Genomic DNA, 62,017 nt, shown 5'->3' with positions numbered 1-62,017 from the left:
AATTTTCCCCATGGAAACTCCTGGGTGCAGAAGGCCACCTTCCTAGGGCTGGAGAGCAGCGTCTGAGGCCATTTTCTCTCTTCAGTTCCCTGATGTCCTCCCAGACAGCAGGGGGCGCTGTCTGCAGGGGAATCCTTAGCCCCTTTGGTACAAAGGACAAACCTGGAGCCCAGAGAGCTTGAGATACATATCTCAGGTCACACAGCAAAAACTCATGTCCCTTCTGGCCCAGGCTGTATCATACCTGGGAAGCTGAGAAACTGAACAACAAGAAAGGACGGGTCTGGGAGCTCAAGGGGGTGGCTAACCTTGGGATGCCGGCGTGTTCACAATGAGCCTCGCCCCAATCTGACCACTGCAACCGGGTGCTCTCTGGGCTCAAAACCATAGTCTCCTTCCCAGCCCTCTAGAACCCACTTGTAAGTCTCCTTTTCCAATTATGCCGTAACCCCGGATAAACTAGCGATAACAAGTTACAATGGCAAGAGTGATGGTGATCCTAACACTTGCTGGGCACTTGCTACACGCCAGCCTATACACAAAGGGCTTCGTGTGACTGACTTCACCCAATCCTCATACGTGATGAGGGTTCTGAGGCCCAGACATGGGAATGACTGCTAAGGTCACACAGCCAGTGCATGGGGCAGGGCCTGGGTTCCAGTCCAGCCGGGATGCTGTAGAGAACCGTGTATCCCACGTGGCATAATCCAGGTCCTCGGGACCCCTTTTCCCATGTGGAGCCAGCTCTGCACCTGTTTCTCCACGTGGGGAGCACAAACACCGTCTCAGATCTCACAGGAAAAGGCTGGAGGCTGAGAGGGTGGGCCTGGAAACCAGATGGCCCTGAATTGGGATCCAGCCACTCCTACCCCTACCTGTGAGACCTCAGGCCAAAGACTTCCATAAGCCTGTTTCTTCATCTGGAAGATGGGGTGGAAATGAGCCTACCTCAGAAGTGGTGGATAGGCGAGGGCGGTAAGATACGTACCTGAACCATTTGGTTGTCACGATGAGTTCCCTGAATACGGTATCTGCTCCAGGTGGGCTGGTCATTGTGAAGGGGGAATGGGGCCAGAAGGGGGCAGGAATAGCATAGCAGAACCTTTTTCTGCGCTTCCTAAGACCTCCCTCTCCAGGAAGCCCTCCTTGACTGCCTCAGGCCCTACGAGCTCTCCATTCTGACCTGCATATGTGTTGACCCTGTGTCTGCCATCATTTTAGAGCTGAGCGTCCCATTTCCCTGTCAGTGGGGAGCTCCTGGAGGGACCATGAATGTCAGAGTAAGCACATGGTACTTACACAATCACTGTGATTGCTAAGCCCACAGTTATCTTCAATGTAGAATGAACATTTGTCCATAATAGGCCACCTTGGCTTGGGGTTCTACCGGACCCCCAGGCCATTTTCTGCCATACTTCTCTGCCTTCTACCTCAGTTCCTTCTAGCACAGGGGTCCCTTCAAGGGCACCTTCTAGAGTTGCCCACAAACCTTAGGTGATGGGTGTCTCAGTCCCTTTGGCTTTGTCACAGAGCATGTCGGGAATCCACCAGTGCCCATGGTTATGGTTCTGTCACGGGGAGTTAGTGGGATTTCTGGCAGTGTTGTGTCCATTCCATGTATGTCCCCATGGCCATGTCTGGCCACCTGTATGCATGTATGAGTTCATGTGTGTGCGTCTGTGTACCCTTGGTGCACACGTGTGAATATCTGTGTGAACGGGTCTGTACATGTGTGTCTGTGCGTTTGAGTGTTTGAGTATGTGTGTTGGCTGTCTGAGCAGCGCGGGCCCACATGTGCGCACGGGTCTCCGGGCTGGCGTCCCTGTGCAGCATGTGGAGGTCTGTATGCCTGTGTGAAGGCACCAACAAGGGGACAGGCACAGCTATTTTGAGGTCCCGAGTCACCACTCAAAAAGGAATGTTCACTGGGTTATTAATAAGAAAGCTGGAGCCCTTGACGACAAATGATGATATGCCTTTTCAGAAGGAGGAGGAAAACGTTTGCAGCCTGGACAAAGCTACGTGGCACAGGAGACGGAGCAGAGTGTCTAAGTCCCAGGGTTTGAGGCTGAATCCCAGGCACACTGCTACCCTGCCCCCTTGTGACTTTGAACTCTGCCCTCGATGGGCAAAGTGGGGGCGACAGAATAACTAGGAGGTGGAAAAGCTGGCTCTGGGCTCCAGATGGACTCAGAGTACAGGATCTGTGCCTTCCTGGCTGAGGTAGCTAACCTTTGTGGCCTTGAATGTCTTTATCTGTAAAATGGGCATAATCAAGGCTCCCATTTTGTGGTTTACAGCATTAAATGAGATCATCCACATAAATTACTCAGGATAGCGCCTGCCTCCTGGTAAACGCTAATCACTTTTACTATCATTCTGCTACCGTGCATCCTATCTCACGTGGATATTGCAAGAAAATTCCTGAGCCAAAGCCCGTTGGGGTCCCACAACCAGGGACAGCTGCCTAGTGGGCAAGACCCCATGAAGATTGAAAATGGGGAGCCCCATGTTCAAAGAGCAGGGGAAAATGCTGCTAAAGGTGTTAAGATATGAAGCGTTTTCCTTTCTTCTGTTTTCCGTGGACTTGTCATGGTGTTTTTAAATTACCATTTAATGTCCTCCTGCAAAAAGAAAAATTAAAACTTTAAATTATTAGCATACATTTCACTGTTCACCTTAAACCATGCCATGCCAATTTTAAATACAAACATAAAAGCAGAACTCATGGGCAGAATCACCAAAATTATACAATCTGTGTCTCGTAGCTGCTACGTCCATATGTATTTCATTCAGAACAGAGGGAAGACGGCACACAACTTACTCAGATGTTTTTATTTCATTTCTTGATTCACACACATTCTCCCAACACTCTCTACTATCAAGATTCTGGCGATTAAATTCTTAAAGAATTTCAACACAACGGAAGAAGCGCATGAAACCGAGCACAGGGCGCTTGGGAGCATGGGGTCCCGTGCCACCACAGAGGTCACGGGGCCTTGAAGTCACGCTGCCCACCCCCAGCCCGGCCTTGGTGGCCGCCATGGCGGTTCTCTGCATTCCCACCCCCCACGAACTCCAGGGACCAGGTGATAAACACAGCCACGTCTCTCCGCCAGATGCCTCTTGCGGAAGTCAGTGCACCAGCCAATTCCACCCATGTTAACTCCACCACGTTAAGCCACAGCACTAATTAAAATCCCTCCCATAAAAGTTGTTATCTCCCAGATGCTCCGTAAGCGTGGAATATGCCCCAGGTCCCGCGTCAGGGTGCGCCCGTGTGCGCGGGTCTGACTCTTATGGAGCGGCCCTGGGAGTGGGCTCGGTGCTGCACTGGGTGTGACCGAGAGCCCGGTGGTCCCCAGCACCGGCTCGGCTGAGGGTGGGGCCAGAGCCTGGCCAAGGACAAAGATGGGCCTGAGAGCTGAATGGAGGTGGCCCTACCGGTAGGTGAGGGACGGAAGCAGGTCACCGCGTTGGGACTGAAGGACTCTACACAGGTCAATATGTGCGAGCCCCGCCCCGTCAGCCCAGCTGGGTCTGGCCCACAGGAACCGTCTGGAGTCAGCCCCCTGCCAAATCCTTCCATGCCTCCAGTTTCTACTATGAGCCAATTGCTGGGTGCCTACTACGTTCCAGGCTAAGAACTGAACACAGAGTATCTCATTTAATCCTACAACCCACTCATAGGAAAACATATGGGCTCATTTTTCAGATCAAGAAACTGAGGCACGGGAATGGCACAGTGAGTAAGCGATGGAGCTGAGAGACCTAAGCCCAAGGGGTGTGCTCTGTGGGGTGGGGGGGGGGGTGGCCTGCCGGGACCTTAGCCTGTCAGCAGCCCCCTGGCTAGTCCAGACGGGAGTTCCCCACTAGAGAGCGGCCACACCCCTGCATGATCCGGTACCCCCTGAGGGCATGAGGTCTTGAGGGAGCCACCTGTGAGCTGCCCTGCTGCCGTCCGTCTCCTCCAAGTAGAGAGAACACTTTACAATAGCTCCTTCCGTTTCTTTTCCATCAACAACAAAACAACTAATTTCTCTTGGTAGAGATCGTTTCTGTGAAGAGCAATAAGGTGCCTCCCCAGGAGGCGTCATTATCATGAAAGCATCAGTCTGGGATGGGGTGGGGGTGCTCCGCTCCCTCCCGACGGAGCCTCTGCCGGCTGCCCAGCCAGGGCCTGCTTTGCACACCCCTCTGCGCCTGCTCTCACCAGCCAGGGTGACAGCACAGCTCACAGGCCCCAACCGGGGTCTGCACCCCTGGGGAGGGCAGGCCCTCACGTGAGGGAGGCACATCCCTCGGCACCCGCCCAGCACACACAGTTACAGCCTTGGGAAGCCGCCACTTGCCATAAAATGCCAAGCTGCCCAGCTGTCCACAACCGGTTCAAGCCGCCTGGCGGACTCGGTCAGAGGAATCCATAAACAGGGCTGGATGGAGGAAGGGTGGTTAACGAGGCGTCTGCCTGCCATCCCACGCAGAGGCCGACGGGGGCCCCACCTGCTTCCCAGGAGGAGGAAGGGCGGTGGGCCAGCAGCCAAGCTGGGAAGGCAGAGGAAGAGACTTCAGAGTTCAGGGCTCCCTGGGAAACCCTGGGCTTGGCGGTCGAGTCCCTGACCCCTGGAGGCCACCCTGCCCGCTGCACACCCGGCCTCTGACCCTCCTGCAGCCGACACCCTCACAGCAGCACGTGGATGGACCCAGGCCACTCACCCACCTGCTCCCGGGTCCCCTGAAAGCTGAGTCTGCCCCCAGCAGCCCCCAAGGCCTTCAGGGAGAGGAATGTTCCTGCCGGGCACACGCAGTGTGCTAATAAAGACTCACACAGACCCCAGCTTCAGAGCCCCTCTGCCAGAATACCAGGCACCAGCTTGTGTTTGCAATGGACCTTCACAGGAGCCAGGAAAGCATGGACCCTCTGCTGAGGTGACAGCCGCACGACCGAGGTCAGGGCAGGGTCTCGTGCCTGATAATCGGGCAGGAAGAAGCCTGGTATCTGTGCATAAATGAGATCCGTTTGTCAAATACAAGTACCTCGTAAATGAAATGGCAGGGGGCCAAAAATAACCATGCTGCCGCCCCACGGATGCTCTGACGGATTTGCATGTTGAAGTTTCTGGGACTGTGCACACAGTTTTGGTGAGGGCAGACCCGGGGATAATACCCCTAACAGATTCGATCAAAATCAGCTGGGATGTGACCTGGCCAGAGCCCCCCGTGGCCATCCCGGGGCGGGGTGCCAGTGTGGCTCTCCCTGCACGGGGCCCGTGTCTGCAGGAGGAGTTCCAGGTGAGGATGGTCATCGGAGAAAACGAACCGGTGCTAGGGCTCCTGGCTGGCATTAAGAGTTACACCCATTGCTTCCGCATTAATGCTCCTCAGGTGGTCTCAAGAGATTCACGCCTTTGGATCAGAATGGAGCCTGAAGAGTGATTTTCCTGCAGGACCGGGCCATGATCAGGAGGGCAGAAACAGCTCATAAATATGGCCCTGTGGCTAAAAGGCGATACACTCGGTATTCACATGGGTTATGGCATAATCAATATTGTCATTAACTTCATCTATAACTGGAGCTGATCCTGACTAACTGTGGTCGAGCAAGCTTTATAAATAAGGTGCTCCTCAGAACTATACCCCGAGGGACGGGCCCGGCTAAGCTAGCTTGCTGGGGGAAACGGCCAGGCATGCACGGCTGCCACATGGGCTTCCCGAGAGAAGCAGGCCTCGGCTCGGCAACCCAGGGGACCTTTCCAACGAGAGGTGGCCTCAGGGACGTCCCTCCGAAGGCTCTCGTCAGGGTCCCAGAAATTGGCATGAGGAAAGCCTTCGTAATGAAATGAAACCCACAGCCTTGCAAGAAAAGATTTCATTTTTACATAATTAATAATAGCTTATTCCCCTTTTTTCTTTATTACAGAAGAAAATAAGTTATTGATTTCAACCACAAAGATAACTATTTGCATAACATAGCTGATTATGTGCTGTAACTGGTCCAGATGGAATTAATTTGCTCGAACCATATTATATAATTTTCTTAAACAGGTAAAGATTTCATATCCAGGAATATTTCTAGTTGATTAGCAAAGCCCCTGATCTCATCGCAACCGGCTTAAGAAGACGCATCTTGAATCCCCTGTCCTGCATGGTCAGAAAATGAATTATTTCTAAAACCAATTCCACCAGAGAACTAAGGTACTTTTCAACCATTTGGAGACGGCACAGGAGGGAGGGGGAGAGCGTCTCTTATTCAAAGGACACCTGCATCACGCTGCCTCATCCTGCGGCTCGTGGCCTAATTATTTCAGAAGGCTAGTTTCCCACATCAGGCATATTCATTTTTAGCCTTGATCACCTCATTTCTCCAGCCTGCAGATCAAGGTGCACCTTGAACCATACACAATGCTTCCTGGGCCTCCGGGTCAAACCTGTGTCCTTTGCTTTGAGAGTGCCTTCCTTCCAGTCCTCGGGACGAGGAAGCAAGAGGTTCAAGATGGTGTTGCCAAGTACCAGCCTCTCCGCTGGGCCAGTCCACTCCTCTGCCTGGGCTGGAAGGGTATGGCCTGCGTTAAAACTCCCTGTGACAGCGATACCCATCCCTGGGCTGCAGGGAGCCCGTGAGCCAGGGGCACACTGCTGTCGGAACGTCTTAGCTCCTGAAAAAAAAATTCTGGAGCAGATCTGACATCCTGCTAAGATGTGATATAACTGGGTGGTGAGCACGTCTGTGTTTATTACGTTATTTGTTTTGGTCTTTATGTTTGAAATATTTCATAATAGCCCATAAATCCAAAAATAACTTTGAAGGAAAGGTAGACAGATGAAGGCTTTATCTCGATCAGAACTTGTAAATGACTAGACCCCTAGGTGTCACTTTACATAATAAGTGTAAATATAAGGGTAATAATGCATTTATTTGTATTTATAGTTAAGGGGCATTTATGATTTAACTGAAATGTTGTAGTAAAAGATCTGGCTACTTTCTGTTAAGGGACAACACTGCAGACTTAGAGGCTGTCTTGCATAGATGAGGGGTTAGGCCAGATGGCTGGAGTCCTCTGCCCCAAGTCCAGAGCAGTCAAGTTCAAAGTCTCCTGGCCTCTAGGGAATTTATCTCCAAATAACCCTTGAATAACCTATGACTCACCCTCCCTCCCCTGCTTGGCACACTGACAATTGATCAGTTTTATAGAATTGGGAAGTTTAACTTAGGTTTTGCCAAAAACAGCGACCTGAATGAAGCCTGTCCCCAAGGCACAGCAGGCTGTGTTACTCTGCATTTCAGAGTCCCAGACAAGCTCCAGATCAGAGAGGCAGTGTGAGAACTTTAATCAAGAGGGCCTGGGAGCTCTCTGGAGGTTTTCAGCAATCTGGTAGCGAAGGGTCTTAAATCCCAAATTGTCCCTCGAAGAGCCCGGGGTCAACCACTCACCCGGCATTATGCCCACTTGTACCCCCTTCCAGACACATCTGGACAAGGTGTGGCCCTCACCAAGTAGATCAGGAGCATAAGCTAACTACCACTTTCCAGAGAAGAGCAAATCAAGACACTGTCCCAAGTGATAAGACCTTCTGTTGATGCTTAGAGAAAGCAATTTGTGCTTCTACAACCCCACCCCCACCCCCCGGATGGCCTCGTCCTTGGCTCGGATGCCTGTGGAAACGGGGCTAGAAAGCAGGCATTTGCACACGAAGGGAGCATGAATGCCGATGTGAGTTTACATCACTCCCCGAGCTTCTGTACATGTGGAGGAGAACCTCGATCCTTGGAGAACAAAAAAGGAAAAAAAAAACAAAAACAAAAAAAAACAAGAGGGGACTTAATAGAAAAAGATCTTTTTATTAAAAAACCATGAATACAACCGCATTCATTCAACCTTAGAAATGTTGTGATGGCTTTTCGGCACAGCGATGTATTTAGATGGGAATATGTCATTAATATAAACAGCAGAAAAGAAACTATTAAAGTAACACAATTTAAAACTGAGCAAACCCGAGTGTTTGATTAAAGTTTTTATATATTCTGTACACATGAGCAGGTCACAGAGAACCCTAATATTTTTGTTGATTTTTAATTTGCTCAAGGTGTGATATCTGAAATGTTAAAATTTCACTAATTTGTGTTTGAAATTAGGAGGCAGATCCAAAAGGAGGATTTTCAGTCTGATTTTTCTCGACTGTCTTTAGATGTTCCGGAGAAGTCTACAGCAGAACAGTAACTCAACCTAATGTCAGCCTGAGCAAGAGGCAATCTCCCCTCCCTACGTGCTGTAAGGCAGTACACATTTGCTGGCGTTGCGTTGAATGTAAATACATATGGTGAATATTAACTTTGACGATGGGGCCTAATTCCATATATGTTTTAATGCCTGCCTATTCCTGTAGAAGGTTTCTAAATTTTAAAAAATCCCCAGTTCCTCGGGTCCTGTACTACACATCATGTCCTCTTTAGTGGGCAGGTTTATTTTTCCGTGATTGATAATTAGCGGACCAGCTTCCCCCCCTCCCAGGAATGTAGGACCTCTGCCATGGGCTCAGGAATGCCTCCCCCCACCCCCGTTTGTGGCCAGGCAGGGCCCATTCTCTCCAGGAGAGTCGCGTGCTCCTACGGTCTGGTTCATTCCTCTCATCAGAGGCCTGTGCCCAGCCCATACTGGCCCCTCGAATGCCATCATCTGGTTCCGGATTTGGGCACACGCTTTCAAAACCATCTCCTGCAGAAGACTGGCAGATGTGTGGGCTGGTGGGCTGGAGGGGGACATCAGACATGTTTGTCACAGAGCTGGGAGCCCGGACACCGCCCCCTCAGCAGACACCAGCTCACCGGCCTCACGGAAATAACTTACTGTAATACGACGATTTGGATGGCCAAATTACAGCAACCCATCTTTATTCCACTCACAGCCGCTGGAATTCTGATATGCTGACACCCAGAATTATTGCTCTGTCATTAAAAAAAAAGAATGAGTGGTAATGTTTTGAGCGTTCCCCTCCGAAATATCGGATGATGGCAGCACAGGGTGGCCACGGGGTGGTCGCCGGATGCATGTGGTTGGGGGAGGGTGTCCGTCTCTCCACGGGCGTCAATGCAAAGTTCTTTTGTGGGCAGCCTCAATCTGAGTGTGAATCATCCAACGGGCCTCATCTGAGTGAAATACCTTTAAGACTTCTCCTTCTTAAACTCTTAGAGATCTATCTTGTCTGCGGCAAGGAGCCTCATTTTCATGTTGGAACAGATGGGGCAAAATTGTCATTAACAGAAACTGACAACTCTAAAACTGAAATATAGATTTAGAAAGGAATCTAATGAATTAAATCAATGTTATTGCAGTGAAAGCCAAAGAAATTATTAGTGATTTGTAAAGTTACCCTGTATTTTAACCTCCGTATATTTTAGTCTGGGCCATTTTAACATTCACAATCCTTTTTCACTGGCGTGGTTAATGTCTAACTGAGCAACACACTCATCTTAATTTATCTTCCCCTCCTGGTACCGTGACTGCAGGATGGCCGAGACCCAGCCCCGGACGCTCCCCAGTTCTTGTCTGGAGCCCGGAGGAGCCCCGCACCCCACACGCAGAGGCCTTGTCGTGACCTTGCAGGGTCTCTCCGGAAATATGCAAGAATGGGCTCACGGTATTTACTTTTTATTTTTATTTTTTTTTAGTGAGGAGAATCTGATTTTTAAAACAACCCCAAACTCTAAGGCTGTTTTAAGTAATAAATGGGAGGAAAAACATTTCCAGCTGTCCAATTTTTAGATACTTTTCATGATCATATCAAACCAATTACAAAAACCAAACCCAGAACACCCTTGGCCTTCCCGCTGCCTAAACCCCGAGGGAGAACAAAGGAAGAGCGTCCTGGGCTGCCAGTGGGTGGGGGTGGGGGCTGGGGGCCTGGGATCCCTGAGGGTCACCCTGGGCCTGACAGACCTCCAGGAGGAGGAGAGGGCCTTGGTCTGCTTCCCTAGCTGCACAGGGGGCCCCTAAAATATTCACTCATTCAGCAAGTACTAATGGGTACACATTCAGTGCAAGGCATTGTTCCAGGGCTGGGGACACAACAGTGACCAAGATGGACAAGTTCTTGGGGTTCTGAGGCTTCCTTTCTGGTTGGGGCAGAGGTGGGAGACACATAGTAAACAAGTAAACAAGTGAGATCATCTTAGTGATAAGAACCAGAAAGAAGATGAAACAAGGGTGGCTTATCAGGGAGGCCTCTCAGAGGAGGAGCTATTTGAGCAGAGACCTGGAAAGGAACACAACTGTGTAGCAACCAGCCATGTGGAAGGCTGGAGGTGGGGGAAGCCTTCCTAGCAGCAGGAACAGCAAGTGCAAAGGCCCTTGGGTGTGAAGGAGCACGTAGTTTGCAAAACAGAAAAAGGCCAGTGTGCCTGGAGCTCAGTGAGTGAGCGACAGGCAAAGACCGGGAGACAAGATCTTGTGGGGACACCCAGGACAAGGTAAGGAAGAGGCAGACGGCTTCACGGGCCTCTCTCTACTCTAGAATCCACCATCTCTGGGCTGAAATGGGAGAGGCCCACCTCCTGCCGCTCACTGAGGCCTCCCAGAACTGGATCCAGAGCCAGGGGGTCCTGACCTCGGGCAAGCCATGTCCTGGTACCAGCCAGCCTTGCCCAGACCTCCAGCCTCGCGCTCCCTTCCGATCCGTAGGAATCCGTGAAATCTGTGCCTACTGAGTGGAGTCTGGGCTCCTCACCTGAACATTTAGGACCGTGACGGGAAGCCCGGGCCACCTCCATTAGCATGCTGCAGACAGCTGGCCTGTCCTCGGTCCTTCCCCCACCGCTATCCTCCCTCATCTGTCTTCGTGGACTCTTCACTCACTGTCCCAACACCAACTCAGATGTCACCTCCCCTCCCCATTAACACTGCTCTGGCTTCCCCTGGTCTTCCTGCCCCTAGGGCACCTCAGCCACAGGCGGCCTGAGCTCAGATTTTCCTTCTCCCACCTTGACTACAAGCAGCTGCAGGGCAGGCTGTCTGGGTCCATCCTTCCATCCAGAAACGGGGCACCGCCCTGCCCCATGCCTCACCCTGCACAGCCCGCCCCAGGAAGTCCTGGCGGTGCTGTCCCCCCACCCCCCAGCATGCCCCAGGTCAGACCCTCTTTCTGTGTCCCTACTGTTTCCACCCTCGTCCAGGCCACCATCAGCCCTGGCCTGGGCTGGCTCCCTGCTTGCTCCCGCACAGTAGGACTCTCTCTGCAGTCATACAGGGATTTGGGTGTGCGGTAAAATCTATATAACATAAGTTGACCATTTTAACTAGTTTTCAGTGTGCAGTTCGGTGACTTGTGCAGCCATCACCCCCAGCCATCTCCAGAACACCTTCTTTTCACAAAACTGAAACTCTACCTATTAAATATTAACTCCCCTCCTCCCCCTACCCTGCCTGGCAACTCCCCTCCTACTTTCTGTCTCCAGGAATTGGGCCATTCTAGGGACCTCAAATGGGTGGGATCATATAAAATCCATCCTCGAGTGACTACTAGCTCGTTTCACTGACCATGAGGTCTTCAAGGCTCATCCATGTTGTAACGTGTGTCAAAGTTTCCTACCTTTTTAAGACTGACTGATATGCCTTCTTATGGATAGATTGCTTTCCTTTGTTCATCTGTCGATGGATACTCAGATTGTCTCTACCTTTCATCACTGTAAACAGGACTGCTGTGACCAGGGGCATACAAATACCTGTTCTATACCCTGCTTTCAGTTCTTTTGAGTATGTACCAGAAGGGGGATTGCTGGGGCACCTGGGCGGCTCAGTTGTTAAGCACCTGACTTTGGCTCAGGTCATGATCTCAAGGTTCCGTGAGTTCAACGACCACATCAGGTGAGCACGAGCCCTGCATCAGGTGACCCCAAGCCCCACATCGGGTAAGCCTTGCTTCTCTCTCTCTCTCTCCCCCACCCCTCTCTCCCCGTCATGGGATTCTCTCTGTCTACCCCTTGCTCACTTGTGCCCTCTTTCTCTGAAAAAAAAAAAAAAAAAAGAATTGGGACTTCTGGATCAAACAGTAATTCTACCTTTAATTTTTTGAGTAATTGCCATAACGTCTTCTACAGTGTAGAAGGATTTATTTTAACACCGATCAAATCATGTTACTCTTGTCTTAACCCCTCCTGTAGCCTCCCAGTGCACTTAGAGTAGAAATAAGTCTCCTCCCTTGGGCTTTGCAGACGCTCAAGCTCCTCCCATGCCCCTCTCCTCATTGTGGTCCAAGCACATGGGCTCCTGGGGCTCCTTCAGCATTCCTGATTCCTCCCTGCCACAGGGCCTTTGCACTTGCTGCTCTGTCTACTGGGGTGCTTTCCATCTCCCTGGTTCAGGTCTCTGCTCCCATATCACCAACTCAGAACCCTTCCCAACCACCTCACCGCCCTCCTTACCCTACAGCGCCTAGATCATCCACTGTTCAAATCCCTTCACTGCACTGATTGTTACCCCAAATTATGGCATTATCTTCATTGTTCCTGGTCTGTGTCCCTTGATCCTGGCCTTGACTTTGCACTCTGGGAGAACAGCAGTCCTGTAGGGCTTGGTTAGCCATATACACCCAGCCCCTCCCCTGGCTCCTGGCACGTGACAAGAGCTTACTAACTGGCTGTGGAGCAGATAAAGAGCGCCCCCCACGGCCCTCTTTCAGGCTTGCTTTTCCCAGGGAGGCTTCCGTGCCCCCAGTGAGGGTAAGACCCCCCCAAGCTGTCTCTCCTGTGAAGTACTTTGCGACCTATGATGATTTACTTGCCATTTGTGACCATTTTTTTGGCGTCCACCTTTGGCCTCCAGCCTGTGAGCCCCTGAGGCCAGGCCCGTGTCTGCCTCAGTTCCCATTGGGACCTCCAGCCCAGTTCAGAGCCTGACCCAGAGAAGGGGTTCAGTAAACATTGGGAGCCTTGAGTCCAGAACATCCTGTGGAGGGCAGACATTTTTGGCTGAGTGAACTTGAGTGACCTTTGCTGACTCTCCATATGATGTCTGCAGACCCAGCCCCCAGAGGTGCACGGGTATCAGACATGTCCAGCGCTGGCAGGGAAGCATGTCTTTGATGCCAATGGCCCGGACTTCTGCTGAGAGGCCAGTTCAGATGGGGGCCCAGAGCAGCCCCAGGACAGGTGGGTGGGAGCAGAGGCCCAGGGGCCAACTCCCAGGAGGAAACCCCTTCTCCCTGCCATCTGTGAAGAATATGTCCCTTGTGGAGCTATGATGCTAGGCAAACTCCACCCGAGTGTGTCATAGAGCCCGCCTTTGGGGTCCCCAGCCCCCAGAATCAAGGACTCTGTTTTAAAACATCTATTGATCCAAATGGGAGCTATACAGAAGAGAAGCTCTGGGCTTATGGATGCCACCAAAGGCCTCAAAAATTAAAATTACTGTCACGGCTCCTGCAGCTTCCCGTCCGGGCCCTTTGTCTGGTCTCGACACGGCCACCAGGGTGGCGCTCTCTCCAGCCACATGCTCAGCTTTGCCCCCCAACAGTCTTCTGAATAGGCTCGTCCAGAGCAGGCTCCGCACGTGCCCCTTTGAGTGACAGAAGCCAGCGCATGGCCCTGGCCCCTAGAAAGGAAACCCACAGCTACTCAGCCCAACGTGAGCATCACTTACTTACCAGGTGTGTGTCACGGAGCATTCAGAAGGGAGGTGGGCACACAGCCAGGGCCCCCTACCTCCTTCTTGGAAATGGAGCCACAGACCTTCCTCAGTAACCCAGCTGGCACCAGGGGAAGCGAAGAATCAGGGAAAATGGAGAGGGACCTCCCAGCCTGTGGCCGGTGCCTGGCTGAGCATACTTTGTCCCTCAGAGGCCCAGTCCTGCCTAAGCGAAGATACTGTGCCCGGCCTCAAGGTGCCAGCCAGCTCCCAGGTTAAAGGGATAGAACTGAAGTGCTCAATAAGGCTTGGAAGACCTGGGCTTTGTCCTAGCCCTACCCTTAACATGCTGTGCATCACTGGGCAAGTCAGTGGACCTCTCTGAACTGATTCCTACTGCGTGAAATGGGCGCCATAATAGTGATACCTAATTTCACAAGATCGCCGTGCAGATTTAAGAGATGATGTACTCAGAGCACTCTGTGAGTTAAGTGCCCGCCAGAAGCCCAATCTTCTTGTCTTCTGGGCGTTTACTCTTCATGGGAGCCCCCAGCACCAGCTACGAGCAGGCACCTTGCACGCATTCTTTGTTGTCTTCCCGGCATCTCCTCATGGCTGGTTTTGTCTTCTCCATGTTTTCGGATGAGGAGACAGACTTGGGGCAGTGAAGACTGGTCCAAAGTCATAGAGTTTCGGTTTGAATCCAAGCTGGCCAAGTTCTCAACCCACTGGCCCAGACAGCATCCGGTGTATTTCTGTTCAAGAAACCTACGGTGAGTCCATTGTGAGCAAGAATCTGCTAGGAGGCCCCTTTCTCCAGGGCGAACCAGGGTCTCTCTCTGCAGGTATGGGAGGGTGGGGGCGTTCCCTGATGACAGATGGGTCACCACAGGTAAGAGTTTTTGTTTCCACACCCTGGTTTTTATTACCCCAATCACTGGCACACACTGAGGAGCGTCCCCACCAGCATCAGGGCCCTATAGCAGTCCCCCTGCTTCTTCCAGCCAGCCTTCAGGATGGGTAGCCCTGGGTTCAAGGGAGCCTGGGAAAACCCACAATGTCAGCCCTAGTGGTCACATGTGAGGGTGAGCGATGACAGTCCTACAAGATTGTGGTGGGGGGTGTTGGAGACGGAGTCTCATTCCATCACAGGTGCCTCCCACACCAGCACAGAAACATCTTTAAAAACTAAGACAAACCACCAGACCCTTGGTTTGAATCCAAGTACTGTTTATAAGAGCATTTCTGCAGCCTCTGTAAACTCGCCTTTGGGGGCAGAGCTCACCACATCCCTGTTTTCCCTTATGAAGTCTCCTCTATGGATTCCACCAAGACTGGAAGCCTGGGGTAAACTGTCCTTCCTCCCAAGACATAGGTATTCTTTAGATAACAAACGGCATTAAAGTCGTTGCTTCCCTTTTTTGCCTTGGCTGCCAGGAAGCTCGGAGATGACACTAATACTTAATTCTTGATCTAGGGTTCCCTCTCTCAACTTCTTTTCCTCTAGCCATCTAATTATGCCTGATCACACATGTATCCAAAAGGCACTCGGAGTAGGAAGACTACATGTTTTAAGTAAATCCGTAAAGGAAGACCCTCCCCAGGGCTCTCTTCTGCACTGGAGTCTGGTCACGGCATTCGCTACCTTGTCACTCCAGAAAATCCTGGTCATGTCCTCCACTCAGCATCCTGCCCTGCCTGGAGCTAAGCCTCCCTCTCCTCTGCAAAGGCCTGTGTTTCTGCTCAGATGTCATGTCTGGCAGCACACAGGTGTCAGAAAATCTTGTTCAAGCACAGAGGGAGAGTGAATTTTCTCTGTGTGATGGTGTGGGGTTCAGCCTGCTGCGTGGCTGTGACTATTCCCTCTAAAACATGCTTCACGGGGTGATGGACTGCCCTGCCTCGGGTTCAAAAACTGAAGCAAATTTTCCTTTACTAATTTAGTCACATACAACAATAAATCCCAGAAATATGTCTTATGTATATTTTGCATTACCTTTTGCAGACAAATACAAAAACATGGTCAACATTTGCAATAAAATTATCATAGAAATGCCATCTCAAATCTTATTTTCTTTTTTCCAATGCGCATTTCACAAATAACTTGTATTAAAATTATGTTTTACAGAGTAGAAACAGAAAACAAATACCCCTGGTAATTTAAATAGGCATTTGCATAACATGACTAGAACACTTTAGAAAAACGCACAGCATCGGAAAATATGAGTTCAAAAACACTTAAATACAAGTGATTTTAATAAGTCTAATATGAAAAATGCCTTTTAGCTGTATTAATTAGTGAATTAAAATGTGTTGATCTTGGAATATTTTCCAGCTAACAGGTTTGGGGATTTGTGCAAGGTTTTTTTCTTTCTGTTTCTGAGACAACATTTGCCATTCATTAAACCACACCACAGTGCCGTCCTGGACGTGTTTCTGATGCTGTCCTGCAGGTGTCTGGAGAAAGGTGGAAACCAAGCTCACGCCCGGGGCTAGGGAAACACAACTGAAAGAGGGGAGAGTGGAATAAATGTCACAGGTGCCAGCGCTGACCCTCTTGGGCGCAAGCAGGGCTGAGTGGTCCCCTGCGTCAGACCTGGGCTCCTAAGCTGTGGTGGGGAAGGGCATGTGGAGAGGAGATGGTGTCCCCCTTGAAGCCTGACCCTGCCTATGCTTACGCATCACAGAACCAGCTCCCTCCCTTTGTTCTGAAAAGACTTGCCCAAGCACGAGAGTTAGCTTGTGTGTGGGCCCTCTGTGGACAGGCTATGATGACCTATGCCATAGACCCTGTTTTTCCATGGGGGTGTCTTTGTGCCTTGTTGTGTTGGTTTTGTTGTGGGTTTTTTTTTTTTAATTTAATTTAATTTTTTTTTTTACAATTCTCCTCTTCTTTCCATTTCTGGGTTGTTCCCCGGTTTGGTACAGCAGGTCAGCTCTGGGCTGGCCCCGTGTAACATGTGGCCTTATGGCCACGAAGCACAAAACACAGCTGAAAAGCACCAGAGCCAGGCCGTGCAAAGATGACGGTTTTCCCATTGAGGAGCACACTGCCACTTAAGGATTCGGGCTCTGTGCGGTGATTGCTCATCAAAAACGAGGAAGATGCATATTTATTTCTGCAATTTAGTTGGAATACCCTTCTGAGAGCCCGCAGTAGAGGCGCCTTCAGTCCACAGCTTCTGAGCTGTTAAAATTTTCATTCTAGGTCCCCAGGAAACAGTGCATTAAAACACATCGCTGCGTCCTCACATCATCAAACCCCCCTCCTTGCCCAGTGCTCCCAAGAATGGTTGGGAAAATGAAAACAAGGAGCCACGGGGCATGGTCTGAGAAGGGGGAGGCCCAGCAAGGAAGGTGCTATGGCCAAGCACCAACCCTCTGCCACATGTCCTGCCTGGGGGACGCCCGTCATCCACCCACCCTGCAAGAGCTGCTGTCACCTGGGTCCCTCTAGTTAAAAAGCCTTCTCCAGCCTCTCAAGTGGTGTGTGAAGAAAACCATGGACTGTCAGGGTTAGACCTAAGGATCAGTCCTGCCATTTGACAGATGGAGAAACTGAGGCCCAGAGAGAGGGTCGCTTGTCTGGCCCCAGGCAGGACACTTTTATCGGTGGATGAGCTGCCTTCCAGGACAGGGGCTCCATTTTTTAAAAGAACGCTATTTTAGAATAGTTTCAGATACACACAAAAGTTGTGAAGCTAGTACTTTGAGTCCCATATTGTTAGGAGCTTATATTACTGTGATACATCTGTCAGAAGTAAGGAGCCAGTTACTGATACGTTATTATTAATTAACTCAAGCCCACACTTGATTCGGATTTCCTTTGTTTTTATCTAATGTCCTTCTGTTCCAGGATCCTACCTTCTATTTGGTTCGTATGTCTCCTGAGTATCTTCTAGAGTTTAGGTTGCTCTGAAGTTTCTTGTTTTCAATGACCTTGACAGATTTGAGGAATACTGGCCAGCTATTTTGTAGAATGTCCCTCAATTTGGGTTTGTCAGATGTTTTTCTCAGGGTTAGACCGAGGTTATGGGTCCCCATCACATCACATAAGCAGTGTCAACCTGACATCGCTGTTGATGTTGACCTTGGTCACCTGGCTGAGGTCAGGGTTTTCCACAGTAAAGTTACTCTTTCTTATCCCTTCTTTCTATACTGCACCCTTGGGAAGAAAGTGACTGTGTGCAGCCCACACTGAAGGAGTGGGAATTCTAATCCACCTCCTTGAGGGCAGAGTATCTACATAAACTATTCCAAATTCTGGATAGGAGATTCATCTATTCTCCCCCCATCTGTGTATTCAATCATTCATTTATCTCAATATGGACTCATGGATATGTATTTTATACTTTGGGTTATAATACAATACTGCATTATTTATTTTGTGGCTCAAATTATTCTAGCTTTGGCCCCAGGGACCTATTGCAGTTGGCTCCCGCGTCTCTTTGACACACTCCTATCACTGTGTGTGTGTGAGTGCGTATGTGTTTTAAGCACATGCTTACTTTCTGACACTATAAGAGTCCAAACTCATCTTGCATATTTCCTACTTCAGTCCTAGAAGCAGCCATTTCTCCAAGGAGCACTGGTTCCTGTTTCTGAGAATGGTAAATAGAAGCCAAGGTCTTGATGCTAGGTGTGCTAGTTATTACTGGGGTGTCATTGCTTCCCAGCCCTCTCAGCTGACAGAGCAAGGATATGTGTGCGCACACTGATGCCTGCAAACACACGGATCCGCAGATATTTCTACACGCATCCATCTGTATCTGTATTAAGCTGAACAGGAGCTCACACTGGTGTCCCCAACTCTACTCCAGTGTTCTAACCTTCCTTGCTCACTTATCTGCAAGGTGCACACTTTTCTTTATTTAAAAAAAATGTTTAATGTTTATTCATTTTTGAGAGAGACAGAGACAGAGCACAAATAGGGGAGGGGCAGAGAGAGAGAGACACACACAGAATCTGATAACAGGTTCCAGGCTCTGAGCTGTCAGTACAGAGCCCGACGCAGGGCTCAAACCTATGAACCTCAAGATCACAACCTGAGCCAAAGTCGGATGCTTAACCTACTGAGCCACCCAGGTGCCCCATGGTGCACACTTCATGTGGAGAGAGCAAGGCCCTGAGATACATGACACTGGTTCAGTGTTGCACCACAGCTCAGGAGTCAACGGTAGCACCCACACCCCCTGCCTATTCTGGCCAGCAGCAAAACTGCCCTTGGCCGGTGGTTGGAGGGTGAGGACTGTGTTTGCGGTAGGGAGTTTGGGGAGGTTGGCACGGTCTTGCCCAGGCAGCAAGCGGGCCAGGGCTCCAGGAGACTTAGAGATCAGAAACTCCCACAGGGACAACCTTGAGACCACCCACATTTTTCACTGTCCCACCACCTTGACCATCCTGGCCAGGAAATGCGACCTAGGTAGGTCTGTCGTAGCTGGCGCTGGCTGCCCCCTGCCCACTGCTCTCAGGCCCTAGCATGACAGGCAACACATCTGCTGCCTCCAGTGGCCAGATGCAGAGGCCCCGTGGCTGTCCCTCAGGGCCCCTCAGAAGCCTTGGAGAGCCCACCGGAGGGCTGGACACCTAGTACCTCGGGAGTAGCCGTCCCTGGGTCCTGTGCACTAGCGCCTCCCGGAACCCCCATGGGACTTATGACGTCCATTTCCCCTCCCACCGGTGCTCACTGGGATTGCCTCCTGAATAAACGACTGGCACCATATCCTTCTCTTGGGGTCTGCTTTGCGGGGACCCCAACAAACAAACTGGCCCCTTCTCATTCCCTCCCTGGGAATCTCGGGCTGCTTCGGCTCCAGTGCAGCACACATCAGCAGAGGGTGGCTGGGGGCTCTCTCTGCCATCAGCAGGCAGAGGGTGGCTGGCAGGACAAAAGTCTGGGTCCTGGGCTTCCAGGTGGGCCCAGAGGGGCAGGGGGTGCAGGGCATGTCAGGAGGGCACGGGAGGGGTTAAACTCCTCACGTTCCTGCTCGCTTGCACCAGAGAGGCACTGAGAGGTCTAGCTGGGGACGGCCCCAGAAAGGAAGAAGGGAGACGCGGCTCAGTTCTGAGAATGGTCTTAAAGCCATCCTTCCCCACTGTGGGAGAGGGAAGGGAGCTCCATTTGTCAGTACAGATAGATGAACCCACGAGAGGTGCTGAGAGATTCTGGCATCTGGGCTTGCACCTGCAGAGAGTCCTCGTGATGTCTCCACAAAGGCTCCATCAGTCAGAGGAACGCGCCTGTGTCCCATGAAGGGCGACAGTCGACTGATAGATCGAGGTGCGCCCATATGGAGAGGCACACGGGCTGCCCCCCCCCTCCGAAGACGAGCAGCATTTGTCAGGAAGCTTCCCGTGGATCTGCGAAGATGCAGCCTCTGATTCATCGACACCTCTGCCATGTTGTCACCTGTCATAGGCCACCACTGCACGGCCCCGACCTGCCTGGGCTGACCAACTGAGCTCGCGGGCCTGGTCTGGACCCGCTCCTCTACCTTCATGCAGAAAGTCCACACATGCGTACTGCACACACGCATGGGCACGCTACACGTGCACTTGCAACCCATCCAGCACACATAAAAACCCCTGCTGCTTTTCTAGACAAAGTCTTTTTCCTCCTCAAGGTGGTCTGCCCGGCCAGCACCTACCTGCTCCCAGCCCATCCACACCCTCAAGCCCCCGTGCCCCTCTCAGGGGACTCTTGGCACCTGTTCGTCCCGGGGGAGCTCTCCAGAAAGCAAGCAACTCAGGGCTCATGGGAAATTCTGCGTTGACTTTAGAAGGATCCTGAGGTGTCCTGATTACCACTCTGTCCTTATGAACTGGATTAGAGGGCCCTTAACAGATAATGCCTGGAGTCCTCTCTGCCTGTCGGACATTGAGCAATTATGAGCGGGGTCTTAAGAGCTAAGTGAAACAGTGATGCCTCAGCCAGCAGCTCACAAGGTGGTTCCAGGGAAGCTTTCAAAACAATACCCGGCACAGGCGGGAATGATTTTCCCAGCTTTGGATGCTGAACTATGAGCCTCTCGGTGAAATCTTTTCATATCGGGATGAGACCTGGGTAGCTCTTAATCCTTTAATTCTATCAGCTGGCCAGGGGCTAGAATTGGATTTGGAACCTAAGAGAGGGAGACGAGAAAAATCAACACAGGAATTTGAAACTCTGAAGTTGTCCCCAGCTCCCTCCTTCCTGCCCCAACCCAGCCAGGCAGCAGTCCTATGGGGTGGCTGTGGTAAGGGACCCCACCCCCGGCCACCCTTCCATGGACAGGCATCCATACTGGGGACGTCAGGCCTGGTGGGGACCCTGAGGACCAGAGGGTTGGAGCCAAGCTGGGAGAACAAGAGGTCTTTTAGCAAGAGAGCCCCTTGTCCGTGGGGGTAGGGAGCAATGAGGTGCTTGACCCTCACTGGCCTCCCCAAAGAGTAGAAATAAAAGTCATCCTTGTAATGGGCAAGTGATGCTTCCCTCCATCTATGTGAAGTGTTTATAGAAACATCTTTGGAGAACCAATGACCAGGCAAAGTGGAAAGAGACCCCTGGCGATGCCACCTCACTCCAGACGAAGTCCCCCTGCTCTCCAGCCAGAGTGCCAGCACCCCTCCTCCAAACACAACTCCATAAGACATCCCCTCCCCACTGCCTGAACATGCAGCACCATTGCCCTACACCTCACCCTTGGCAGTGCAGGGGCGGGGGAGGGGGGTGCAGCAGGAGGTCTCCTTTAGAAAACAGGAATTGGGGTAAGCAAGGGGGCAGGAGTGGGGAAGATGAGGCCAGAGGTCCCACAGAGAGTCCACGACCCCCCACAAGAGCCTCTTGTTGGAGTTCCTGACATGATGAGTCTCACCGGAACCATCCTAACCGGTGTTCCAAAGGCAGGTCAGACGCCCTGACCACGGCCTTGGGAAAGGCATCTGTTTCGAGACCTCATTCATGAATTCACTCACTCATCAGGTACTTGTTGATGCATGCGGATGTGGGGGAGTCACCAAAGTCTTCCAGAAGGAGCTGAGTCCTGTCGGGGAATTGGAACTACCAGGAGAAGCGGCCCCACTTTCTGTCCGTCCTGGATCTCCTCCCTTCTCATCCAGAGGCTCTGCAGTAGGGCGGGTAAGGGAGGCACTGAGAATGCAAAAGGAATAAGAATCGGTCCCTGTGTCCCCAAAATAACAAAAAAAAATCGAGAATCAAAGGTTATTCTTCTGCCGTAGACATTTTAAGCCAGAGACTCAAAAGGGACGGGGCTAGCAGAGAGCCCCCCTGCCCCAGAGGAGGACTCCAGCAGGTGGATGGCTGGATGGCTGACCCGTGGAGGGACAGCTGCTCAGGCCAGCAGGGCACAACACACAACCCCATGGGATGAGTGAGGAAACGGTATCCAGGATGCAGAAAACTGGGCCACAGACACGGGAAACGTGCACAGAACTGGCCCTGGAACCCAGGTCTTGAGATTCCCAGTCCAGGGACTTTGGCGCCTCCATCCGGAGACGTCGGGCGGCAGGAGCCAGAGAAGAGCTGGAGAGGCGTGACACTTCCGCATTTCTTCTCTGCTGCTCTCTTTCCCATGTCTACAGAGAGAGACACCATCCCCAGGCACACACACACACACATATGCACACACACGGCAGAGTCTGCTGAGTGAGCGGGGTGGAGACAGAGACGTGGTGGGGGGGGGCAGAGGAGACCGAGGGATACTTCCATCAATCTTACCATCTGACCACATGCTTTGGGCCCTGAGAGGTGTTTGGTAAATGGATCTTCTTTTTAAAAAAGGAATAACCTTTATTTTTCAGGTTGGATTCTTTTCACTGCAAACGGCAAATCCCAATTTAAACTGTAAATAAAAGGATGGAATGTGTGGAGGTTCAGGTTCCTGAAGAGTCCAGTGGTAGACCTGTTATAGCTTCAGGCATAGCTGGATCCAGGCACAGAAGTCCAGCCTCCAGCCCCTTACCTCCATGTGGCTCCACTCCCAGCCCAGCTCTCCTCATTCGGCAGGATGGCCCCTGACGTGTCAGATCTGCCTCGTATCAGCTCAGCAACCCCTCATGACAGGACAGTATTTCAGAAAGTTCCAGACAAAGTCCTTGGGCTACCTCTTGGCACAAATGTGGGTCAGCCAATTATTCCTGAATCGAATGCTGTGACCATGGGGACATGATTCTCTCCTAAAATAAGCCCGGGCAAGTTGCCAGCCTGACGCCAAAGGATGGGTCAAAGTACCAGAACTGCATGAACCCAGAGTTTCGGGAGCGGGTTGAATCCTGAAGAAGATTCCAGATGCCATTGCCAAAAGAAGAGCGGACAGATGCTGAACAGACAAACCCTATATCTGAATTGCTTTCCTACAGAGCGTGGGGACTCCACCTGTGTGGACACAGGAAGCTGCTTCTACTGAGAGAGAGCTCGTGGCCTGGGCTCTCTGAGCGCCTACAATTCCACACCCAGACAACTGGTATCCCCGCACATGCCACTTACCCCTCCCCCTCCAGCCTCCACCCCACCCCCATGCACCCACCAGCCCCAGTCCCCGGGAGGCCACTTGGGGAAAGGCAGCTGTCCCCCTGTGCTGGTTATTGATTTAATTTCTGTTTACTTCGCTGTAAGCTTAATTTGCTGTGTTAATGGCATTTTAATCCACTTGCCCGTTGCATGGGGCTGATAATACCACACTTTTGTGCAGCAGCAGTGACATTTCTCTGCATACCAGTTCTTCGGTGGGTGGGGCCAGGCATCATTCCCAGAGTGTTCGCCTCCCCTGCCCATATGTGACTCCCACTGCCAGCCCTTTGGGGTGGGGCTACTGCTCCCTGCGTCTTCAGGAAAGTCCTCCCGAGCAGAGGGAGCCCCAGTGGGCGCCCGTCACTGAGCCCAGAGGCTGCTGCTGTGTGAAGGTTCAGGCAGGGGGAGTGGCCTCATGGGCCCTGGGAGCACCTTGGCCTTGGTGGCTAACCGGTGGGGTCAGCCTGGAGAGGGCCTCTGAAATCAAAGATAGAAACAAGCCAGACCAGTTGAGGGATTCTGCAAAAAATTGGCCAAATCTGATTTATCTTCTGGGGTCAAAGTCTCCACCAGCTGCGTCTGTGTCCTTGTCCCAGGCTGCCGTCCACCCTCATGGCAGCAGCAGTTTCTGCCTTTCACAGAGTCGTTGGCACACGGTGCGTGGCATGGTGGGGGTGCCAGCGCTGCCTTGGAAGGTCAGCGTTGGAAACCAGCGCTGACCACCAGCTCCACATCTACGGAGTGGGGATTAGACACTGGCCAGGCCCTGAGGTGACCTGGGGCAGAGCCCACGTGGTGGTCACTGGGGCCGTGAACAGGGACGGACTCCCTAGGGTACAGAACTGGACACCTGCCTTGCTTACAGTCCCCCGAGGCAGGCCATGGGGCTGCCTTACCTTAGGTCATATTCTCTGCACCCCAAATCCTGCTTTCACCAAGCCAGAGATGGCCCTTGAGGCAAAGACAGCCCCTGCAGGTGCCGACAGGGGTCAGAGGGCAAGCTGCTCTAGCCGACCGGGTGTTTGCTTCTGGACGGTGAATCACAACCGGGCACAGCCTCTCTGCGGAGAGGGAGACCTGATGCCCGACGAGCGTGTCACAGTCCGGGGATGGAGGCCAGGAGACCAGCAGAGAGCAGAAGGAAACCACGGTCACAGGAGAGGAGGAAGAGGAAGAAGAGGAGGAGGGGTGTCTGTGGAGCTCTTGCCGGGCTCCGGGCACTGCCCCGCATGCTCTCCTGCTGCTAGTAGAGTTCAGCCTCATAACAGTTCTGTTCTTTTCCTCGTTTCATGGATAAAATGACTGAAGTTCAGAGGAGGCAAGTAAATCGCCCAGGACCACACAGCTAAGATGTGGCAGAGCCAAGATCTAGATGCAGGAGGTCTGACTCCAGAGTTCGGGTGATCAGGATAAAACCAAGTGTGGAGAGAATACAGGATAGCAGAGGCCATGGAACAGTAGAGGCCATGGGACAGCAAAAGCCATGAGACAATAGAGGCCATGGGGCAACAGAGGCCATGGGACAATAGAGGCTATGGGACAGCAGAGGCCACAGGACAGCAGAGGCCATGGAATAGTAGAGGCCACAGGGCAGCAGAGGCCACGGCACAGCAGAGGCCATGGGACAGCAGAAGCCATAAGCGGAGAGGAGAGTAGCGGGGCCGTGGCCCAGGACAACAAAACGACAGGTCCTGCATGCAGTACAGAGGGAGTGCCTGGGGAACAGGTGCAGGACACGGCTGCTGGCCCTGGCTTCTCCTGAACACCGTCAATCCACAGCTCTGCCCCAGCGCTGTTGAGTCCCTCCTCCGTGCTTTCCCGTCCTCACACCAGGCAGGAGACGAAACACTCCACCTGACACTGTGAAAGAGCCAGGGCCACCCAAAACCCTTCTCCAATTAAACTTGGTCCTCTGAACAGGGCAGCCCCAGCACCCCGGCAGCCCTCTGCCCCAGGGCAATGCTTCGGGACCCAGATGCACATGTCTCCATCCCCCCATTTGGACTGTGGTCCCCTTGTCACGTGTGTGTGCGGCACGCACCCACGCAAAGACCAGATGCCCGCTTGCTGCCCAGGGACTCAGGACATTCCCAGGGGCTGGGTGGCCTGGATGCACCCCTGACGCTATTACTGCTTGTTGAGAGCCACGTAGCCTGTAATGACCCCGGGCATTTCCCGGGATTAATGGCCAGCAGGATTAATGGCCCTCAGCGACACCCTGGGCCATTAGGCACCAGGAAGCCCCACACCTCAGTGGCTGTTAGTTAAGTGGAAGACATTAGAGAGCTAACAACAATGTCTAACAAGGAGGGAATTATCAGGAGAGCCTCGTCTGCGCTCATTACCTGGTCAGGCCTTATGACAGGAACTGCCGTCAAAGGCGGGCACCCAGTCCCCTCCCCCATCTCCTGAAGGCTTCCCTTTGGCCTGGAATCACTTTTCCATCGGAGCACTTGTGCATGTGTGTGTGTGTGTCCTTGTGTCTGTGTGTCTGTGTGTTTGTGTCTGTGCCTGTGTTTGTGTCTGAGTCTGTGTGTCTCTGTGTGTGTATGTCTGTGTCTGTGTGTGCGTCTGAGTCTGTATGTCTGTGTCTGTGTGTGTCTGCATGCGTGTGTCTGCATCTGTGTGTGTCTGTGTGTCTGTGCCTGTGTGTCTGTGTGTGTCTCTGTGTGTGTATGTCTGTGCCTGTGTGTGTCTGAGTCTGTGTGTCTGTGTCTGTGTGTGTCTGCATGCGTGTGTCTGCATCTGTGTGTGTCTGTGTGTCTGTGCCTGTGTGTCTGTGTGTGTCTCTGTGTGTGTATGTCTGTGCCTGTGTGTGTGTCTGAGTCTGTGTGTCTGTGTCTGTGTGTGTCTGCATGCGTGTGTCTGCATCTGTGTGTGTGTGTGTGTCTGTGCCTGTGTGTGTGTCTGAGTCTGTGTGTCTGTGTCTGTGTGTGTCTGCATGCGTGTCTGCATCTGTGTGTGTCTGTGTGTCTGTGCCTGTGTGTCTGTGTGTCTCTGTGTGTGTATGTCTGTGTCTGTGTGTGTGTCTGTATATGTGTGTGTTACCTGTGTCTGTGTGTGTGTTGTCTGTGTCTATGTGTGTGTCTTCGTGTGTGTCTGTGTGTGTGTCTGCATCTGTGTATCTGTGTCTGTGTGTCTCTTGGTGTGTGTGTGTCTGCACCTGTGTGTCTGCATCTGTGTGTGTCTGTGTGTCTGTCTGTGTGTCTGTCTATGTGTCTGTGTTGTGTCTCTGTGTTAATGTCTGTCTATCTTTGTGTGTGTCTGCCTCTAGGTGTGCATGTATGTGAGTCTGCATGTGTACATGTGTGTCTATGTCTGGTTGTATGTCTGTGTGTGTCTGTGTCTGTGTGTCTGCATCTCTCTAGTGTGTCTGTGTGTGTGCATCTTTGTGTGTGTGCATCTGTGTGTCTGTGTGTGTGAGTCTGTGTGCATGTGTGTATGTGAGTCTCTGTGTGTGTCTGTGTGTGTGTCTGTGTGCGTGTGTGTGTGTGAGTCTGTGTGCATGCATGTGTGTGTGAGTCTGTGTGCGTGTGTGTGTGTGTCTGTGTCCATGTGTGTGTGTCTGTGTCTGTGTGAGTCTGTGTGCACGTGTGTGTGTCTGTGTGTGTGTGAGTCTGTGTGCGTGTGTGTGTGTCTGTGTGCGTGTATGTGTGTATGAGTCTGTGTGTGTGTGAGTCTGTGTGCATGTGTGTGTGTGTCTGTGTGTGTGTGAGTCTGTGTGCGTGTGTGTGACTCTGTGTGCGTGTGTGTGTGTCTGTGTGCGTGTATGTGTGTATGAGTCTGTGTGTGTGTGAGTCTGTGTGCATGTGTGTGTGTCTGTGTGTGTGTGAGTCTGTGTGCGTGTGTGTGTGTCTGTGTGCGTGTATGTGTGTATGAGTCTGTGTGTGTGTGTGTGTGTGTGAGTCTGTGTGCATGCGTGTGTGTGTGTGTAAGGTGTCCCAGTCTTACCTCTGGAATGTCAGTGACTCGTCGCTTTGCCTCATGAAAGAACATCCCCTCTGCCCACTGACAGCCAGTGTCCTGACTTGCTGAGCTGCTGCCCCCGCACCTCTCTCCACTTCCCTTTCCTGCTGCAAGACATTGTGCATTTCATTCATCCCCTTGTTCCGCAGATGTATTTTGAGCACCTTACCGAGTGGCAGGTCTCCTGGGAGGGATGCAGCAGTGACAGAGATTGAGGAGGGCCCCGCCCTAGTGAAACATATAGTCTAGGGCAGAAATAATAAAGAATGACCATGAATAGAAGGCAAGGGCTCCCCCAAAACTGTGCTTTCAAAACCTGGGAGCTGCCTTGTGCAGGAGTCTTTCGAAAGTTGTCATGTTACCAGCTCTGCTCTCAGGTCCTTTCTGCATGAACTTCAAGGAAAGATGTATTAGTCCTACAGGTCTTCAATCTATGTTCATCTCAGATGCTCATAGAGATCACTTGATGGGATCATTAAAAAAAAAAAGCAAAGAAAATAAACAGAACAATAATAATTATTCCTGGGGAGGGACATCTGATCTCAATCTAGCAGGGACTGGATGTCATTGGAAAGCAGCCTTTTAAGGGTCATATAAAAAAGCAATCAGGTAAGTAGTTATTTAATGGCGAATACGGATGGCAAATGACACTCATGGCTTTGTATGCAGTTCCTTCATCATCCCTCATGGAATCAAACCTGCCCCCCACAGATCACTGGAGGTAGAGCCTGAGGAAATAGCTGTGGGTAGGGAAGGCGTTGAGGGTGGAGGTACATTGGAGAGTCTGAACATGGTTGATCCCTGGTGGGGGGCAGGGATGGAAAAGAATTCCTAAGTGAACCTTCTCTCTCGTATAACACGTGATTTCACCTACGTATTGCAATGTAATAACTGCCATAAGGAAGACCTGAACTATTTTAACTACATCCTTAAAGGTTTATAGATGCAAGCAGCACCCTCCAAAAGCAGTTCTCATCTTTTCTTTGGGAAAGTGGAGGGTCTTCCTATATTCAGCTATGAAGGCACAAACAGTAATTACATAATACATTATTTATTTAATTAAGACCGTGACACGTGCTGCAAAGAAGTGCCTGGTGCTCTGAGACCCACGGCGTGTGTCTTTAAAAGAAGAACTGCCTGAACTGCCACTGAAGGAAGGAAAGGAATTAACCAGACTGAGAGCGGGCAAGCCAGGGCCCCCCAGGCAGGGAGAACAGCAGGTGCAAAGGCCCTGTGGAGACGAGTGGGGAAAGGCCCCACTCATGGGAGCCCAGATGGTGAGGGGCCAGACCTCACAGAGCCTCGCGGGGATGTGGCTTCTCTCCCAGGGGCAAACCCATTAAAGGGTTTTACACACCAGAGCGATCCACTTCCATTTTTAAGAGAGGCTTCTGGATGCATCCCACAATTGTTACAATCATGCCCTAATTATTTGAGCTCCAGGGACCCAGCCACTCGCATTCCCTGCTGTCATTTCCCTCACTGTTTCAGGTGAGCTTTTCTTGAGAACTGGACTCAATTGCTGCAGCCGGGGCTCTCCCCTCCCTCCGTAACAGGGCCAAGCACGCAGCAGACACACAAAAAACACTACACGTTCTTGCATTTGGAGCAAAGGTGGATACCACCTGTCTGGAAGGGGCGGTTATGCATACATGACTTCCTGACGGACAAGGAACAAAGGCCAAAGGCAGCCCCACAGGGAGCCAAGCCCCCGTGTTCCTCCACAGCCTGGCAAAGCTGCCCAGCGCTGCTCCAGGCAGGCAGGCCTGAGGCCAGGGGTCAGCCTGGGGGCCTGGCTCTCCACATCCGTGGACCACAGAATAACTGCAAGATGCTGTACCCCTCCACAGCCCGGCAGTGGCCCAATGCCCCTGCCCACGGCTTCCATCGCATAAGCCACACGGCACCCGGGGTGGCTTTTATCAGTGCATAAGGTGAAATTAGAGCAAAATCAAAATTTCCTTTAATATCTCTTATGAAGTCCAGCCACGCTGCTCCTGCCATTAAGCCGGTGGCCTGCACGCAGGGGCAAGTTGTATGATAAAAAGTCCTTAGACACAGGCCTCTCTGAGCTCTCTGAGATGCCCAGACCAGGAGAGGCATGTAGGGCACACTCCCTGGGTCTCGGAGCACCGTGCACCTCTCCTGTGCAGCACGTTGTCACTGCTTTAATGAGATAAGTAGGAAGTGGGAAGCAGGACTCACAGGGGGATCATCAGATTCTTGACTCCCGTGCACGCTTGCCCCGGGACACGTACCCACTAAGTGGGAAGGTCAGCGGAAGCCACTGCACGATCTACACTGTCACCCGTGTCCCTCTGCCACTCCACCATGAATCCTAAAGTGGCCTGTGGAGGGTGATCCACCCAGCTGACTGGAGCCGTACCTGGGCGGGTGCCCGGAAGGAGCAGGACCTTGGCTGCGGCTCTGGGGACAGGAGACCAAGCCAAGGGCCAGTGTGGAGGGCCAGAGGGGACCTGAGCCGCAGGAGACCGCTCCAGCAGTGATTGGCGTCGCGCCCCCGGCCCGGCTGGCCTCGCTGCACACACGCAGGACGGTAAGGAGCCGCCGGCCGTCCTGGCGCGGGGTCACCCGATCACACTCCGAGGTACCGTGATAAAGAGAAATTCCATTCCGCTTAATCCCGGCGTGGTTCGGGTACAGCCTGCTCAGCGCGATCTCTCCCTCCCCGCAAGCAGCCCCGGTTCGTGACGTGTCTGGGCTTTGTGTGCACGCTTCCAAACTGGAAATATTACCTTGCCTTTTATTTACATTTTCTGACGATGAAACGGGCTTTAAAAATGCCCCGCACCGCAGGGTGAGAGTGCACAGTGTGTGCACGGTGGGGGCGAATGGAGGGCTCTACTTCACCTCATCTCTCCTTTCTGCTTAAATATTATGCCACATCCTGATTAATACCAGACCAATAAAATCATCTCCACAATCTGGTTAGAGGCTTTTGTCTTCCCAGATGGCCTGCAATGTTAATGTGTGACAATTTCAACAATGAACTAGGACTGTTTTATGGAACCAACATTTGTTCCACTGCTTTTTTTTTTTAGACTCAGAATTTTGACACAGATGGTACAAATTACTCAAAAAACAGAAATGTTCATTTAGAAGGCTTAAATATGTGGTTTTACTCAGGCCATCAGAATATTTTACATTTGCAATTCAGTAAATTTACTAACAACCCTGCTATAATTAAGGTCTGTAAAAAAAAAAAATCCCCTTTTTCCAGCTTTTTATATCTATAGAGTTTCATTAAAGCCAGAAAAAATATTATTATTTATTCTAGTTGTGCAGTGTTCTTATTTCCTTGTGACATACATTGTTCATCTCTGCTTTCTGTTCCCTTCATGCTTCTAATTGCTGCTGAGGACGGAGGAGGAAGGGGGATGGGCTGCGGCTTCGAGGTCTCTCCCCCATCACCCCTCAAGCCAGGCTGCAGCCCCAAGTTCCTGGTCTCAGTGATTACAGACACGGCATCTGCTAGGACCTTCTCCTACAAGAAGGAGAGCATGTCTCCTTGCACCTCTGTTTACCGTCTCTGCAAGGGCAGAACCCACAGCACAGGACTTTTCAAGGCTGCAGTTGACTCTTTGTTTCCACGTGGACCCAGGTCTGCTTCTCAGTGCCACAACTATCTCCGTACCCCTGTATGCTCGTTCTGTGATGTGCACTGTTCACAGAAAGCTCGGTTTAATCCTCCCTACAGCCCTCAAGGTGTGCAACAAAGTCTTGTTGCCATTTACAGGTGAGGACGCTGAGGCTCAGAGAGGCTATGTCAAGGTCAAGGCTTCACGCAGTTACCACCTTAGGAGCCACGAGAGCACCGACGATGAATTGAGAACCGTACCGACAAATATGGGTATTTTCTGAGCGCTTACTCTGTGCCAGGCACTGTAGAGTCCTTTCCACGTGTTATCTTCCGGGACCCTCCTTTTAAAAACGTGATGGCCGAGGCTCAGAGCAGTTTAAAGGAAGGAGGTGCAGCCCACTGCGGGCAGAGGCTGTCAGGGGGCTAGGAATCCGTCGAAGCAGAGGGGACAGCCCAGAGGCCAGAGGAAATCCAGGCTGCCCACTGTTTGGTCTCTCAGCTCCGAAAAGGTGGATCTCACCAACAAGGTCACCCGGGAGGAGAAGCAGCCTGCTCTGACCTCAGCTCCCCGAAGGGGGCTACTCCGTGCCTTTTCCCTCTGCCTTTGCCCCAAAGCTGCCAACTGCTGCCCCCCACACAAATCTGAGTTCCTGGAAGACCTCAGCCACCAGGAAGCAGAAGACAGGAAGTTGAGAACAGAAACCTGGTGTCCCCATCTCTGCCCTTATCACCCAGTACTCAGAGCCTAGAGAGTGCCAGGCACACAGTAGACACCAGCTACTTACAAGACCCAATTGCAAAATGGAAGACACAGTCCTGGCTTTTTCCAAGCGACCTAAGCCATCTGAACCTGGAGAGAGCTCTTCAGAGGCTACCGTGTAGGGAGTATGTGCACGGCTCTTTACCTCGTGTCTGGAACATGGGGGCACGCAGCAGGTGTTAGCTGTTGTTTTTGCCATCATTACTACAATTATTCTTTTGGAAGTGTAAAAAGCCCACTGCAGTGATCAAACTGCAACATCCCTGGGGCAAGGTCCAGACTCCAAAGGAATACCCCAATGGTGCTCCCCTCTTCAAGCCTTGTTTTGGGGGCTGCTGAACATGCTCAAATCAATCTCAGGAGACCCTCCAGCCGAGCAGACTCATCTTGGATGCATTTATTATTTTATTGATGAAAAAGCCCCTCCCCCCCAAATCTAAACAGAGAAGAGGGTCCTCGTCATTTCTTCCTGCCCACAACTTGAAGAACCGTCTGCTTAAATATTTTCCAATAGTGTTTTGCCAAGAATAACAATCATAATAAAACCAACACCAATGTCCTGCTTGCCATTTCATTGACCAGAATTTTGGTGTTTGCTTTTATGTACCAAGTGGAATCCCGTTCCATTTCCGCATTGGTTCCTGCTTTCTAATTCTGTAAACAAATAATTTATTTCAACTTCAGAGTAAAAAAAAAAAAAATTAAATGCATCAACCATTGTTGTCCTTTGCTAATCCTTGCAGTAAGTACCATGCATTTCTGTGTGAGGCCTCAATTCATTAGAGCATTCTATTAACACTGCCAACAGAAAGTGCATTCTGAGTTTTTAAATGTTGTTTCCATTAAAATCAATCACTCCTCGCAATTAAGCCAATAGTCCCACCATTTTTGCTGTTATGAGCTAAAGCATCCTAAATATATTGACAGCTGTCTTCGATAGGATGACACAAATGAGGGGGGGCAGGCCTAAGACGAAATGTCACCAAGGGGAACACAACAAGCTCCTCTTGCTGGAACTCACCTCATTTTCATACCCCAGAAGGCATTTAGTATGCTTTTTTTTTTTTGCAATGGCAAAGTACAGTGATCAATGTTTTGCATATTACAATCAATAACACACTTAAATATTTAAGTTTTGCATTCTTTTGCAATAAATATTGATATATTACAAACTCTGTAAAAACTGTTCATTGGACTTTTTGTTTGCACTGTGTACTGTATCATTCAGCAAATAAGTGAGCTAAATATTGTTTGTTACAAAACAGATGTCAAATAAAATTATGCCATATGTGCTATTAAACACTTTTCTTATTTTTTTTTTCCAGCAAAACCCAAGACTTAGTTTCAGAAGTGAATGTATTTGGCTTTTCGAGGATTTGAAGCATGACAGCAACATCTTTGAAATATTTTTAAACCTGCTGGCTTTGTGTAATCCAGTTTTGTGAACTAACTCTGAGTGTTACCATAGATTTGAAATTACAAATACAGGTAGATTTAATAGGGACATGGATACACCCACAACAGTCCAGGCAGGGGTGAAAATTGGTCCACTGTTGCAAAAGAGAGGGAAAATAAAGGAAACTGTGCAAAAAAAAAAAAAATTGTCTAGAGAGACAGGAAATCGGGAGTTTTTCTAAGTGACTAGAGACTTTGAGGAGGTAGAAGAGAGAACTTTGTCAGCTCAACACTGGTACCACAGAGGAAAAGTCTGAGGCCCGCTTGGAGATGTGGGGGTGATTCAGGAGGTGTCGGGCGGGGGGGGCAGTCCGACCCTGCGGGTCCTCAGAGGGTCTGGAGAAAGGGTGGAGGAGGGAGAGGGGTGCAGGGCACTCGCAGGGGCGGGTGCAGGCACTGGGGAGCTGTCCCCACCCCAGGGTGTCCCCACTAAGCAAGCCTCTGTGAACTCCCCGGGTTAGGCCCAGCAGGGGTCTCCCCCTCCCCAGCCCTGTCAGAAGCATTTGCGCTAGATGGATGGATCTCTTAGCCCGGGGAAGTGTGAAATGTGAAACAGAATGAAACAGAATGCAAGAAACATGTTGCTAAGAGCCACCGAGTGAAACAAAATCTGGAGGCCCCGGCACACTGGTGTTGGCACCAGCGGCCCAGATGCTTCCACCCACAGACGGAGGAGGGGTACACAGCCGAGCAGAAGAGCCCATCAGGGTCAGGGGCAAACCCGGAGCGCCGCCGCTCTCCCTCGCTACAGCTCTGCCCGCACGTCTTCGAAGGAGGCCCTGGCTTTCTGGTATCTCCTCCACCTGGAGGCTGACCTCAGAGAAAGCCAGGACACAGGTACCCTAACAGGGCTTGTGGGGCCTAAAAGCACCACGATGCCCACTGCCCCCGGATCACTGGGTCCCTCAGAGACAGACACTGGCCCCTTGCCCCACCTTCTCACCCAGCCCTCACCTCGGGTCCCTCACTACCTGCTGCACCTGGGTGAGACTCACATGAGCCCCTATGTGGATATCATGCTCTGGGGTTACCCTGGCCAATAGAGGACAGCGCGGGTTGGTACGTGTGTACCCATTTTGTTCCCCGAGGTGGACAGCGGAGTGCTGCACGCAAAGGTCCCGTGGCTCCCGTGAGGCATCCTTGCACTGGCTCCACCTCCCACCCCGCCCCCACTCTCTCAGCTCTCATCCCCAGGAAGCTACCTGTGGACTCAGGTGTTGGTCTTGTACTTGCGTCCAGACAGAACCGGGATGGGATGCCCCACACATCTACCCCCGCCTGATACTGAGCCCTAGTGCTTATTTTGGCCCCCGCCTAACGTGAACATCTGAAAAGGGTCCATGCCCCAGGCAAGCATTTTGGGAGTTCTTTGGTTAGCAGACTTTTTTTCTCGGATGCTTTTGTTGGTCTGTTTATTACTTCTGGGGCTGAGGATTTTGCTCACTTCTGCATGGGTCCTGTCTTCCCTACACGACAGCCGTCCAGGAGGCAGGGTGGTCTCTGAGCCTCCCCAGAGCCCCCGACAATGACCAGGACCCGACCCCACGACAGAGAGCTCCATGGGCCCCAGGGGGTGACCAGGACCCTCCCCACCGCACAGCAGAAATGGAGGCAGCCACGAACATCCTGGTCTGGGGAGGGAAGGTTCCTCAAAAGGGGTGAAGCTCTAAGCCACGCAGGACGAGGAGGAGCCATCAGGAACAAAGGCGCAACCTGCCCTGCGCTGGCCTCCGGCCTCACCTTCGGACCCCATGAAAGTTTTATCCTGAGAGCCACCCGTCGATGCTCTTGAGCTAACTTGACAGAGCTTCTCGCCCCACCTCCAAGCACACCTGAACTAAAACACCAAGTTAAGGAGTTTGGACTTCATGTGAGAGCAATGAGGTCTTGAAATATTTTAAGCTGGGGCTTAGGCTACTTACTGGATTTGCGGTTTAGAAACCCCATTCGTCGGCTGTGTTGCCAGGGCTTTCGAAGAAGTAAAGGGGCTGTGCCGACAGCCTGGAAGCGATGGAAGGACTGGCAGGCGAGCTGGAATCCCAAGGATGAGGCAGCAGAGTCGGAAGGACCTGTGTGTGGCTGGGGGTACAGGCTGAGGGAAGGGAGGTAGCTAGGATGGCCCCTGGGCTCTGGGTTGGTACCTGGGGGGATGGTCGAGCCCGTCCCCAGGCTGGAAGGGGTTTCGGGAGGAGCGGGAAAGGGTCAGCTGTTAGTTGGTTTAACCAGAGTGCTTTTGCCTATCAGTGGGCTCAGCAGAGCAGAGCACGGGGGTGGGGGCAAAAGTGGGGAACTGGTTTCTATGTTGTAGAGAATTTGGGAGGCTGCGGGAGGGGAGAGGTGAGGAGGGAACCACAGAGGGTCTGGCTGTCCAGAGGCTGCAGCAGGAAGCCATCTGGTGTGACCTTGGTTCGGTTATTCAACTGTTTCCCACTCTTAAACTCGGTTTCCCCAGCTGTCAAATGCCTTGGAATTTGGGCCTCAGTGACTTTTATCTTATGTGCTGAGAGAATGGAAGGCATCAAATTCCAACCGTTAATCTGGGGTTCGCAAACCCGGATGCCTTGGGGCCACGCAGGTGACATACATGAGAGACGGGGCCAGGGACAAGAAAGATCACGTGGCCCTCTGAGACAACCACAGATGCCCTCAGCCGCAGTGCCTGGGAGACTGCAGGGAGGGGTGGGGACCGTGGCATTGTGAACGGTACACCCCCCTTTTAAACACGCACTTAAGCCGTGAACCCCAGCACTGTTACATCTTCTGGGTATTTTTTCTTTTTTCAAAAAAAAAATTCTAGAAATCTAAACTTAAAAGCAAAACATACAAATAAAACCATTCCCAACCGGCCAAACAAAATCCTACGGAGGGTTGGATCGCACCTACGAGCCGTGGATTTGTAACCTGTGCTTTCAGTGGAGAACTCCCAGCAGTCTGAGCTCTCCAGCTGGCCCCAGGGATTCAGACCCTTGGAAGCTGGAACCCAGTGGATTCACCGTCTGTGAGGATGGAGAGAAGATAGAGGGGCTTCTCTGGGAACTAACAAAGAAAGATTTCTGAGGCCAGATCTCAAAATGTTAATCAGATTCAGAGACATAAAACATGACAATTTAATGGTGTTTGGTGGAAACTGAAAATTCTTTAAAGTTCTAACTATCCTACACTGAATTCTAATACTTTTTTAATTATTAGATATAAAATGCTTATAATTTTAGGGGGAAATTAGACTTGGTAATTCATATTTCTTGTTTATACAGTACAATTTGCTGATGAAAAAATGTGCTAAACTTATTGATTCATGACCATAATTGTTTAATTATTTATCATTGCAGAATGGTATTAGCATTGCTAATAATGCAGATGTGCACAAAGGCTGAGGAGTCAGATGCAGCTTTTGTTTGGGGTGTGCAGGGCTTGAGGAAGGTTGCTCTAGGCTGTAGGGCAGCCTGCCTGGGACGTGAGGTTCTTGGGCCATGCCTGTCTCCATCAGGATGACCACAGAAGGGTTCTCCATCTTGCAGCAACAGAACTGCGGGGCCACAGACTGGTCCTGCCACTCTGAATTCAGAGCTTGGGTTTGGGGACTGAGTCTCAGGCCACTGGGAGAGTCCTTTGTTCTGCCACAGCCAAGGTGGTCCTCATCCACACACCTTGCATTGCCCGGCTGACCTCCATGGGGTCCAAGAGAGCTCAGTGACGGCCAGGATCACAGACCCTGGAACGGGTCAACAGAAGGCTCAGCACCGCCCCCCCCCACCCCCCACCCCGCCAAGAGTGGTCACTGGCTATAGGTCTATGCTCTTCACCTAAATCTAGAAAGGGAACAACTCCAAAAGGAAGTCACAGGTGATACAGGCCCTCAACCCCAGACCTACTTTCAGAGCTAGTAGATCATCTGAATCAACCTGCACATTTCACGGACAAGGAAATGGAGTCTTAAAGAGAGGACACAGGTGCTCTGAGCAATTCTCTCCCGTAGCGTCAAGAGGAGACACCAGGGGGGCACGGAACAGGAGTCTGAAGCTCAGAGCAGAGGACTGACCCGGAATGACGTTTGGGAGTTGCCAACAAGGATGTGCTGGGGGTTAGATCGGCTTATTGGCCCCACTGCCTCACTCTCTTGTGATAGAATCAGCCATTCACATCCTTGCCACAGCTCACAGTGGGTCAAACACACTTCCAGGCACCCTGACCTTGGGGTTGACCCAACGTCCACCAACTGGATACAGCATGGCAGCAGCAGGATGAAGTGTCTGTGTGCAGTTGGCCTGGCCTGCCCGAGCTGTGGCTGTCGCTATGAGATGGTGCCTGCATGGTTGGGCCGCAGCACGAGGTACGCGGTGCACAGCTACTCCAGCCACCCACAGAGCCACTGCCTAGAAGTGCACGCTCCCTGCTGCCTGATGCCAGGTCACCTCTGTTGGCTGCCCGCAGTAGCAACCGATGCGGTGAGCATCCCAGCTCTGGGAGGAGGTGGGATCACCCAGGTAGAAAGAGCGATGGAGAAGGCCAAGGAATAAACACAAGTCGGGACTGCCCGAGAACCACTAGGCAGAAAGAAGAAAAACATGCCTGTGGGTCCTGGAGGCCATGAGAGGCATGTATTTCAAACAGGAAACACGTGCCCTGCATGTGGCTAAGAGGTTGGCTAAGACGAAGGCGGAGAAGCCCATGGGACGTGCGCACATCCAGCTTGGCCGTAGTGGTCGGGTGACCCTGGGGGAATCCAGTGATGAAGGTTGGGCTTCAGGAGCCCAATAATGGGTCCAGGGGGTTCCCACACCAACAGAGGATGGGCGAAGAATGGGGGGAAATGGAGCTTCCCGTGTCGGGTGGCCCAGCAGCAGGTGGGCAGGGCGGACATGCTAATCCCTTCACTGCAGATAAGTAAGCGAAGGAGCTATAGTCCCGGCACAGGGGCTGGGGCAGGCGGTGCCACAGAGTCAGGTCTGGGCCAGCCCTGGGCCCTCCGCGGGCACGCCCAGTCTGGGGGACGCAGACCACCCCCTGGGGAGGAGGTCCTGCTTCCACTGCTCTCTGATGCCTCCCCAGGGTCCTCTTATCTCCCGGCTGCCTACACACCCCTCGAGGACAGGACCTGCCACTCCTCCTCCCATGAGTTTGGCCTGTGGAGGGAAGGAAGGCTGGCCATCCTGGCCTCCATTTGGACCTGGATTTAAAATCCCCAAACCATTTAAGAACCCAGCTGTGGCTCCAGAAGCCACTGCCACGGAGAACGGACTTGTCTGGGGTCCCCCAGACCCCCACCTTTCATGGCTCCAGCAGAAAAACTCGTCATTTGGCCCGAAGCTCCCTCTCAAGGTGTGTGAGAAGTTCATGCGTCAGAATGAATTTTTGAAAAAAAAAGGAACATTCCTGGCGTAGTACATTTTTGTTGTGTTTGTTTTGGGGAAGTGGGAGGTTCTGTTGGGTCTCTCTTTTCCCTTCCCCACTTCAAAGCGGCAGCGCTGGGCATTTTTCAAGTTTATTACCAACCCCAGCCCCTCCAGCTTCAGTGTTTCAGACTCACTGAAGGGGACAGCTGAGACCCCAGGGGGCATGGAGCGGGGGGGGGGGGGGGGGGGGTGCAGTGCTGGGGGCTGTGAATACACAGACAGGGCCCAACCAGCCCACAGCAGGAAAGGAAGCGTGGCCTCTCCGAGCCTGAGTTAGGGGCACTGTCCGGCCAAGTGGCCACAGGAACAGCATAAATGCCATAGGCCTACACCTGTCCTGGGTTTTCCAGCACTTTATAGCCCTGAATTTGCGCCTGGTCTGTGGCAAGACAGAAGGGGGCCTCAGCGCTGTCAATGCAGTCTCCCTGCCAGCTGGGGCTCGGAGACTCCGCTCCATTTGGAGACAGTGACGAAAGGTGACCGTCTCTCTCCTCCAGAAGTCGTTGAACGAATCTGTGCCCGGAGACATACTGTCTCCCGGTGTGTGGCCCCAGGGCAGCCAGGTAGGCTAGGGGGGAGGGAGGGAGCATGCCCAGCCCCATGGGCACCTTATTCTCACACCAGGAACCCCTCTCCTCGTGCCTCACTGTTCCCCTCAACCTCTCAGGCTGGCTCCCACCCTCTCGGGGCAGCAAACCCCACCGGCTGTGCCTGCTCTGAGCCCCAGCCTCCCTGGAAGCAGTGTTCAGTTCCTGACCTTTGCATTGCCAACAGTTTCTCGCCTTGGTTTTGGCCAAAACTTTCATTCTCAGCAGAATGTACTTGTCTCTGAAACTCTGGCTTCATAGTCCCGGAGCACACCCCCTTGTTTTGTGTGATGCTCCCTGACAGCCACGAGTGCTGGGGCTCAAAGGTGGCGCTAGAGGCACAAACCCTGGCTTTGCCACCTACTACCACGTGTGGCCTTGGCCATTCATGCGCCAAGAGGCCTGCCATGCGACCCTGGATAAGTCCTCCTCCCTGGACCTCCGTTTTCCTCTGTGAAGAAGTCAGACATGACAATTCCTAGATGCCCTTCCAGTTTGCAGTAATAACAGTGGCTAGCCTTTATGTAATATGCATAAATGTGGCCAGGCATATTTCTTTCTAAACTGTCGATGAGCTTCCCCCACCCCCCGCACTCCCCCAGCACTGTGCCCCCCCAGTGCCTGCCCTTCATCCCATCAGTGCCTACAACCTGGGGCTGAGGGCTGGCTGGCCCGGACCACACCTGATGGGGGCGTGAGACGGGCCTCAGTGCTGAGGGTTGTAACACACTGCGGGAGCTGCCCTCACAGAGGACCTGTGGGGAATCACCTGGGCATACCTGTCCCCAGCTACCCCCGATGAGCTGCAGAACCGCACCGGGCTCAGTACCAAAACACCTCCTCCCAGGCCACCAGTGGTGCGGGCAGGGGCCACACATGCACCCAGCTGCCTGAGCCCCGGCCCCGGCACAGTTAGCTGATGGTGAGGGATTTGTCTCCAGGATCCCTCCCTCAGAGTGGGGACCCCAGTCCCCTGACCCCCAAGAGATTCAGGAAGGGTTTCCACAGGGCTGTCTGTGCTGTGCCCCCAGGACCAGGGCGAAGGAGCTCTCAGCCCAGCATGCAGAGATCTGTCCATGCCCTGTGTGGCCATGGCACAGACAGCAGGGGTGCACAGAGAAGGGTCTGGTGGGAGTGATCTGTGTTGGGATTTGCGGTGTATGGCCTAGAGGACAAGACCACACTCCCCCTCCCCCACCGAGGTCAGGGACCCTGTGTGGTGCACATTCCCAGGGGCAAGTATCAACTAGACTTGAACTAGGCCAATGAGCCCTGTGACTCTGGGTCTCTCCTTCCCCCTCTCTGCCTTAAATTCTTTTTCAGCCAGCTGGGACTCCCTCGTGCATCAATGCCCAGCTTGCAAGGAGACAGGAGAAACTGGGGGTCAAGCTTGAGGAGGTCAGCACTCAGCAGACCAGAAAGTACAGGGCGGGAGAGGGGACTGGGGACAGGCAGGATGGGGGCAAAGGGAGCATCTTAGCGTCCACCATGCTCCCCGCTCAGAGGGCTGGACCCTGCCTGCCCAGTTAGGCTGTGCTCGGTGACCAGCCCAGGCTGGAGGCGCCCTTCTTGCCCTGCACACCTGCTCCAGCCCATCCTGAACCTGGCAGCGCATCAGGCCCAAGCCAGGTAACTGACTGAATCACTCACAGCTTTGCTTTCCAGACACCCACCATACTGTGCTCGAGCATGGAAAGTCACCGGTGACCTGGCATGGCCTGGACAGCCTCAGCAAAGGAATGGAGGGTCCAAGACCCCCAGTGACCACAGAAAACAGGGTCATTGTGTGGAGCATAGTGGGCACGGCCCAGAGAGAGAAGCATCGACACGGCTCCTGAGCTCCCGGCTTGTCCCTGCGGCCAGACAGGTAAGCAGGCAACTAGAAGGTAGGGGACCCTGGGGGATTAAGGAGAGGTAGGAGGAGGAGACATCGTCAGGACAGTGCATGAGTGGGAGTGAGCCAGGCTAAGAGGAGGAGAGAGTGCTGATTGCAACCGCAGGGGGTGGAAGCCACAGCGAGAGGTGGGCTGGACCTGTGGCCATGCCGAAGCTGGAGAGGTCAGGAGGGACCAGCCATGTCCTGGGGTGAGTGGCGGGGCCTGCACAGAGCACACACACAGACACAGGCAACCCCTCTGCACACAGACATTCACTCACATCAGCAGGTGTGCACCCATGTGCGCACACACACATACACACACACGACCACATTTACGTGCACACACACATAGTCAACCCTCACCAAATGCTCCTATGGCAGGTGCCGTTCCAGATTCTTTCTAGGTCTCTACTGCTTTCACAGCGAACACCCCTATCAGGTAGAGGTCACAGGCTTCCCATTGTACAGGTGGGTATACTGAGCCTGGTCAAGAGACTCCTGCTAGCAGGTGTGGGACTAGAGCCCAGTCCTGCTCTGTGAGGCCCTGTCTCACACCTGGCAGCAGCTTCTGGAGGAGACAGACATGGCAGTTCAACAGGAGGTAAAATGCCCTTTTGGCCAGAGATGCCCTCATTGGTCACGCCCTTGGAGCGAAAGACCAGATCCTGAAGAATGTCCAGCAAGTAACTGACCGATGCCTAGTCCCTGGGATGCAGGCAATGGTTCCCACCAGGGACAAGGCTGTGGCCAATGGTATCAGCCCCCAACCAGACCACAGACGTGACACCCACCTGTCCACAAGGGCCCAGGTGCCTCTGGCAAGAGTTCTAGTGGCAAGAGGCCTGGAGAGTAGGTGTGTGTGGTGTGGCGAGCACAGGAGACAGCTGGGGTCCCTAGCTGCCTCGGAAGGCAGAGGGGCTGAGGTCATCCTGGGCTCCCTGCCCTGTACCATGGGGTCCCCTATTTCTGGTGCTGGCAAAGCACAGCCCCTGCTGGCACCTCTCACCCAGTCTTGTGCTGCCTGGCCTACTGGGCCCCTCAAGCCTCGCTTTCCAGAAGATCTAGCCTGGCTGTATTACCACCTGTGTCATTCACACGTTTCCAGAATATTTGCTGAGCGCCTGCTACATAGCAGGCATAGAGCCTCCTGATCCCTGAGCAGGAGGCTTTCACTCGCTCTTTTTGGGAGAGTCAGTTTGGGAGGGCAATGCCCCCGTTTTCCAGAACAGGCATGGAGAGAAGCCCAGGAAGAGTAGATACCTCGCCTCGGGTCCCACAGGGTAGGCAGTTCTCTGCAACCCGCAGGCCTAAGGCGCAGGCACTGGGCATCCCCAGTGGAACTCGCCTCCCACCGTGGCCCCGGGAGAGAGCAGAGCAGACCTGCAGCACTCGACAGAACCCAGAAGCCACAGGGAGCTGGTCCAGCCAGGCTGCGTCCTCACCCCCAGGAGGCACTGGAACTCAATGGCTAACGGTGCTCAGCCATCCCCACGACTCTGGTGAGCACCCCTCCCCTCCGAGGTTAACAGGATAAAGGCTGGGTAAAGAAACTACTCATTTCCCAGCTCGCAAAGAAGCAATTATGCGACTTTCTAACGTGGTTTCAAATATATTTTGCAAACTAGGACTCAGACAAATATTAATGGCAGCAAATTACGGTACTTAGCAGAATTATCACCTAGCAAAGAGGCGCTTTTAATCTATAAAAAATATCAACAAAAGATGTAAATATGAACCCCTCAATGGGTGGTGTATCTTGAAGAAAATATACATCTAATCTCACAGTGTGTTACCTCTAATACCTGGGGAGAAGGTTAACAATTCTGAGACATTCCCTACGGCTAGAGAATATATTTTGATGTAGATTTGTGGATATCAGAGACTTTAAATCTATTGTATAATCACAGGGCAGGAGGGAGGAGCCCGGCCACCTATTTCTCCGTGATCGGAAAGCGGCCCTTGAGGACTGTTTAAATAGCTGTTTCCTTCCCTGGAGCTCCTGGCTCACGAGGCTTCAGGAGGCACCCAAGGCCTCCTCCAGGGGAAGCTGAGCTGCCTGGTCCTGGGCCCTGCGTGCAGGCCCAGCACCCCCTCTTGAAGATGGAGAGACTGGGGGGAGCCACTGATAACAGGGTAAGGGAGCCCGCGAAAGGCAAAGTGTCAACCTCACAGTGTTGCTGGGGTGTCCAGGAAATAAGTGAGTCAAATAGGTGAACTTCACTGTAGTAGGGTGTGTGTGTGTGTGTGTGTGTGTGTGTGTGTATACGAAGGAACAGGGACTCCCTACGACACCATCACAGGACACGTGGGGTCCCCCCAGCCCACCCATGGACTCCGCAGGGGCCACACTCAGCAGCAGGGCCCTAACAGCCATCCTGGGGCTTCCTTCTTACTCTCTATGGCTGGAACAGTCAGAAGGCAAATGTCCAAAGGGCCCTAACCAGGAGCCACAGCCGCACTAGAAAAATGGCCCTCGGGAGGCTGTGGGGGAATGGCAATGCGATCACGTGGACAGGTGCTTCCTCCATGCCGGTCCACCGTGTTCTCTCTTGGACTCTGGACCTCAAGCCAGAAGAACCAAGCTCCGGGGGCAGGGGGACCCTACACAGTTTCCCAGGGCAGGACCCCAGCAGTCTCATGGGCTCTAACCTGGGATGCAGCTGTGGTCATCAGGGACCAGTGAGGACGGATGTGCCACTTGGGTTTCATTATCTCCTAAACTTGTCCTCATGTAGCTTTTCATGCTTTCCTCCAAGGGGAGTCTAACGGGACTTGAATTTCAATGATTGCTGTGGACCCAATGTTTGTGTCCTTCCCCTGCCAAATCCATACATTGAACCCCCACTGTATTTGGTCTACTGATGGTATTTGGAGGTGGGGCCTCTGGGAGGTGATTAGGTCACGAGAGTGGAGCCTCTCTCTCTCCCCCTTGCTGTGAGGACACAGCAAGGAGGTGACACATCTGCAAACCCGGAAGTGGGCCTTCAGTAGACACCAAACCGTGGGCACCTCGATCTTGAACTTCTAGCCTCCAGAACAGTGAGAAGTACATGTCTGTTGTTAAAATGGCAGCCTGGGCGGACTAAGACAGTGATTCAAACAGAAAACAAAAAAGGTATATTGGAGATTGATTCCTATTCATACATCACCAAGACCCATCACCCCTTTATTCATTACTTCTGCCTGTTTCTTCCAGTCGGGAGCCTGACTCACACTATTCCTGGTGCCCAGGACACCTCCCCTCCTTCTACACACATACCTTCACAGGTAACACCCTCAGGTCTCCACTGACAGCCCTTCTTCAGAGAGTTTCCTCTGTCACCAGCCCCTATTGGCCCCCACCCCAACCACCACTATTCTCCTAGCCCTCTCTCCTCTTGAATTCATCACATAAATATTATATTTATCTGGATCGTTCTTAAAAATTAATGTCTGGGTCCCCCGAGTCAGCATGTCCTAGGAGGGCAGGGGCCTGGGCTTTTGTGTGGTCGTTTTTGTTATTCCATTCTGGCTCACTGGCATCTCCCCGGAGCCTGATGCCCATATTTTCTGATGAGTAAGTGAATTTGGAGCACCCCATGGGAGCCAGCCCCTTCCTCCTCCTGGTCGATTACAGCATTGCCTAAGGGAAATCCTGCTCCCAGGCTCTCATATGGAAGCCATGCCCAGAAGTTTTGGAGACCTGTGTCTCCATCCTTCCCCTCATCATCCTCATACTCTGCCCACAGGTGGAGAGAAGTTGCCAGCAAAGCCCCTGTCTGCACACACGTGGGACCTCAGCCTTCCCTGGGCTCCCCACAAGCCATCGTCTCCTACCCATGTTCCCAGTATGCACTGGGTTCCCACGAGCTACTTGCCTTCATGGCACCTGGGGTCAAAGCCGCTTCTGGGGCTCCCGCTGCTTGTCTGCCAAGGGGCTTGGGGTGTTTGTAATTCAGCTGAGGCTAGCCCATAAAACCACACCATCAAGAGAGCTGCTTAACAAATGGTGACCCTGTTGATTGTTTCTCAAAAAAAGAGGTTCTTTATAGTTAATTTGTTCTATAACCCATTGAGTGTACTGGCTTGGTAAGTTCTCTCGGTCACCACCACTTGTTACGTCCGGGAACTGTCATTAATTACTTCGCTACTTTCGGAGAGCTGTCTGCAGGACGCCGGGCCAGGAGTGGGGAGATGCGGTGAGGGGGCTATTCCTCTGGGTTCTGGGGGAAACTGTGACCTGGGCGCTCGACGGGAAATTTCTGGCACTTGTGTGAAAACTGGGCCTTTTTACCTGCCGTTTGGAGCTGCAGCTACATAATAAATGCTTTTTGTGAGGACACTGATCCATTGCGCCCTGAAGACGACTCAGCTCCTGACTCTGTGGGACCTTAGGCAAGTCACTTAACCTGTCAGTGCTATAGTTCCCCAGCCGCAAATGGTGCATGACAGACCTGTCCCCACCTCTCTCACTGGCTATTTCCAGAATTAATTGGATAATGCTCACAGAGTGCTTTGAGCTTCCCAGAAAGAGGGGCACCTGAAACACAGGACAATTATTCTAATTATAACTGCCTCAGACCTGCGTACACAATTTTGCCTTTTAATGTTATCACTGCACATAATGGTAGAAGAGTCAAGGCCACTTTTCCCAAAGGGGATGATTTTAAGAAGCTCTATTTTCAAAGAAGAGCAGAGCTTATAAAACAGAAGCACACTCACTCCTGCTGGTGCTTATAAAAAGTGCTCCCAGCCTGTCCACACAGAGAGCCCCGAGGTCTCCCCCCATGGTGGGTGGGGGGCAGCCAGGCAGGGACACGCGGTTCCTTCGCCAGTGACACTGGCCACAGAAAGGGCTCTGGGATGAAGGTGGCCACCTGAAGTGGCCCTGAAGTGTGGCCACTTCAGTCCCTGAAGTGTAGTGGTGGGGGGCTCCTCCAGGCACACCGCAGGGCGGTCAAGCTCACAGTGGGAGCCTGCTGTGTGCATCAGCGTGGTCGGGTTAGCCGTGCCCCCTTGCCTCATGCATGGCTAGGCCCGAGTAGGCATGTCTGCTCCGTTCCTTCAGCATGTAGTTAGTTCAGGGCTGGATGCAAGATCAGTGAGAACTGAGTTTGCTGACAGGTGCCACCACGATGGGCTCTGGCCCTGGAGCACCGTGGGGCTTGGGCAGACAGCCGTGCTGGTGCGTGCACACCGGAGCCGACAAGGGCCACCGCGGTGTGTCCACAAAACCAGGTGCTATACCTGAGTCTGTGCCCAGGAGGTCCCCAGGTCAGCACGGCCGGCCTGCACAGACAAGGGTCCCCAAGGGCACTTCTGCCCACCGCGTCTCTGATCTGCTGTGGCTAAGGCACATCCTGCCCAAAGGTCTAAAGGAAAGGCATTTATTTAGCGCAAGCTGGAGAGTTTGTCTGAGGAACCAAGAAAGTATCCATCAAACTACCAGTCAGTCTTTGCTGACGGCCAAGCCACACGCTCAGTACTGGGAGGACTAGGGAGGTCATGGAGACGGCGATACTAAGACAATATGCTCATCTGGCTCCAGGCCAGGAGGAGACGAGACGACCAGGGGCTGGTGGGCAGGAAGAGGGGCAGGAGTGGACAAGCTGGAAGAAGGAAAGACCACTTAGAAGCAGAGAGGCCAGCTCGTGTCGGCACCGAGTGCAGGTGACGGGTCCCAGGTGCACCGTGGGCCAGGATGGGCAGGCAGCTTTGCACTCCTGAGACCATGGGCAAGCCACTAAACCCTTCTGTGCTTCGTCACTTCCTAAGTGATAAAACGGCGTCAGAGGACCGTGAGGAGGAAGCATGCTGTCATTATGCCAGGTTTTATGACTGGCAACTAACACTTAGCGAATGCTAACTGCACAGTGCTGAGTGTTTTATATGAATTATCCAAGTTTCACTCCCTCCACCCCCACCCGGATCCTGTAAGACAGGTACTATTCCCAGTCTAGAGAAGGGGAACTGAAACGTAGAGCGAAGGTGTCATTCGACCCAGACAAGTTGTGTTGGGGTCTGGATTTGAATCTTGAGCCTTTGCCCTAAACCTGGCTCCTAACCCAGAGCCGACTGGCTCATGCCTGGGCCGGCATGGGAAGCGGTGCTATCTGTAGACACAGGATGCCAGCCACACGGGTAATTTTCAGTTCTCCGGTAGCCACATTAAAGAATCAGGAGAAATTAATTTTAATAATGTATTGTAACTAACCCAATATGCCCCAAAATATGTCATTAAACATGTAAGCGATGTAAAAAAATATTGAGATCTCTTGCATTGTTTTCTTCAAAATCTGGAGTGAGTTCACACTGACAGTTCGTCTCACTGTGGATGAGCCACATTTCAAACTCTCAGTAGCCACGTGTGGCTCCTGGTAGACAGGACAGGTGTACGTCACCTTCCCAACCAGGACACTTGGAGCTGAAGGGAGATGTCATTAATAATTAGGAGGGGGCAGCAGGCATAACCCAGGACTTTCCAGGCAAACCAGCCCCGGCAGATGCTTGGGAAACTCAGGTTCCCTTTGCCCACCCTCTCAGCCAGAGGCCTCTGGGGGTCTTTGCTGCCTCCTGCCTGCACAGTCTCCTGTCCCTTGCCCTGCCTGGGTAATCTTTTCAAGAATTTGTCTGTGTCTTTCTTACTTACTCTGTTCTATTTTATAAGAGTCTGCTCTTATTATTATTTCTTTCTTTCTTAGGTCTTTGGGTTTGCTCCGTTTCCAATCTCTAGAGTTGAACAGTAAGCTCATTTGTTGTCAGCCTTTCTTGTTTCTTGGTAAATATATTTTAAAAACATACATTCCCTCCATGTACGTACATCTTCCTCTGTGACCCACGCATTTTGATATGTAGCATCTTCGGGACCTTTCCATTCTAGGTTTTCCTAATTTGTGATTTGTTTCAAATGTTATTTAGCTTCCAGACACACAGGAATTTTCAGCTATCCTTTTGCTTTTAATTTCTAACATTACGCCATTGTGGCTGGAGCACACAGTAGGTTATCTTATGGGTCCTTTGGAACATATAGAGATGCCTTTTATGGTTTATCTCATAGTTTATTTCTGTAAATGTCCCACCTCTGGGCAAGTCCCTTCCCCTAAGAAGCCGCTTGCTGCCAGGTATAACTTCTTAAAAGCACAATTCATGGCACCCTTTTCCAAACCCATCCTCAGCTCCCTGCCAGACATAGAGGATCCCCCAGAGTCTGGGCTTGACCTCACAGCCTCCTCCTGGCCAAGCCTCTCCAGAGCCAGGCATCTGGGGATGAGGGCTCCCCGCCGTTCACCAACATGGGTCACAGTCACCCTCTTAAGACCCAGCCAGTGGTGTTCACACTCCTGGGGCTTCCTCAAAGAAACCTCAGCCCAGTCAACACCCAAAAAACAAATAATCCAGTAAAGAAATGGGCAAAAGACATGAATAGACACTTCTCCAAAGAAGACATCCAGATGCCCAACCGACACATGAAAAAATGCTCAACATCACTCATCATCGGGGAAACACAAATCAAAACCACAATGAGATACCACCTCACACCTGTCAGAATGGCTAACATTAACAACTCAGGCAACAACAGATGTTGGTGAGGACGCGGAGAAAGAGGATCTCTTTTGCATTGTTGACGGGAATGCAAGCTGGTGCAGCCACTCTGGAAAACAGCATAGAGGTTCCTCAAAAAACTAAAAATACAACTACCCTACGACCCAGCAATTGCACTACTAGGCATTTATCCACCGGATACAGGTGTGCTATTTCGAAGGGACACATGCACCCCTATGTTTATAGCAGCACTATCAACAATAGCCAAAGTATGAAAGGAGCCCAAATGTCCATCAATGGATGAATGGATAAAGAAGATGTGGTGTATATATATGTATATGTATATGTATATATATATATATATATATATACACACACACATATATATTGTATATATATATATACATATATATATATATTGTGTGTGTATATATATATATATATATATATACACACAATAGAGTATTACTCGCCAATCAAAAAGAATGAAATCTTGCCATTTGCAACTATGTGGATGGAACTGGAGGGTATTATGCTAAGTGAAATTAGTCAATCAGAGAAAGACAAATATCATATGACTTCACTCATGTGAGGACTTTAAGAGATAAAACAGACGAACATAAGGGAAGGGAAACAAAAATAATATAAAAACATGGAGGGGGACAAAACAGAAGAGACTCATAAATATGGAGAACAAACTGAGGGTTGCTAGAGGGGTTGTGGGAGGGGGGAAGGGCTAAATGGGTAAGGGGTACTAAGGAATCTACTCCTGAAATCATTGTTGCACTAGATGCTAACTAATTTGGATGTTTAATTTTAAAAACTAAAAATAAAATTAAAAAAAAGAGACCTCAGCCCAGGAAGGAGCCACAGAAGGAGCCCCATTCAGCTGACAGCTGGGATAGAGAGGGCGATCTCCTATGCATCCAGGAGCCACCAGTGGAAGAAAACAAGAGTAATGGTAATAGCAGCTCACTCTTACTGAGCACTTACTAAATGCAAGAAAGCTGACCGCTTTCCGTGACTGTATTACTTCATTTGATGTAACAACCCTAACAGTATCCAAACCCCAGTCACAGCTGAGAAAACAGGGGCTCCAAAGGAGAGGCCACTTGCCTAAGGCTCTGTCTGGCTGCAAAGCTGAAGCTATAGGCTACCCTGTTGGGTGAACATGAGAACAAAAATAGATCTGTTTCTCAGAAAAGAAAATGAGAGGGGTGCCTGGGTGGCTCAGTCGGTTAAGCATCCGACTTTGGCTCAGGTCATGATCTCGCAGTCTGCGAGTTTGAGCCCCACATTAGGCTCTGTGCTGACAGCTCAGAGCTTGGAGCCTGCTTCCGATTCTGTGTCTCCCTCTCCCTGTCCCTGCCCCACTCGCACCCTGTCTCTCTCTCTGTCTCTCAAAAGTAAATGAACATTTAAAATCTTTTTTAAAAAAGAAACAAAGAAATAAAGGAAAATCAGAATAGGAAGGCAAAAGGGATCTACCCAGACCCTAAACGTAGTCAGTGGGGAGCTCGGGATCAAGCGGTCATCATTCGGGGCCTGCTCCCAGCCTCCAAGAAGACACCCTGTAGAACCTGGGGAGCCCCAGCTGCATCATGGGCACAAGGAGCCCAGCAATATTGTAGCCACTGAAACAAGCCCATTTTTACGTGTCAAGGTGAAGCCAAAATCAGCTGGAAACACCCTCGAGTGACCCTCATAATCTGGAGGCCCACGGCGGGGGGCAGGTGGTGAGGGACACTTGCCTTTTGCTCCTGGCCTCGTTTCCCTGCAATGGGCTCCAAAAGAAGCCCCGAGAGTATGGAAAGTTTACCGACAGACGGGCAGACCCTGGCTCCAGCCTCACAAATACAACCCAGCTAAAGCCAAACACAAACTCCGCCATGGTTCAGACACGTCGTTCCGATTTCCTTTCCACACCAGCGCCAAGCCCGCCAAAGGTCATATACGAGATAGAATTTGACACAGTAAGACTCCACTCCCATGTTAATGCCCCTCAGATCGGGCCTGCAGAAGTGAAATAATAAATTTAGGAAAACAAGCAGAGTGACCCGTCTGGTTGGTTGGTTTTTCTAGATACCATCTACATATTTTAGAAACGTACAACCTTCTAATAGAAATGAATAAACTACTCAACCATAAAGTTGCTATAGAAGATATGCTTGTTCTGATTCGAAAGGGCATCTGCTATCTGCAATATTGATAATACTTTTCAAATTTCATCTGCTTTTGTTTGCATTCTGTGTCGTCTGTTTAAACACACTGGGAATAATAATGAATCCCTGCATTATCTCTACTTTTTCAAGGCCGAACATATAACTTTATCACAAAAATAATTAAAATTCTTTGGCACTCTTGTATCTTTTCCATTAAACGTTATCAACCAGTGACAATAAACTAACATGAGCCCAAGGCTGGCCATGGGCCGCCTTTACAAAGAATGCATTTGTCCCCGGGCGAGAGACATGAATTTTCAGTTTACAGGGTCAGACGATGCTGAAGTTCTTTACAGTAGGAGACCACAAATCTATACCTCCTGTCCCCTAACAGGGGCTGGCAGCGGGCACAGGGTGCCCCATAAATTCTCAGACAAGAATACACTTTAATAGGCAAAAAACCTTGGCAGCTTAATAATTCTGAGTTGCAAATTTAAATATTTTACATATCATTAGACATTAAAAACAAAGATTTATGCTGCTCGTCTCTGCGGAGTGAGGACCCCGTCGACTTCACACACAGCCATGAATCTGCTCGAGGTTCATTAGCTGAACATCTTCGGCTAAGGAAGCCCGTCGAGTGGAGGCGACCTCTAAATCACGGCTTTTATTTTCCCACCATCAGGTGGCACTTGAGGAGGCCCCTCCCCTGAGGGATGTCCCGTGAGGGCACCCCGACCCACAATGGGCAGCAACCGTAGGGGACAGACCCCCACCTCCCCTGCCCGCTTCACCAGAATGAGCAGACAGGGGGCAGCCCCGGGCCACTCTGTCTCCATACCCACCCCCACCCCCCAGCACCTGCTCTGCATCCAGAGGTCCTGGGGACTGCCCTGACAAAATGCACTGTGCCAGGGAGGCTAGTGGGGGGCCCCTCTCAGTACTTCTTAGTGGCCGGTTAACACACATAACTGGGCCCTGGCTAAGCCCTCTGAGGAGAAGGAGGGAGAGGAGGAGGAGGAGGAGGAGGAAGAGGAGACGGATGGGGGAAGGGAGGCAGGAGAGGAGGAAACTCCCATAGTCATGCTCCCTGCTCCTCGAGGGACTGGCCCGGAGCAGCCCTATTGCTCCCAAGAGTGCTTCCTTTGCCCACATTCTTATCCTTCCAGCTGCTCACAGCCCCCCACCCCTGCCAGGAAGCCCCCTAGCTGCCCACACAGCCACTCCAGCCCTTCAGCCCACCCCCTCCGGAGTCCTCACTCAAGGTGCTCTCCCCAATAGCCCAGAGGCTCCTGTGCCTAGCTTCCTTCCCCCAAGGCCCCGGAGAACCATCCCAGCCTGCCCACATCTACCCTTTCTGCCCATCTTGTCCCCCAGCAGACGCTTCTCGCTGGCAGCCGGGTAGGGGTCACTTATTAACTCTGTCCTCTAGTCTCCATATTTCTGATGCCTTGACATCCGGGCCTAGCTGACCCTGCAGGACCACCCCTTCCAGGGCTGGCCAGTCCCAAGAATCCCGAACAGCTCTGCAAACCAACCAGGCCATGGCCCACACCACCCTCACCTCCTCTAGGGGACGCTCACACTGCAGGCCACTTTCCACCTGCCCTCTTCACCCCAGGGCCCGGTACCAGGCAGTTGCACATAGCCCTGTGCCCCAGGGCCTGCTGAAATTATCCGAACTCACCCTGCCTCACCTGTTCCTTGCAGTGGCAACACGATAAAGGCCCACATTTTCCCCTCACTCCCTCTGCCTCCCACCCCACTGGTAGCCCTCCTGTGGCCCTGTGTGGCATGATGTGTCCCCTCCTCATGGGACTGAAGAACAAGCAGGGTTCTCAATGGCAGCCATCTCCTCTGTTGGCCTTATGGTACCTCACGTTTTCAATGAATACACTCTACTCCAAAACCGGCCATAGAGAGAGGTGGGTAGTTATACTAAAAACTTCTGTGCGTGTGGTGATGGAGAAGGAGCTGTCTGGCCCCCACCTCTCCCACTTCTGTCACACGCACATCCCTTCCGGGCCTAAGGCTCATAAGTTGGGAGGTTCTCTTGGTGGCTGAGTATGAGGAGGAGGGAGTGACCCAAACTTCTGGCTGGGGAGTGGGCTCCTGGGTGCTGGGCCTGGCAGAGTTAGCAGCAACTTGGGGGAAAAGGAGTCTCGGTTCAGCCCATGGATGTTCTGGACAAAACAGCAGCACCACTGGGCGCCTCCAGCCCAGCTTCCTCCTGTGGGGTCTGTGAAGGGTTTTCTAGAACTCAACAGAACTCGGAAACACGACCAGAGCCGGCCAGGGCTTGAGAGGTCACGTCACCCAATCACCCCAACACTCTCCTCTTCCTCACCTGAGGAAACTGAGCGTGAGGACAGGGAAGGGCCTTGCACAGAGGGGCCCGGCACTCATGTCTTCCTGGGTACATGTGGAAGGTTCAGCACGTACGCGCCTCTCCGCTCTCATGCCAAATGTCACTAGCAGATGTAAGAGAACGGAAAAAGCCCGAGTCCACAAAACAGAGAGAATGGAAAGAGCAGCAGGGAGCCAAACCCGGAGGGCTGACAGTCACCCCCGATAACCCCCCCAGGCCTGGGCAGCCAAGAGCGTGCTCCCGCCAACCAGCAGAAAGTGGAATGGATTCTCTAGAGGGGTGAGCAGAGGCGGCCAGTACCCTGACCAAAACGAGGGGCACAAAGAAGCCTCATAGGGAACAGTGAGCCCCAGCCCCTCGGACCCCAGAACTGACAGCTGTGCTCATCCACTCCCCCCCATCCCCACAGAAGACTGGAGAGGCTCTCACTAGCAAGACCGGCCCAAGAGAGACACCAGTGGGTCCCACACACACGGCAGTCCCCAGGGTATGGGCAGGTCTCCACTCAGTCGCCCACAGAGAGGCCCCAGGGGGCCATGCACACAAAGCTTCCAGGACTGCCTGTAGTCCCTCATTCCAAGACACACGCGGATAGGCCAGGACCACCAGACGTCTGAAGAGAGTCTCTAAAATGTGAGAGCACAACAGAGGGACTCGGGAGACATGGGCAACACAGGAGCAAGAGAGGAAGTGCCCACAGATCTCTGAACAATTTCATGGTGCCTGACTGAGACTCCACACCCAGGGGACAGCAAGCACCCCCCCCATTTCCCCTCCTGCCCCCTCAGCCTCTATCAGCCTATCAGCTTCTGCACCCACCATTGTACTCTCTGCTTGTATGAGTTTGACCTCATAAAAGTGGGATCATGCAGCATGTGCCCATTTATGCTTCACTTAGCGTAAAACACTTACATCCTTGTTAAAGAGGGTAGGTTTCAGGTTATGTGTTTTTTGCCACAATTTTTTTTAATTTTTTTTTACATTTATTTATTTTTGAGACACCGAGCACAAGTGGGGAGGGGCAGAGAGAGAGGGGATCACAGAATCTGAAGCAGGCTCCAGGCTCCGAGCTGTCAGCCCAGAGCCTGATGCAAGGCCTGGCCCCACAGACCATGAGATCATGTCCTGAGCTGAAGTCAGATGCTTAACCGACTGAGCCACCCAGGTGCCCTGCCACAATTTTTTTTTTTAAAGGAAATGCCCACAAGGTTATCATTAAGGCCTCAGAGAGGTAAGAAAAGGCATGACTTCCTGGAACAGGAACCATAGGCCGACAAAAGGAACATTCACCAAAAAAAGAAAGAAAAGAAAGAAAGAAAGAAAGAAAGAAAGAAAGAAAGAAAGAAAGAAAGAAAGAGAAAGAGGAGAAGAAGAAGAAGGAGGAGGAGAAGAAGAAGAAGAAGAAGAAGAAGAAGAAGAAGAAGAAGAAGTTGTTTTTAAAATTAGAGCTATGAGAGCAGGATTTTAGCAAATCAGCAGTTGGAAGCTAAAGTGAAGGAAATCCCTCAGAAGCCGAAGAGAAAGAAGAAAAGATGAAAATGGGAGACACCAGCCAGGGCAGGAGGAGAGACAGGTAGGAAGCGGGTGACACGTCCCATGCAGCCAAGGAAAGCCAAGGCAGAACTTGTTGAAGGAAGTGACTGGAAGATACAGCCTGGGACTGGGGGCAGGAGTCTGCAGACAGAGAGAGCACATCACGGTGGGACTTCAGAACAGCGGGCGCAAACAGGGGACGTTAATGCTTTCAGGCCACATTGGAAAGAATGGACCAGAGACAGCATCAGGCTCCCAAGAACCACGCGGGAGCCCACATGACACGGGACAACAATGGTGGGGCAAAGGTCCCCAACCTCAAATTCTAGATCCAGCCAAATGGCCAGTCAAATATACGAAGTCTGGAGGGGGAGGAAAGGATTTTCCAGGCCCCTTTTCTCAGAAAGTCACTGGAAGGTGTGTGCCCACAGAAGGAAGGAACACACCGGGAAAGAGGAAGATACAGCGACAGGAAACAGGAAGGACACAGTCGGTTCCCAGGCTGGGGTGAAAGGTAGACACCAGAAGGGCAGCTGAGGCTCCTTCTAGAGGGCCTGTGGCAGCGCGGAACGCTGCGTGAGAAGGAAGTCCTCAGGGAAAATAAACTGGGAATGTTGGACAGCCTGATATGACACAACACTGTGGTTGCAATCGGAGTTGACAGTTCTGGTGGGAAATTTGAGCATAAGTTCATAACGGCACTTTTTTTTTTTTTTTTAAACGAGCAAGAACAGTAAGAAACAAAAGCAAACACAGGACCCCTGGAAGAGTGGAAAGTGGCCACCCTGAGGGGCTAGGTTGAGGGTGGGGAAGGGCAGGAAAGAGAAAGCCAGTCTTCTCTATAAGCGGAAGTGTTTCTCACCAGAAGCCAACCCATGCTTAAAATTATGCACGTGTAGGGGCACCTGGGTGGCTCAGTAGGTTAAGACTCAGGTCATGATCTCACGGTTTGTGGGTTCAAGCCCCGCCCTGGACTCTGAGCTAATAGTTTGGAGCCTGGAGCCTGCTTTGGATTCTGTGTCTCCCTTTCTCTGTGTGCCCCTCCCCCACTTGTACTGGCTGTCTCTCTCTCTCTCTCTCTCTCTCTGTCTCTCTCAAAAATAAATAAACTTTAAAAAAAATTTTTTAAAAATATGCATATATATTAGCTATATACAGATTAAATGCATAGAAAGAAGTTTGTCTGTAAATAGAATTATCTGTTAAGATCATTTAAGGAGAAATTATCTTCAGGAATGTGCCTCACCACATGCCTCTGTTTCCCCAGAGCACTGTGGGGCTGACATGTGTCATCCTCAGAGCAAAATTAAATATCCTTTCAAGGCTGGTTGGCCTTGTCTCCAATTCAGATGTCCCAGGTCCTCAGGAGATGGGCACCTGGCTGGCCAGAGAGGCAAGGGCTCCGAGGCCCAGGAGGGACACAGCCCCAGGACCTGCCTCGGGCTCAGACACTCCCTTTGCACCCTGTCTGGGGCAGGCTCACTGTGATGCCATCCGGCCCCTGCTGCTTCAGGGTCTCCGAAAACTTCCCTTCCTCAGGAACCAGGGGAAGGTGGGTCGGCTGGAAGCTTCCTGAGACCCTTGTGTGCGGCCCTTCGCTCTAGGCAACAGGGACTCTGGCTCAGCAGGAATCAGAAATCCAAACTCGTAATATGATGAGATGTTCCTCAGCAATGGAGTTTCCTCCAATAGCCCAGACAAAAAGCAAGCTGACTTCCTGTGTCAGCACACGCCCACGTCCCCCTCACCAGCCCAGCCCACGGTGGCTCAGCCCCACGTGGGGAGCCAGCCCCCAGTGGAGAAAGTCATCCGCCTCCACGTACAGCCCTCAGCCAGTCCCAAAGGCTTTGTCGCCTGCTCTCTCTTCTTCCGTGAGGTGGACACCCGCGTTGCCACCTGCGTGTAGAGAGTCCCGCTCGGAGGAAGGACGTTCACACCATGGATAGTGTTGTCCACTGTCCCTACCACACTGCAGGTGCCCCTCCTGGCTCAGTGGCCTCAGCTTGCCCATGCAACAGAGACCACATGTGGGCCTGGACTCCCAGCCTCCTTCGGGCAGCATGGCCAGGCACCCGGGGGTGCGGCCAGTCAGATTGGCCTGCTGGTGCCTGGGGGCTCCTGACACACGATGGCACGTCGACTGAGACAGACCATGAGTGCCCAGTGTCCCTGATCCCAGGCCCGGAGGCTTGCCAGCCCTCTCTTCTCTTCCTTTGGTCCCTGCTAGGACCTCAGCTACCTGGTTCCTCTGCTGGTTTCTTCCTTCTCCAACCAGCTTGACTATTCTTTTTCTTTTGTGATGTTTGGAATCAAAACAAAAGAGATTTTTTAAATTAGAACGCATGTTCTCCTCGGGCCCTGGACAGCCCAAGGAGGGGCAGGGCCTGAAGGGGAGGGGCAGCATTAGGAGCAGGGACCAGGCTGGCCCGGGGCTTTCAAGCACACTCACGGACCCCCGCCTGGTCCTGTGGGTCCCACTCAGGTCATACAGGAAGCCTCCCTTTTGTACCTCTTAGCCCCTTGCCCAGGCACCTATGCTCCAGAGGTCTGTGGGCATTTCCCTCGTGCAAAGTGACTCATCCTTCTTGGGTCCAGGTGTGCATGGACCTCTGTCTGACATGGTGGGAGCTGTCCAAGGACGGCTGTCCCAGCCTCAGAGGGGGCACATGGAGGCGGTATGGAGCCCTGAGGGCACAGGCCACGGTGGGCACAGGTAAGCAGGCTGGTCTTCAGGGTCTCCAGAGTGTATGTGAGAGAGACAGAGACAGAGACAGGCAGAAAATGGGAGTATTGGGAGCTCGCAGGAGCATGTATGAGTGTGTCAGAGAGTGTAAACGTATGTGTAAAAGTATGGGAACATGTGTAAGTGGGAGCATGTGGGAGCATTTCCACCCCTGCCAGTGTTGTTCCATGGCATGATGTAGCCTTCCTGTTGAAGCCTTGGCTCTGCCCCACAGCAGCCATAATACACAACTCCTGGGACACAATTCTCACGTTCACCTACATGGATGGCATCACTCTTGTGGCTCAGTGCACAGCCTATGCAACTGTATGCTACAGTCCCACTCAGCCCCCACTGCCCTTTGCATATATAAAGGGAAGGGTCTGGTGAGCTCCAGGCAACCCTCCTCAACAAACAATCACAGCACCAAGACTAGCCCTTGTTCTCTTTTTCAAGAGGCCCCGGGGATTTTCCAACCCGGTACTTGAAATCCGTCTGACCCTCTTTTACCTGTTCTGAGGGCTGTCAGGCCAGGAGTTACTTCCTTGTTCTGTGGGAGGCCGAGGCAGGATGGGTATGAGTGGGCCTAGGGTATGGATTGTGGGCTGCAGGAAAGAGCTTTCAGGTCAGAGAATGGGAACACACTGGGGTGGCCAGTGTAGACAGCTCGGCCACAGACTCCTCTCTGGGCCTCAGTTTCCTTCCCTGAAGGTAAGGAGCTGCACCCCACTGGTCTGTCCCTCGGGCCCCCATCCTATAGCTCTCCTGAAGGGTCAGCACCCTTCTGTTCCCGCTGGGCTGCGTGGAAGCCGGGTTGCTGGGTTGAGGGCCTGCCCGCTGCTCTGTGTCTCTCAAGTGACCCACAGGGATGTCTCGGTCACATCTTCCAACGTCTCATCATCCACCTGACACCGTCGGCCCAGCGTGCCACCTGTAAATCCCACTGCATGGGCACTGACGGGGGGTGTGCCTGCCCCTACCGCACTGTGGGCCACAGCCCTGGCAAGGAGGAGGGTCCTCTGAGGTGGGAAGGGGAGCGTGGCCCTAAAGGAGCCCCCACTCTGAGATCCACAGCCCCCTACCTGCACAGCCTCCGTCTCGTCTCATGAGAGCGAGCGCCAACAAAAACTCCAGCTTCCTGCTTCCTGGGACCCCAGCAGGCCCCGTAGGGGTGAGGCCGCATGCTGGGTGCAGGGGAGAAGGGCCTGGGAGTGGCAGCAGGGGCAGCAGCAACTCAGAAAGAGCTGCTCAGAAGCCCACCCTCCCCACCGTCCCCTCCCTGCTCCCAGATCACAAAGGGCCCGCTTCCCATTCGCTTCCCATTCAACCATGTCTCTCCATTGTCAATAAAAGCCATTTTTAAGGTCAACTATCTCCTTCCATCAACCGCCAACCCCACACAGCTCCAACAGCACCAGCCCCAGCACCACATCATGAAATAAAAATTAAATTGTAGTTGGGCTTTTAAATCAACTCAATTAAAATAAAGAGATTCTTGGCTTGATATAGGGAAATATTTGTATTTCCAATTCTATTTGTTAATACATTGACATATGTGCTATTTTTTAAATGTAGCACTAAGTGCACTTTCTGTCAATGCCATAGATTTTTTAATAGACTGAGAAAATGCATTTCATTTCTTCTTATTTTCCTTCAATACATCATTTGGTTCTGCTTTTTTGCCTGCATGAAATTCATTTTCTAATGGAAATATTTGTTTTGTAAATCAAATATGTATTATGCACAAAATGCAAAGCACAAATTAAATTATGTTAATGAAATGAAAGAGATATGAAATGCATATTTCATGGACAAAACATAACCTCAGCAAACAACCATTTCTTGATAAAATCTTTAAACACAATCTCATTCTGTGACAGACATATTGTTAAAGTAGATAGCACCTCATTTAAATGGTTTCCTTTAATATGAGTGCTTAGTATATAATTGTAAATAACTTTTGGGATGAAAAACCAATAATGAAATACTGTCTTTAATAGTTTGCTATTGATGTCAGCATAAAATTTGTCGTAGTTGAATATTGGAAATTGGGAATGCACAGAAATATTCTCAAAAGCTGTAAATGATTGCATATTTAAATAGAGCTGACTAAGGCAAAGATGTTATAGATATTAGTAATAGGCAGAAAATTATGCTGACCTAACATTATTTGACAAAACCCACTGTTTTAAATTATATATTGGTTACACTTAATGAATAATAGATTTTGTAGGTGTTGTTTCTCCGATCATAATGCTGATGGTACGATATGTCGAGGATTTCTTAGTCATCTTTCTGACAATAAACACAGCCTCGGCTCACAAAGGTTGGGTGAGAGGCCCCTGGACGGCTGCTCTGTGCTCTCTGCTGGAGCAGGGCTCCCCCGGGAGGAGCACCCAAGAAATGGACCGGGCCACAGCAGCTGTCCCCGGCCCTTGGGGAAGCCAGACAGGCAGGCTCTCCTGAGCGGGACCTATTGGAAGGTCCTGTGGGAAGCCCAGCCCAGCCTGGGGAATGCCAGCACCCGGGAGTGGCCGAGGCCCGGCTCGGAGTATGGAGAAGGCGCCTTCGATCGTCCATCTCCCCCTGTGTCACCTAGATCGCCAATCACGCAGGAGTGTGCGTGCACACAGGCCGGGCATCACCATGACCGAGAGCACCTGGGAGGAGAAAGGGAACCATGGCCTCTTGGACCCCCTGCTCTCTGCTCTGTGCGTGACACACGCACACAGTGACACTTACACCCACATAGACCACGTGTGCTTCCCAGATTCTCAGAGGGCTTTTTGTGATTCACAACGGTGAGCAGCAGTCAGGATCCCATCTTCCTGTGCTATCAGAGCCGCACGTAGCCCAGGATTTTCCAGAGACCCCCCCACCCTTTGTCCTCGGGGTCTGCTTGGAACACGGGTGCGCCTGTGTGTGCCCTGTGTGGCACCATCGACACACACGCAGAGCGCGGGCAGGGCGCGTACTCTGAGTGGCCCCGGCCATGTGTGTGGCCTGGTGACTCGCCACAAACTCATTCAGCTGCACGTGTGGGGGATGAGGGCGAGCAGGTGTGGGCCGAGGGGGAGGATGTGGGAGAGAGAAGAGAGCGAGAAAGGGAGCACATGAGCTGGCATGAGAAGCAGGCAGCTCCTTGGATTCTTTCAAATGCTTCTGAAGAGCAAACACTCAAGCCTCGGGATTTAACGGAGGTAGAAGGAGAAAAGCAAAAAGAAAAATCTTGAAGTCCCTCTCCTACATTCTCCCTGCCAAAGCCAATGCTTTCTCAACCCCTTCTTCCTGCGAGAGTGAGTGCCTGAGCCCCATGCCACAGGGCTGGGCCCTCTCCCGCCTCAGACCCTGACCCGCCGTGTGGCTTTGGGTAAGTCACTCCCCCTCTCTGTGCTTCTGTTTCCTCACTTGCCGCCAGGCTACAGAGTGGACTCCGTGATAGCTGAGGCCCTTCCCAGTTCTGGCAGCTGGAGGTTTAAAGGCACCCAATCTGCCCCATGACGTAAGCTCCACCCACCGCAATGTGCCAGGCACCAGACCATTGGGGGCAGCTGTGACATCACAGAGATGCTTGTGCTTCTGGGGTGAAGTGGGAAGCCCTTGTGACCCCCCTTCAGGCCTTCTTGATTGTCGCCCCAAAGGCCCACACTGAGGATGGACCAAGGAGGAGCCCACTGCCAAGGCCTGCTCACCCCCTGAAGGGACCCCGAGCTTCCATCTGTCCCCAGGTCTTCCATAGCCACCCCTCTGCCCAAGCTGACGGCTGCACTCAGGGTTCCACCCGACTCCTGGCCGAGCCCTCACGTCACCGCACTGCCAGCACCTGCAGGCCCCACAAGAAGTAAAAATTAACATTCCATCAGGCCAGGTTGGGTGTCTGTGGTTAGGATATGTCCTGTGTACACAGCCCAGCCCCTGGCACCATTCTGGGCAAACAGAAGGAGTGTAATGGATGCAGAAACAACATAGCACTCAGCCATTTCTCCAACAGCTACTCTTAGGGCCCCACCAACGTGCCCGACAGGTGTGTGGAGTGGGGAACATGCAGAGCACGCAACAGGGTTGCAGGACCATCCCCCCACCTGCCCCCCGGACTTCACAGGATGTAATTGCGCGCTCATGGTGACAAAGCTGCACAGGAAATGCTTGCATGGCAGTCTACCCGGCTGCCCTAGCAGAGGGCACTGAGTGAGGGGCACCACAGCAGGAAAGTGTTGCCTCGCAGTCCGGAGGCCAGCAGCAGAGAGCAGGGTGTCAGCAGGTGGCCCTTGGAGCGCCTCTCCCTGAGCTTCCGGGGCTTTGCTGGCAGCCTCCGGGGGGCGGGGAGGGGGGGGTGCCGCGGCTCACGACACATCATCCTGTGCGGCTTCATCTTCATGGGGTGTTCTCCTGTGTCCCCTTTGTGTAAGGACACCAGTCATACTGGATCAGGGCCTCACCCTGCTCCAGTGTGACCTCATCCGAACTAACCACCTCTGCAACCAGCCTGTTGCCAAATGTTTCCACACCTGGGGCACTGGGCGTTAGGACTCCAACACAGGAATGTGGACACAGTTCGGCTCTTAACAATACAGGAGTCTAGGGAAGGGGGCTTGACTCGGTGAGGTGCCGGGGTGGCCTCCAGCAGGAAGGGGCTTGGAACTGGGACCTGCAGGGGAGAAGCCAGAAGAAGTAGGAGCAGAGAGAGAGCAGGTAGTCCACAAAAGTGAAAGATTTTGGTTGAGCCCGTAATAAAAACGAGGGTTAGGGGGACCTTGGGGATTCAGTGATGGGCCAGCAGAGCTCGCAGGGCACTGAAGGACAAGGGCATGTTTGAGTGGCATCCGCTGTAGGAGCTGGGACTCCAAGCTCCCCCAGCTAAGGAGAGCCTTCCGTTCCCCTCCAGGGAGCCCAGCTTTCGTGCACCCCCAAGAGCTGGGAGCCCACAGGTCCCCCCGGAGAACCCT

The 62,017-nt window shown here is 52.2% G+C and overlaps 1 long non-coding RNA gene across 1 annotated transcript; it reads right to left on the bottom strand.

Moving 5' to 3' along the window:
• Nucleotides 1–7,820: 7,820 nt before the first annotated feature.
• Nucleotides 7,821–11,070, bottom strand: LOC113595305 (uncharacterized). Its single transcript, XR_003415790.2, has 3 exons — nucleotides 10,723–11,070; nucleotides 8,847–8,944; nucleotides 7,821–8,748 (listed from the first exon to the last, which is right to left on the bottom strand). It is a non-coding gene; the product is annotated as an uncharacterized LOC113595305 (long non-coding RNA).
• Between the last annotated feature and the right edge of the window lie 50,947 nt (nucleotides 11,071–62,017).

This window comes from Acinonyx jubatus, chromosome E2 (genome assembly GCF_027475565.1).
Source record: "Acinonyx jubatus isolate Ajub_Pintada_27869175 chromosome E2, VMU_Ajub_asm_v1.0, whole genome shotgun sequence".
In the NCBI taxonomy this organism is placed as follows: Eukaryota; Metazoa; Chordata; class Mammalia; order Carnivora; family Felidae; genus Acinonyx; species Acinonyx jubatus.
The sequence above is the reverse complement of the archived record's forward strand: the minus strand, read 5'-3'. Positions and strand labels throughout refer to the sequence as shown.